Below are 72,089 nucleotides of genomic sequence, written 5' to 3' on the forward strand. Positions count from 1 at the left end.
ATCACTTGATCTCTATGGGTGACACATTGTTATATGAATATGCTGCAATAGTAAAAGGCAAAACTTTATTAAAATATAGTTCCCTCCAAAGTGGATGTTAACAGTATTTCGGAGGCTGGACACTGATAAGAGAAGCAGACAGGAAACTAGCATTGGTAAATGCAGGAAAATAGGCTACTGACAATACTGGCAGTAACTGGCATACACACGAACCTATGAGAAGCCAGAAAAGAGAGGAGTCAGGATCTAAGTCCCCTTTAGTTTCATAATAAAAACAATAGATTCCTCAATACCAGTGCAAACACTATGCAGGCAAAACTTAAAAAAGGGCATTACACATTACCTATATGTACATATTGACAGATTCAAAACATATATGTGTAGTGAGATGATAATGAGTAGTACTTATCTGTCTCCACACCCCATGGCCTAACTCCTTCATGACTCCATCGCCAGGACACTGCCAGCACAACAGAGACATCTAATTCAGGTCAGCACAAACCTGTCAGCCTGACAGCAGCGGATTACTGTTAAGCAGTTGAGGAGACCGCTGAATGGTGGACCGCAGTATGTTGATTCCACATCTAAATACGGCCGGTGGTACACCGTCATCTCCACTGAGTACTTCGATCCGCCGCCACAGTGATATGGCTGTAATCCTGAGAAGATCTAAATCAGGCCCTTAGTGTGAAAGAGAGTGTGAGTGAAACAAAGTAAGACTGAGTGTGAATAAGAATTAGTGAGGGGGAATAAAAGTGAGTGCAAGTGATTGAGAATGAATGAGTGAGTGAGTGTGATTGAAGGGGAATAAGTGCGAGTAAACAAATATGATAGAGCATACCTGAGAATGTGGTGTGATGCTTGTGAGTCTAATGTCCATCCTGGCATACTGATGGCAACTATGGGCTTGTAGAGGCACCCTTGGCCAAATGCTGGCAATAGCATATGGGAGGCAATTCTTAGCATGACTAGGACCTATATCAAAATACTGTGACATACTGGAGTTAATACTTGGCCCTGGCATATTAGAGGTAATTTGTGGTACTGGTACACTAGAGGCAATATTTGGCATTTGGACACCCATGGCAAAATATTGATGCTGGCAGGTAAATCTTGGTGTAAGGGTACTAATGGAAAGTTGCTGGTGTCAGCATACTGGAGGAAATACTATATATACTATATCCAGAAGGAGTTAAACTCCTTCTGGATAAATCCTACCTATCTCGGATATTTGAGTTTGATATTCTACAAACTGATCTGTACTACTTGGCCTTTCTAAGGGAAATATTTGGACTGCTTTGCACTTTAATGGATAAGTTATTGTGAAATATGAATATATGTATTTGAATTATTGATATTGGAAGTGCTCAGGGGGAACCTTTTTGCTATTATTGATGTACCCAAAAACTCTTTTGAGGTTCGTGGGATAGATTGGTAACCTATCCTTCTCCTTTAGGAGCACTCACATTCTACATTTCTTTAATATCTGCCTTTACAAACAGTTGTGCGCCCGAGTCTCTACCTGGTTACCATTATTAATAGTTAAGAAATTTAAAACTGGAAATCTGGGAATAATGGCCCTCTTACCCTTCTCTCTTGGCAACATGTTTCAGCCCATAAGAAATGGCCACTGAGGGCCCTGGGCTTTCATCAGGACACCAACGTGCCCCTAGATTCTTGTCTCCTATCTCAGCAACTTTCACACGGGGGATAAACAAACATATAACACATATGCAAACAAAGCAGGCTTACTAGGATGTACTGCATCAATCTCTACTTTTTATTCCTGTGAAAAGAACAAACCATACATACATTATGATGAATTAATTGTCTCAAGGGCTATTTTCAGCTCCATAGCAGTTGTGCAGAGCAGGTGTGATTACAGACAGTGACCAACTCTTTTTTCTCTGTGATCCAATAACTCAAGCAGTCGTTCTCTATCTCCGTGCATATAGCTGTAACCTCTGCAATACAATATACTGTAATTCACAGTGATTATTTTGAGCCGGTATTGGCAGGCAGGCAGGTGTACTGTGTACATAAAAGCAGACCAACTTGTGATGTACACATAAACAAAATCCCACTAACTGAAATATGTATTTTTTTTAGGCGACATAGGAGGAGGAGGGAGCATACTCTATAATCATACACTATTAGGGCCATATGTATCAAGATACCCATTTGGGAGGAGGGGAAACATGGCGGCCGCAGGCTAACGCGGCTCGCACACCCAGTGTCGGCTCTTCTGAACCTCACCCTGCTCTGTCAGTTCGGGACCATGCTGCGGGACGTCTTTTGGCAGAAACTGATGTAAAGCGATCTGGAGGACACGCTTCGTAGGCAGGGGGCAATAAACGCTAAGCTACACAACGAACAAAAGTAACGAAGAAGCCGGGTGGTTGCAAAGCTTTCACTGACCCCCGGTCTCGATTGATGTGCCTGCCGGCTGCGTCCCGCCCTCTTCCGCCCGCGTTCCTGCCTCGCTGGAGACAAGCAGCCGTGGAGCTTCGGCGCGGCCGCACGGCGGCTGCCCGGGTGCTCCGAGGAGCCGTGGTGGCGGAGCGGAGGAGGAGAGGGGGCCAAGCTGAGACTCACGCTGCTGCTGTAAATCCGGATGCAGGCTCGAAGGTGAGCAGGGATACATCCGCGTGTTTGCAGGGCAAGGACAAGGTAGGCACGCCAGACTTTTTTGTAACGGACTGTAAGGCAGTCAGAGACTCCAGCAGGGAATCTGACTCTGAAGGGGGAGATAAGCCCGTAGTGTTAAAGAACGCTAGGAGTGGGAACACGTGTTCAGAGAAAGGGCGCAGGGGTTTAAAAAAAAAAAGACAACCTCAGGGGGGTTCCACAAGTGCCACTAGTGAATTGGTTAAAGACCCCAAGCAGAAAAGGGGAAAGAGTCAACCCCTAAAGAAACTCAGTGGCATCACCCCTTTGCTACGCACGTTTTTTAAAGTACTACCCCAAGTACTGGACATTACATCAGAGATGGCGACTGCCGGGGCAGGGAGTTCAGAGGTAACCGCATCAATACCCGCATCAACACCTACATCAACATCCAAGTTTGATGGTGGGTCAAAGGAGACAACAGCGCCTGTAGTACTAACACTCCCAATAGCCATCCATGCCCCTAGTACAGCAAATGGGTTAGCGGAGCCCCCCGCACCTATAAATGAAACGGAGGTTACAGCAGTAAGTAGCCAGCAATCCCATGAAGGATATCAAGGGCCCCAAAAGGGGGTTGCCTCTAACAACGTAGCAGCAACAGACGAAGGTGGAGGTGAGGGCGATTTGGAAGGCCCAGGGGTTGGAAACACACTGGAGGCCTTAGTAAAATCAATAGCTGCAATGAGGGAGGAAATTCGCGCTGATTTCGCAGTTTCTAAGGTGAATCAGAATGAGATTAGAGCATCCTGTGACATGCTGGATCAAAAAGTGGACAGATTATGCGCAAGGACAGAGGTTTTGGAAGGTTCGGTGGGATTATTGACATCTAAACTCGAGATAGCTAGATCCAAAATTCAAGTGCTGCAGAAGGATGGCGAAAATATGCGAGAGCGAGTTGAGAGTTTGGAGAATTATTCCCGGAGAAATAACCTGCGACTTTTAAAGATCCCGGAAGGAAAAGAGGGCACTAATCTTAAAAGTTTTGTGATCAAGATCCTAAAAGACTCTCTTAATTTGGAGGAGTCGGCTGAGATGCTTGACAACGATATCCAGCGAGTGCACCGTGACCCATTTCGCCTAAAGCCAGGGAGAGACAAACCTAGAAAGGTCTTGATAAACTTCCTAACGTTCTCACTTAAAGATAAGATCTTGAACCTCGCACTGAAAGCTAGATCATTACAGGGCCCGGACTTCTCTTTCGAGGTGCGATCAGACCTATCTAAAACCACGCTTGACTGGCAATGGGAGTTGGGGCAGCGCATGGAAAAATTTAGAGCTCTAGGCGCCACTGTCCAGATGAGGTTCCCAGCATTTTTGCGTATTATGTACAACAATAAAATGCATAATGTCCGGTTACCATCAGAAGCAGATGAGCTATTAGAATCTATTAGAGACCATGCCCAGGCTCAGGCTCAGTATATGGGATAGTGGTTATTTGGGTCTGATATAGGTTAACCGACATTACAAGTTACGTCTGGTCTATACTAGTTATGTTAAAGTCTAAATAGCCCTGTATCACAATAGGTAAAAAGCATGGTAGGAAGGAAAATGAATGGGAAAAAAAAAATATATATATATATATTAATCAAAAAGAACCTAAAAAAAAAATTAAAATAAAATAAAAAGAGGGGGAAGGGAAATAGTAAAGGGGGGGTGAGTAGGAATGAGTTATAATAAATAAATAAATGCAAAAAAAAAAAAAAGCACATAACTACACCTGCTACTAGTAATGATATAATAACAAATTCCTTCTCTATCTTTCTCCTAACCTATCCCATGACAAGAGTGAGTGTAGGGGAACACAAGTTAAATTAAAATCTAATAAGGTTTGAGTGTATACGAGTGTGGCCCACTCACTGCATTCCCTTCACCTTGTAAGTGTCCCCTGACATCACAAACATAAGTTTCCTCTTAACAGCGTATTGGTTTTGAGTATGTCTACAGACTATTCCAATAGGGTGGAGGTGAGGTTGGAGAGTCGTTGTGGGTGTAAAACTGGCCATCCACCAGGCCAGAGTAAGTAGGGGAGGGTTTTCCTGGGGAGGGTGGGTGCAGGGGGGAAGGGGAATAAAGTAAAAAATCCTCATAAGTCTGCCTACTATTTTGCGGAAAGGTTATTTCTGACATCTGTCCAACATCAAAAATGGCAAAAAATAAGGTTCCCGCAAGAGCTATTGAAAAAGGTTGATACGAGGGGGATAGCGGTGGTAATATGACAGCTCTCCACTATTTGTCCTGGAATGTCAATGGCTTACGAGGGAGAAGTAGGAGGGAGCGTATAATGCAGTACCTGAGGGACTCCCCGGCGCAAATTATTGCAATTCAAGAGTCACACCTTCTTAAATCAGAGGCAGTAGAGATACTTAAAAAACAGAAATGGGTCGATAAATTCAGCTCTACCGACCACAATGCTAACATTAGGGGGGTTATATTTATTTTTAAAAGAGCCGCGAAAGCCCAAATCTTGGAGTGTATAGAGGATCATACAGGGAGATGGCTGATATTGAGAGTTCAGTTGGTGGGTCAACGGTACACCTTGGTGGGCTATTATGGACCAAATTCGGATGATCCGTCGCATTTGGATGCAGTCAGAAATCATTTGCTACTTTTTCAGGACCCGGTGATTTGGATGGGCGATTTTAATATTGTGCTGAACCCTAAATTAGACAAATCAGCAAATTCGCGGGCCTGTAGTTCACCAAAGTCTAGGCGAACTCTATTAGCTATTATGGTCCAGCTAGGCCTGGCGGACCCTTGGCGGGAAAGAGCAGGCAGTAAATTGGGGATTTCATATCGGAATAGTCGTTTTAAGCACTCATCCAGAATTGACTATGCTCTGTTTACTTATAATTTGAAAGTCGCTTTAATAGCGATTGATTATCTTCCATCTCACCTGTCAGACCACTCAGCCCTTGTTTTTTCAATTAGATCCGACAGTAGGAGGCAACATCCTTCTTGGTCTTTTGACCGGACACTCCTACTTGAAGAAGGTGAAGTAAAATTCCTGGCCACAGAGACAAACGCTTTCTTTGAAATTAATATGGAGTCCTCCTCTCCAGAGGTGGTTTGGGAGGCCTTTAAGGCCTTTTTGAGAGGCTGCATCACTAATAGGTCCTCATATCGGAGTAAAAAATACAAAGATATGGTAAATAGTTTGGAACAAGAAATGAAGGGCATAGAATCCAATTTAGGTCAGTCTCTAGGTTCTCCTGAGGAGCAGTTAAAATTGGCTGAGCTAAAGCACCAACTAGAAAATACACTACAAGAGAGGGTTAATAAAAGGTGGAAGGCAAGTAAGATCTCCCATTTTGAGTTTGGAGAGGCCGCGGGTAGAGTACTGGCGTGGAAAACTAAATCGGACCAAGCTCAGAAATACATTAGAGAAATCAAGGTGGAAGGGGAGGCGATACCAAGGACAGCTAGTCACGAGATAGGTAAAGCCTTTTATGAATTCTTTGAGACTATCTATAGGGAAGAACTGCCTGATGATCAGATGGCCCGAAACACGTGGCTGAATGGAATAGTGCTCCCAACCTTATCAACAACACAGAGCAATAGTTTAGAGATTGCAATAACAGAGGTTGAGGTAAAGGAAGCAATAAGACAGGTAAAAAAAGGGAAAGCATCTGGTCCAGACGGTCTCCCGGGGGAGATCTATAAAGTATTGGGGGAGAACATCGTCCAAGTAATGACAACCCTATTTAATGATATCCTCAGGGAAGGAAAGCCACCACCAAAATCTTGGGGTGAGGCCACAATTGTTCTTATACCCAAACCTGGGAAGGACGTATCAGAATGTGGGTCCTATAGACCAATATCTTTGCTGAATAGCGATTATAAGATTTTTGCCGCAATACTTTCAGCAAGAATGGGTAAGGTAATGGGCACCATTATTCATCACGATCAGAAAGGCTTTATTAAAGGGCGCCATCTTTCAGATCTTACACATGATTTGGTAGGGGCTATAGATATAGCCTCTGCTTTTTCCCTTCCACTGGCCACCTTAACCCTCGACGCAGCTAAGGCCTTCGATAGGGTCAATTGGCCCTACCTAAACGAAGTGTTAAAAAGGTTTAACTTTGGGGAGGGCTTTCGCAGAACTATTGCCTTACTCTATCGAGCCCCTTCGGCTAGGCTGCTGATTAACGAAATATTGACAGACCCCTTTAAGATCACTAGAGGTACGAGGCAAGGTTGTCCGCTTTCTCCCCTCCTTTTTAATTTGTACATTGAGCCGTTTGCCCAGGCTTTGCGAGCAGACGAAAATATACCATCATTCAGGTTTAAGGAGTGGGAGAGGCGGACGGCACTATATGCCGATGATATCTTAATCTTTACCTCGGATCCGGTGTTGTCCTTCCCTGCCGTGATTCAGAAGGCGGTAGAGTTCGGTAAGATCTCGGGCTACAATATCAACTCAAGTAAGACCGAGGTTATGGTCTGGAATATCCCGGACCCACGGTTAGGCATTAATATCACCACTTCTATGCGTTATCTCGGGATCCGAATCACCCAAGACATCGGGACCATTGCCCAAACTAACTTAGATCGAGTCTCCAGGGAATGTAAGGGCCTATTGAAATCTTGGACACACTTGCCACTTTCCATAATGGGGAGGGTCAACTTAATAAAAATGTCTATCCTTCCCAAGTTTATATTTATATTTGGTGCCATTCCATTGGGGTTTGATGTGAAGATGTTGGACAGATGTCAGCGAGAGCTTAACTCCTTTATTTGGAATTATAAGTCAACTAGAATTGCGTGGAAGAAGTTGAGGAGGAGAAGGGAGAAGGGGGGCCTAGCCCTACCGGATCTAGTGTACTACGCTTGGGCCTTTCAGTTGTCCTACTCCAGGATGTTACTAAAAACACCATCGAGTCTTCTGGAGGTGGCAATGTATAAAGCCATGTTAACCGGAGCAAATCTACCAGCTGACGGATTTCTATTTAAATTTGGGAGTCAGAAATACTTCAAGAAAATAAGACTGAAAATTATACAGTCTTGGGCTAGGGGCTGGCTAGCCATTAGAAGTAGATTGGGGCTGTCTTACTATTCTAATTTCGCTCCCATATGGGACTCCCCGGGTTTACCGGAGTGTCTCAGGGACAGCTTATCTTCCTCACTAGAGGAAGCAGGAATTACTAGATGGGGAGAGTTATTGGTGGATGGATCGTTACTTCCTTGGGATGTATTGCATGAGCGTATAGGTCCAGCTTTCTCTAGATTTAAATTCATCCAGCTGGAAAGCTGGGGGAGAGCCCAGCGGGGCAAAGATGCATTATTTGGGAAATCAAGCTCCCTGGAGCAGCTGCTACTAGAAAGACCTAGGGGTGGTAAGGAGGTGGCCTTCTGGTATTGGCAGCTTCTGGAGGAAACCGATGGGGATTTCACCCTTCCAGATGAATTGTGGAGCGAGACAATGGGCTTACAATGTGAGGAGATATGGTTAAGATCTTTTGCGCTCCTCTATAAAGTGGTGAAGCCATCATGGCTGAGGCGCAACCATTTGTTCACAGCACACCGGGCTTATATGACACCGCAGAGACTTTCCAAATTTCTCCCAGACAAGAAGTGTAATAAATGTAATTTACCAGGAGCTTCAGATATTCACATGTTCTTGGAATGTCCCAACATCGGTCAGTTCTGGGAGGAAGTGCTGTCTACCTTAAATTGCATTATGAACACATCATTAGTAATTTCATTGCCACTAATCATCTTTGGAATCGAGGACAGTATTTCTGGCAAAGCAAGATCTTTTCTGTTTTATGCTATTCTGTTGGCTAGGAGGCAGATCTGCATACGGTGGGTGGAAAAATCTGCTCCAATATATTCGGATTGGCTCACGTCATTATATGAAACATCAAAGGTGGACATGGCTAGAGCTTGCAATAACCGTAATCTGGCCTTTTGGGATCTGTTGACACAGTGGAGATAGTGTTCCGGGTTTTTTTTTTTTTTTTTTTTCTCCCCGGGTCCTATGATTATGCCAACATTACTCCTTGGACCGGGTCTGGCCCCGATACGGTGTTTTGGTCCTGCAGGTTGAGACATACCTAGATGGAGTCAGCGTAAGAATTTACATTTCCCTTCTCCTTGGGACTTCTCTGCCACTAGTAAAATATCTCGGAGTCCAGTTCCAGAGACGGGTTTCATTTTCTTGGTTCCCTCTCTTGGTCGGGGGCACGCAAGGTGGTTGGCATTTCCTAAGCAGTGGGTAAGGCAAATGAGGACAAAAAAAAAAAAAAGAAAAAAAAAAAAAAATCAAGATACCCATTTGCGATTCTCAAATAGCGATTTTTAAGAAATCGCTATTTGAGAATCTCAAATGGGTATGTATGTATAAAATCGCAATTTTTTGTGATTCCTTAGAATTCCTTAATTGTGATTAGCAAATTGCGAATCGCAATTAAGGAATACTTTCCCATTCATTTCTATGGCCAGGAGGCCCATAGGAATGAATGGGAAGTTATTCTCAATTTGTGATTCGCAATTTGCTAATCGCAAATTGAGAATTATTTCAAGGCTGCAGGGGTGTCCAAAGGACACCCTGTTGCACCCCTGAAATATGCATGGGTGCACATGTGGCGCACATACATGCCCTAAGGGCATGTATGTGCGTCACATGGCACTTTGAAAAATGCAAAAATTTGCATTTTTCAAGGAACTCGCAACTTACCACCAACTAGAAGTTGGTGGTAATTTGCGATTCCTTAAGGGCATTTTGCAAATTTTTTTGGCTACATACATTGCATTTAAGGAATTGCAAAATTTATGATTCCTTAAATGCAATTGCAAAATATGGAATCGCAAATTTTGCGATTCCTTATTTTGCACCAGTTTTGCTTCATACATTCCACTTAGCAAATTCGCATTCGCAAAGGCCGAAATTCTGCGAATTTTGGCCTTTGCGATTGCGAATTTGCATGATACATATGGCCCTTAGTGAATTACAAAGCTATTGTTGGTCAGTTTTCAGCGGTATAATACGCTAAAGTGATTTCAGAAATGTGTATAAATGAAGAGATTGTGAGCAGCACCCGCGTCGTCAAAGGTTTCATGCCGTCCGTTTAACTACTTCGGGCCTTTCTTCCACCGACTCTGTCCTGACTCGGTCTCGAATAATCCACCTCTAAAAAAGCAGACCAGGTATATTGATGTTATCACGTAATTATGAGTCACGAAGGACCCTGGGGAATTAAGTCTTATTATTGACCTCTCACATATAGTGGTAGTAGTGATAGTATTTTGTGAAAGGAGCGTAATGGTGAGCTCTGTTGGAAGAGGCAACCACAAAGGAGAGGATGGTGATGTATTGCCTAAGTGGCACGCACCCTTATTTTTTAATGTGATAAACTGAGTGAGAACCTGATTGGTATGGTATCTAAAAATTGAAGTTATTGGAAAATTAGTCGAGGGAGACAAATGTAAGGAGTCTATATTAGACCCAAACCAATACTAATGAGTCTTCAATTGCACCCCACAATATTTTTTTTTACTTGTGGTAAATGATGGGGTATATATACATGATGTGACGTGAGTCTTTCTGTAACACACAGGACTGGGAAGTTATGCAAATCCTGAAGATGGCTCAACTGTCAGAAATGATCCTAAGCAGTTTAGGTAATTCCAAGTGATGTTGTCATTCAGTCCCCATTTGTTAGTCTTAAGTCTGTAGTCTCTGTACACAGTGTTGTTCACGTTCCAGCAACATTTTGAGCATATCACTGCAAGAAGTAATAACCTTGATAATTGTCTAACAGAGATCTTTATCACCCTGCCCTTTTCCCAAATAATGCTGTGCATGTTTCGTGGTGAACCACTGGCATCAGGTGTTGCTTGTGTTCTCCGATGTTTAACATGATCTTGCATGATGTTATTCCTATGTATCTTAGTTTGCATGGGTATTTAATCACGTGAATGACATTCATGGGATGACGATTCATGTATTTTTTTAATCCACTGTGTTTTTAAATTGAGTTTGATTGTTGTTGAGTGTCTTCTGAATGGGCATACCATGCATTGGCCACACAGATGGTGGCCTGTGACGTCTGGGAGGTCCCATAATTATCCTGGGAGATGAATCATGAGAGGTGTTTTCCTCATTCTATGTGTGCTGCAGAACACATAGAAAATGATAAAACAAGGAGAAATAAAGGTATTTCTACTCCTAGTGCATGCCTTACGCCTCATTTGGGAGGCGTAGGAATCTGATGCATTCCCAGGTTTACAAAACCTTAAAAATATGGGAATGCGGCAGGTTTCATGGATGTTGCATGACAACACCCACAGCAACACCCATTGGATGCCCCTTTCATACAGAGTAATGCGTGAAAGGGGGCCATATTTACAAGGCCATGAAAAGCCACGCATGGTGGCTTTATGTAGTTTGTAAATATGGGCAGGCACACTGCGCCGCCTGTGCATCAAAATAAGTGACGCACCAGTGGCGCAATGGACTTGTAAATAAGCCCCTATGTGTCCTAATAGTGCTATGATAAAGGTCTTCATGTCTCCACCTTCCTCTGCCTCTGGGACATTTAGGATCCTTAGATTATTCCTCCAAGAGTGATTCTCAGTTCTTTCCAAATCATCCCTCAGACCTTGATTTTGCTTAGCCAACAAACTGATTCCAGTTGCATTCTTCTGTATGTCTTGTTTGGCCAGGGTGACCTCTTACTCCAGTCCGTTCGGCCACCTCATCCAATTTTTTACTTAAGGCCTGGCAAGACGCTTGAATCCTTGACCGGTTAGCCTTGAATACCTCAAACTTAATCTTGATCTCTGTCTTAAGACCCAGTAGGATAGATACTAGGGACCCATCTGCCGGTACCCCAACCATCTCAGCCCCATCTGAACAACTGAGGGCCCCAGCGGGGGAAACCCTCTCCAGCTGATCTCCCTGTTTGAGCTCACCTCCCTGCTCAAACCTTTCTAGGGGTGCGAGAGTGTACATATCTCTTCCTGGTAGTTATCTGTGGAACATGCTGGGCAGGTCCAATCATATCTGTGCTAGATGTTGCAATTCGATATTCTGGTGGAGAGCAGGCGAGGTCATGAGTGCAAAGAGATTTGGCAGGCCAAGTGTCTGAAATCAACTTGAGTATGGGGAACTGTCAGGATCACTCTTGGCATGGAAGACATGATCAAAAAGGTCCAGGAACAATATTAAGGAGCTGATTATTAATTCCCAGGGGACATTTCCAAAAAGGCAGGAGAAATTCAGGAACATGTGGTTGCCCTTTATTCAGCTCTGTATGCAGAGGCCGTCAATCCAGATAGGCTTAAGGAATGGTTGAGGGTCAGGGAGCATTCTGGGCTCACGAAGTCAGGAAAGCATTACCTCGAGGCTCAGATCACTGAGGCAGAAATCTGGGAGAACTTGAAACATACTAAGAATGGGAGAGTGGAGGGCCATATGCCATTACTGCCAGGGTTGAAAATTATTTAATTCTTAATTATTTGAAGAATGGCCAGAACCCGGACTCGTGGAGGGAAGCCACTCTAGAGTTAATTTTAAAACCTGCCAAGGATCCCAATAAGGCAGACTCATATCAACCAAATGTGTTACTAAATGCTGAATATAAGATTTTTTCCAGCATTTTGGCCAGTAGATTGGCCAAACTAGGCCCTCAATTGTTTCACCTTGATCAGAAGGGCTATGTCCCTAAATGCCAGATTCCTGAGTGTACTCAACAACTAATCGGCTCCATCAACCTAGCCACTACTTATTCGTTCCATGTGGCAGTGTCTACAATAGATTCTTCCTAGGCCTTTGACAGAGTATGCTTGGCTTATCTCAGGGAGGTTTTCACAGCACTATGTTTAAGCCTGTGCTTTATTTTGACCCTCAGGAGACCAAATGGAAACTCGTCTGCCCAAATCCAATGTAATGGGTCCTAAACTAGGAATTCTGCATTTCTAGAGGTACAAGGCAAGGCTGCCCTTTTCCCCTCTCCTGTCAACATCTATATCGAACCATTTGCTCAATTTCTCTGAAGAGATCAACAGATAATCCCCTTTTCCTTGCTGCACTATAGGAACAAGATAGCGCTCTATGCTGATGACCTTATAATCTACATATCGGATCCTGCAAAGACTATCCACAGAGTAGAAAAGCTAGTTGAGGAGTTTGGGGCTCTATCAGAATATTCTGTGAATAGCACAAAGTCGGAGATTATGTGTTCGAACATTGCTAATTTGGATAGGGAGGTTAAGACTGAGATCAAATCCCTGGGCATCTTCATACTCCACTCATTGAAGCTAATCCCAACACATTATCTAGGAAGGGTCGTAAAGGAGACTGATTTGCTGCTTACCAGGTGGAGAAATTTACTGTTGACAATTTATGGCCAAGTAAATGTAATCAAAATGTTGATTCTCCATAAGCTAACATATACTTTCAACTGTATCCCACTCACATTTCCTAGAATGTCTATAGCTAAAATACAAGGGAAGATATGTTTAATCTGGGCTTCTGGTGAAGCCAGACGCTCTTAGAAAAAACTGAGGTGAAGGTTGGAAAATGGGCCTATCATTACCAGATTTGAGTTCTTATTGTATGGCTTTCCAATTTAAGAACAAGAGGATTCTCCTTGGGACCGTGGACAGTTCAACTTTGGGTAGGATCTTAGCAGAAATGATCACAAAGCTTGGGCCTACAGGATTCCCATATAAATTCAGGGTCCCGAAATTTTATAAAAAGCCAGTCTGAAAGTTTTTAACGCAGCACTCAGTCTTTGTTATAAAGTTAGTAAGATTTTGGTTATTAACTACTACTCAGATTTATCACCAGTTTGGTATTCCCCAGGTACCCCTGAGTGCTTGTTAGACAATTTGAGCTATCCCCTGAGGAAGGTTGGGATATCAACCTGAGGGGGACTTTTCACAGTACAGGGGCTATTACCTTCAGAAGCACTTGAGGCTAGGACTGGGGGGCTCTTTTTTAGATTTAAATATTTGCAGCTGTCCTCTTGGTATGCAAGTGGCAAAGAGGAGTTCGTAGAAGTAGAGGAAGCTGAGTCACCCCTGAAAGATGTGCAGCCCACAAAGAAGAGGTTTCCATATGGTACTAGAAGCTCTTGTATGCCGAAGATGGAAACCTGGAGGCCCCTTATGTGGTTTAGGAGGAGATTATCCCAGGTTCTGAGTTATTATGTCTGTGGCAAGTATCCTTATAATTATGTACTTTATTGTTAAGCCAGCTAATCCAAAAAGGAACCATTATTTCACCTTTAACAGAATATTTTGAACCCCCTAAAGGATTGCAAGATTTGCTAAGAGCCAGACTCCAAGTTGCAGAAGACGGGCCTCCTTGAAGTAAACGATGAACATATGTTTGCTACCTGTCCGTCAGTCAGGGGGTACTGGGAGTCTGTGAGTAATACCATTGTGGAAATTATGCGAATTCATTTTGGAAGTTATAATCAAGCTGAGCCCCACATTGGTGTTGTTTGTGGGTAGATACCATATCAAACAGTCTCTTAGACAGACCTCAACTGTGCTTGTTGTTTTATCTATTTCTCCTTGCTACAAGGGAAACCTGTAAGAACTGGTTAGATTCAATACCTCCCTCCCCTGAGGCATGGCTAAAGGCTTTGCATCAGACTTGCAGATTACACCTAGAGAGTACTCCTTACAGGGGTGATACAAGCTGGGTTTAATGTGCTGTGTGCTGTCGGTTTCCAGAAAATTGAGCAGTCTCATAATTACACCCAAGCACTATTGTGACATGGGTTTTCAGCACAGTCTGGTATGGTAGGGCCAACTAAGTGCATCAGGCAAGAGGCCAGACCCCCATCCTATTTCAGCCTGAGCTTGCAGTAGTTTTGGTGATGTGAGAACAAAAGAAAAACAATATTAAAAGAGCAACTCGCATAGAACTAATGGTTATCTCCTTTCAGTGGGTTAATGCTTTTGACACAGATATCCTTTTATTAATTGCAGTTCATAAATTGCAATCCTTCTTAAGATAACACAGTGAGCTATGATCCAACATCAAAGACCTGCATGCCAGTTGCAAGACATGGGTTTAGAACTTTATTGTTTTTTCTCAATCTTCTATTATGGGGCTACTAAAAAGGGTTTCTTTGAGTAGTAATAAAGGACAACCTCAATCCCGATCCGGTTACTTAATAGCTTCCACATAGGAGATCCAGTTGGTTCCCCTTTATCCAGCACTACCTGTAGACCTAACCTCTTTCGCCAAACATTAAACCCCCACCTATATTTGTCCTTTCTGCCCTCTTAATTGTCACATGGGCCCTTGCAAAAACCCTTACATAAAAACTAAAATACATATTAAATATTCTAGCAGTCACTTCATAGGTGGACCCCAAAAGCAAGAAACTACTTGCCCCATACTTTCAAACAAGACCCAAGAACAGGGTCCTAAGATAAATCCACTATCTCCGGAGCAGATCCAAAATTGTGCATAACAGTCACAAGATGGTCAGATGACAGAGTGGAAACAAATCATCAGGGGGGTAGGGGTAGGTACAATCCAGCTGCCCCTACAAGAATAACACCAACTCGCGTTTCGGTGTGTTGCCCCAGCTGGGGCTACACCTTTATCAGGGCGGAGATGAACAATAGGGGGTGGGACAAGGCACCTGCAGATATGAAAGGAAGGAACACACATTTCAGAATAATTCAATTATATACATATTGTCAGAACTGGAATAGAGTGCTTTAGCATAACACGTCTGAAACATAACACGTTTGTTTGTACAGAGGTAAAATGCATTTCTCTGCAGAGAAGCACCTTCCTCTAAACTACCAATATATATGAGAGTTTCCATCACCTTTTCCAAAGATTGTTTGTGATATTCACAAGAATGTGTGATAAACAACTCAAAATTAGCTTAACACTTCTCTGCATATCACAGTCTATCGTGACAAATGAACACAGTTTCAACGTTTTATACCCAACCTAGCGGCCCCATGCGATAGTAGCAGGATAACGCCAAATGACAGCGTAAGAATCAATGGACGCCGAAAAAATGCAAAACACGAACGCAAAAAAAGTTGCGATGCCTCAAATTGCGATACAAAAATGTGCGGGAAAATGCACTATAAAAGCAACAAAAAACACACCAATACAGCAGAGGACAACCCGAACCCCACAAGCCCCACGGGTACCAGCCAGGAACCCCGTGTTCAGGGATGGGCAAGGAGAAGAGGAAGAGGAAGACTGGGTCAGCCGCAGGAAGACTGGATCATCATCACAGAGGTGACAGGACACTACCAACAACTGTTCATCACCTCCAATGCGTCATTGGCAACAAAAATGGTAATATGGCAGTCCATCGTCAACAACGTGAATGCAGTCGGAGTGATGAGAGGGTTAATGGAGGAGGTTAAGGGGCGCTGGCATGATGTGCAAAGCCAAACCAAACAGAAACTCACTGCCAACAGGAACGCAGCAAAGGCGACAGGAGGTGGGAGTCATGCGCCACAGGAGGAGCTGGATGAGCTGGAGGAAATGGTGGCCACATTCATCAGTGTGGAGACGGTGCAAGGAGTTTGAAGCCCAGACCCAGCTCGACATGACCCGATCTGACCCAACAGGGTGAGTAATGACCAGGGACTTGGGCGACGGAGGGAGGTGGGCACAATGGCACACATGCACAATCAAGTTTAGCACACTGCACACCCACAATGATTGTGGAGCATGTCCCTGATACCCTTGGCACACTGCAGCACACATAAAAACACCAGGTAGGTCCACGTCCACTATGTGCACAAAGGGGCCCCCCTCCTGATCACCAATCCCACAACCTACCCATGCACATGTGCTGAATCCAGAATAAAGGACATGGTGCACAACACAACACTGAGGTGGCCCAGCATGGACCACATCCTCAAAGTAGCAGGTCACACTCTAATACATCAACGTGCACATACAACCCCTGACGTAAACAACACATCTGCAGACAAACAATGCACAAGAGTATAAAATCCATTCAAGGGCACAAATGTCCCAAGTCGTCCACACCTCAGCACCCGAAAAGCACAGAAGTCAAAGGTACACCGCCTCAAAGGGATAAGGGGCGGCTAAATCAGAGCTGCAGGGGAGACTCTCCAACAATGCAGCACACACACATAGCAATCACAGCACATCAACATTGTCGACAATATGGTACAAAGTGCAACACTTACACCACAGGAAAGAGGACACAATTGTTACCGCTTGTGTGTAGAAACTGGCCAATCAAATCTGGCATTGCATGAAACTGTGAGATGATAATGTATGAGTACAACCGCATATCAGTCATGTAGTCAAAATGTCCACTGTCTCCCATCAAATAGCCAGATGCTCCAAAACAGTCACAAAGTACATTGGCATGCTGTTTGTCTGGGAACATGCACAATGCATCAACATACATGAGACACACTGTTAACCTGCATCTCCCATTTACCTTGCAGAGGGACAATCAACACCTCCTGCTGAGCAGACCAGACATATCTTTAATGATGATGAAGAGGACACCCTGGTCATCTGCACCGACACCCTCCAACGTATCGTAGACAGCCTCCGCAACCCACCTCCAGGAGCAGGGCATCCCAACTGCATCGAGGTGACCCCACCTCCTGCACAGACCACACAGCAGGAAGCACACACCGCCAAGGCTGGCTCACAGGACCCCCAATACCAAGACATGGCATTCCAACGCTGTGTGTTAGGGTGCCAGGAGAAGATGGCTGATCAGCTGCGGGTGGGGTTCAACCTCATGGCAGCCAAACTAGATGCCATGCGTGGGTGTCTGAGTCCCATCAGGGACCACTTACAGTCCCTAACGGACACCCACTCTCCGCTCCATAGTCTCCAACAATCCTTGGCTGACCTCCCTGGAACCATTACTCGTATATCCAGCGATGACAGCACAGAGTTGGCACAGATGCGGAGGACAATGGAGACCATGGAGCTGATGCAGGCTGGAAGTATGGGTGCCGCGGCTGAACACCAGCGAGATGTAGCTGGGATCTTCATTGCCCTGCAGATCTCATCTTACCATTGCTGTCACAGAGCCTGTCCCAGATAACTGCTGCAGGAACCTCGACAAACACATCTCCTCCCCCTGATGTGTCAGTGGCACACAGGGATGCAGCCATAACACCACCACACACACCTGACACACCGAACACAGAAGACTTATCAGAGGAGTAATATGTGGATAGTAATGACTGTGTGAGGGAGGAGGTAGTAGCATCCATTCACGCCATATGGCCGGTCCCAGCCTGGTTTAGCCCAATGCATCATGCCCTGGAACAACACCTACCACTGCCCTCCGAAACACATCTGCACCTGGACCCTGACATGGACTCCCATATCTGCTGTTGTTACCAATGACACAGCAATCCGGCTGCGGACTGAACTCTTCCTCTTTCAATTAACTTTTCATTCCCCCAAGGACTCTGGTTGGCCCACCAGTGGGCAACCATGTAATGTGGGCCTCGCATGGCCATGTACTGATCCAGCTCCAACACCCCACAGAACGTGAATAAAACATTCAAAATCACCCAGATGTGTCATGTCTATGTTCACTCAAGTATCAAAGTATGGATGTATGTAGGTTCATTGATTGCACTAGAAGGTACACCCTGGTAAATAACATCAAGGCGCATGTAGCAGGCCTGAAGTGGTGTCCCCCACCACATGTGGAAACAGAACATCTATTTGCATGACCTACTCACACACATCTGTGTGGACACAGCCTGTTTTGATGGATCACATTGGCAAGAAGTTGGACACCATACTCACATTGCTGAAGACACATAAGAGCACATGTCTACCAGTAACTATCTCCACAACAATGTCTGGCTCACAGAGGTGGAGCTGCCAATAGGGACTCACCCCCAATGTAAATGCGGCAGTCTGCCCCTTCACATACAAGGACAATGCACATTGAGGCACACAATTTGTCACACTAAGCAACACTCATAACTGTTGTACACTTGCGAAGTTGCGTCGACTTTATTAGCATGTGTGTGTCATTATGGGAAAGGTAAGGGCCACAACATGTAGACAAATGCTTAAGTCACTTACAGGCACCATGTGAACATGATGAGGTTCAAGAAATGGGGATGCAAAAATTAACACAAATCATCACGATGGCAACAGTCTCAGCCAACCTTGCCTTGCTGGACGAGTCATGTGTTTTCGCATCTGCTCATTGCCCTATGTCAGGGGACATGACTCACAGCCCATGGGATCTGCATAGTACTGTACCACCGGACTGCGCCGACTGTCTGCTCTGCTGACAGTGAGCAGGTGAAAGGGTCCGATAAGGTCACATGTCGTACTACATTGCCAAGTGTGTAGTCTCCCTCCAGCAGTATGTCAGATTTCCGAAAGTTACCAAACGCCGCTAGTCAGCTCTGCCCATGGGACTGCATCAACAACTGTAACAACATGCATATGTGCAAGCAAATGCATTCTGAGTCCGGGCAAATGCAGACATGTCCACTGTTGTGGTGGGAAATATGACCATTCCTTCAAGATGCAACAAGGTGTTGGGACCTGTGCTCTGAGTGTCAATCAGTTGTGGCAGCAGGAACCTAGTTATCCGTCCATAAATGCGAGCACAGCTTCATTGCCAATCAGTTCCAGAAGTACTTCGTACTTGAGTTCAAAGAACACGAGGAGGAGCCAATCCATTAACTTGTCCGGAGAGATGTGCTCCGTCCACGTAGTTTCGCCAATCTGCAACATAGCCCAATAGGGGAGCGCCTTGATGTGATCACTGCACACGATGACTTGTGCAATCTCCCATCCACTACTGCCGACACATACACCACATACCAAGACATCCCACGCCCAGGTATCCCGGTTGCACTCCTGTTTGTGGGCCAGCATGGGGTGCACACACAAGTCATAATCCAGTTCAGCTGCAGTTGAGTTGGATAGGCAGACCTCCATGGGCTGCTTGGATGTGCATGTTCGACAGTGAAGCCAGGGCTGGATGCATGTGATGTAGGCAAGACGGAAACACAGACGGTAACTGATTTGCATCACTGCCAGTGGCACTGATCCAAACAGATGCAGCATTTGTGCACGGTACAGTTCCACGTGAAAGGGGTTGTGCATGTGCCTGGGATTTCCTGCCATTGCATTTGTTGGTCTCGTAGCACCGGCACTCCTCAGACCGGCGGCAGTTCTGTGGACGATATGCCACAGCTCGGAGCAATGAGTCATATGTGTGGGCAATGTCTGGACGTATGGATTGTTTTTTGCCAATGTGTCAAGGCCATCCCATGCATGTGTACCTCGAGCAGGGACAAGTGTGTGTGGGGTGTGGACACGTTGTTCTTTCATTAGTGCCGTTCGTGGTGTGTGAGTCGTCGGAGTCTCGTATGGCATCTCACTCAGGGGGTTCCAGCTGCATTGAAGACCAAGGTTGGAGGTTCAAATGTCCTTGTGTATTGAGACAGAGGAGCTTTCTAATTTTAGTCTGACTACTGCTTGCATTTCAGAAATGTGATTTGGCCTTCTCGCTGAAATTGATGCCAGGCCTTAGATTTAGGGTGCACCAATTGCGAAACACACCCAACTCTCTTTCTTTCTCTCTCTCTCTCTCTCTCTCCCTCTCTCTCCCTCTCTCTCCCTCTCTCTCCCTCTCTCTCCCTCTCTCTCTCTCTTTCTCTCTCCTTTGTTGAGTGCCTGACACACCTTCTTCCCTTGGATATTGTCTTGCAGGCTGTCACTTACAGATTGTCCAGGGATGACCCACCATGACTCTTCCAAATAGTTGTTTGGGGACCAATTTGATTGTGATATTTTGTTTGGACTTTCAATGGTGAATGATTGATTCTGCTTTTTCTCTACTCACATGAATGTTATTTGTTGTAATTGTGCAACACCAGGAGAAAGATTTTGTTCATGACTTCATGACGATGTGCAATCTCTTGGTCCGGGTGAGGTGGGGACTGCCTGGGCTAGGGCCCCGGGGTGGGGGATGGTCCTCAGGGGGTGGAGTTGGATGATTTGACCCTCTTGGGTGTCTGAGCTGCATGTTTGTTTGCTCCATGGCATCTGTTGTTCTTCCGGTGTGGCTGTGGGCTGGGCTCCTTTTTCTGGCGCAGGTTGTAGTCCGACTTTACAGAGCAGGTGTTAAATTCCTGCTGCTAACGCGCCTTATCGCCTGTTTTGTGATCTTATCGCAGATGTGGCTGGTCATTGAGAATGTCGCGGAGTGGTGTTGTTGCAGCTTTTTGCACGGCAACGCCTACTCTGCATCTCATTAGTGTTAGTTGCCGGGGTCATCTGTGGCGAGTTTTTTTGCGGCTGCTATCGCAGGTAAACTGGTGATATGGGCTGTTAGCACCTTCTTGTGAATGCGGCGATATATTTATCGCGGCTTGGGCTGTGATAATGTGCTGATAGCTCAGCGATAATTCTTTTTGAATATGCCCCAGAGAGTGCCAGCATTTTTGGGAACAAACTGAAACGTTGCTGTTCCCCTACATTTTTTCAAAACCAACAACTAGATCTCAAGTATGCACCCTGCTCTAAAATTGCAACTACACAAAGCCCACACTAATTGTTGGATTCTAAACATTCACAAGTGAGCATTTTGAGAGAAAAATTCCGTCAGTCCCCAGTCTATCAAACAGGATGTGAACTTTCTCAACGCAAATTGTTTTTGTGCTTCTAATTTGCACTCAGGTGTACTTAAACGTTTGTTATTCATTCATTCAAAAACTTTATTCGATCATTAGTTAATAACCATAAAAGTACATACATACATAAGTAATAAAACATGAGGATACAGCAGATTTAAGGATAATCACATATCAAAGAGCATGTTATTCCTCAAGCATATCGCCTTTAAAATGAATACAGCAGTAAAAAAACAGATGTCCTGCGACTCAAGTCCAAATAAAAGCCCCATGGCCGATACAATAGTGGATACATTATAATTTTTAAAAAGCGGTTTCAAATATATTTTTTCGAAGGTGAAGATAAAGAGGGCATAACAATAAAAAGTGCTCTGTGCTTTGCTTTGTGGTCCCGTCACATGGACAGGGGGCAGTAGTATAGGTCTTCATAACAGGATACGCGACAAGCAAATGAACAATCCCCATCCGTAATCTTGTCAATACATATTGGTGGGATCGGATAGTAACCATTTTAAGGTATCCTGAGAATCCCATTTCTACCTTTTTGTATGTATTTGTCGTAAAAAACATGTGTGGAGAACTGAGCAGTAGCTACATTACGCTTCACCATACTAACCCTCAAAAATTCATGATTAAGCTCAGTCTTCGGGATATCTAAAGCACAAAAAGGGTTATCACGCACAGTAAGATTAAAAACATCTTTAAATGCTCGAATAATATAGTTAAGCCAGGGGATACGGGAACATTTATCCATGTGGAGACAGTCTAAAATAATCTTTCTTGTGAAACCCGTCTGTTGCTTAATCCATATAGATCTCCATACTAACAGGGGTCTTAATCTGATCAAGTCAGATAGATGTTCCAGGCCAACCTCCTGATGGATCAATTTTGTTGAAGCAGAAGATGGTAAACACAAGAGTTTTTTGACAAATTTGTTTTCCTCCACCTGGAGCATATTGTTATTACAATGGCCCCACACACCTGAGCCATAAAGGGCCAGAGCAACACATTTATGGCGGTATAGGTACAGCATGTCAGGTATCCGTCTAGAGCCTAACTTGGATGCAAACTTAAATATGCCAAAAGAACACTTGGCCATATTAGCTCTTACATTAATCATTTCTGCCGCCCACATCCCCCCACTGTTAAAAGTGATACCCAAATAACAGAATTTGTCAACCACTTGTATAGTTTGGTCCATAACTGTAAAGGGCCTTAGGTTTTTGATTTTCTTCCCGCAGGGCATTATAAAAGTTTTTGAATTATTGATTTTTAATTTTCTCCCATTAATAAAATCTGCAAATTTATTCATAAGTTTTTGCAGCCCAAGAGGAGTTTGTGAGAGCAGAACTGCGTCATCCGCATAAAGCAATATTGGGATGGAAAGGCCGTCAGCGGTCGGTGCATCTGCATTGACGGTCCGTAGTTCCGACTCAATTGCATTAATAAAAAGGGAGAAAAGAAGAGGTGCAAGGACACATCCCTGCCTAATTCCAGAGCCTACCTTAATACTAGGTGTACACTCCCCCGATTGCCCGTAACGTATCTTAGCCGTCAAATTCCTGTATAGTTGGGCCAAGAAATAAATAATATCCTGTGGAGCGCCCATATCCAATAAGGTTGACCACAGAAGGCCATGGTCAACCAGGTCGAAGACGCTGGTCAAGTCAGCAAAGCAAAGAAACAACGAGCCTTGTTTAGCCCGTGTATATTTCCCTATAATGAGGTCCAAATTTATGCACTGTTTTATAGTGCCTAACCCCTTACGGAATCCAAACTGGGAGTCCGCAAGGACCCCTTTACCTTCAACCCATTCCTCCAGACGACTCAGTAATACCCTACTCATAATTTTTAGGGAAGCAGTGAGGAGAGAAATCGGGCAATAGTTTTTTGCCTCACCCCTCGCCCCTTTTTTGTAAACCGGGATAATGATTGATTCCCCCCAAGTCTGTGGGGCCGCAGTCATTGCAGCTGCATTAAAAACCTTGGTTAACAATGGGCTCCAGATGGAAACCTCGGCTTTATAAAGATCAACAGGTACCCCATCAGGGCCCGGTGCCTTTCCCCCCTTACTGACCCGGATGGCAGCATCCACCTCGGAGACTGTGATATTAAGAGGTAGGGGGGTAGTAGCTACTGTCTCCCTATCACCCCCTACAACTAGTCCTTCAGGGTTAAAAATACTAGAAAAATGAGCCACCCATTGTTCCTCAGTCACCTGAGCAGACATTACCGGAGCTTCTTCATTTTGAAGAAAGGGACTGTTGACAGTGGACCAAAAAAGCTTGGCATCCTTAAGATCCACTGCCTTGGTCAGGTTGTTCCAGGCCTCTTCCCTTAGTTCCTGTTTCCTGTCCTTCAGATGATTTGAGTATTCCCTTCTCAGGGCCCTAACTGCTTCCTTATCCCTGGGTTTACACTTAAGAGCGGCTTTAAGTCTTTGTAAGGATTTTGTACATTCCCTGTTAAACCATCCCCCAATGTTCCTAGGGTCTTTCGGTTTTATACCAGTTAAGATTTGTGCAATGTTTTTATTAATAATATCAAAACTAGCTAAAATATCAGCATTATCCTTTTCGGGTTCAAGACAGCATTCCACCTCATCTATACAGGCTGACACTATGGTACATAGTAAACGTTCCTCATTTTGCCTACCCCATTTAATTCTAGGGCCATTGGATCTATGTGGAACTACATCTGTCACTACACCATGCAACGCCTTTACCTTATCCTCCCACAAAGAGAGATACATTGTTAAACAGTTGTGGTCACTAAGGGCTGGGTCGACTATTACAGGTGAGGAACACAAAGCCATAATACTGGAGGAGGCGATGAGGTAATCGATAACCGTGGCACAGTTCCTACCAATAAAGGTCGGTACCGAGTTTCCCTCACTGTTTACGTCAGGTAACATGATGTATAAATCCATTTTAAGCATAAGAGTGTTTAGAGATTCCCCATAAGCCGAATGTAGAAAATGGGTCTGATCTTCCCCAACCTCCCCCCCATACCCACACACCCTTTTGCCAACGAAGGGGCACATGTGAATGTTGAAATCTCCACCCCACAAAATATCAAAGGACACACCACTGCAACCACATAGCCTTTCCACCTCTGCTTCAAGTTCATCAACCATAAATGTTTTAGAGTGGTTAAAGACATTGTTATAGTGATTTATTACTAGAACATTTCGCCCATTCCTATGTTGTAACCACAACTGAGAGTGCAGACCAACAGTCCGGTGGATTTTCACTTGAACCGGTAACCTCACAGAGAGCAGTATCACCATCCCGCCACTGGCTCTCCCCATGTTGGATGGCTGTGCATGACAATTATAGGCAGCATACCCATCAAGATAGACATCTTCGGCCACCCAAGTCTCCTGGAGACACAAGATGTCAAATTGGGTTATAAATTCTAACCATCCTAGACGATCTATCTTATTATTCCACCCTGCAATATTCCAGCTCGCCATCTTATAGCCCCTTTCTGTTAAACTAACAGCCTCAATAGATAGTGGGGGCGTATGAATGTGAGTTACTTCCCCAAGCACGGGGTCTTCAGATAGTCGAGTGGGTTTTATACTTCCATTGGCCGGGGTAGGAGAGTCTGGGTTACATTGAGGCTGGCCAATATTACGTATATCACAACCAGACTTACAAGTAACATTATACCCATTGGGTGAGTTAACTTCAATTGGGCCTTTTACCCCCGTGCATACGCCCATGTCTCTCCCTGTGTCTCCACAGAATCCCTCACCCCCCCTCCCCTGTGGCTTGATGGCATCAGTCACAGTCTTCCAGGCCACTAAACACGTCAAACCTGTTGGTGGTCTCTAGGGGCGTAAAAGGTTTAAGATGATCCATTCTCCTGTGTGTTAGGGAATTGTACCTTGGGGCTTCAATATTCCACCCATACGGGTCTACTGCTATAGATGAATGATTGTCATTAAATATAGGGCCGTTATTGTAGACAGGTGGACGGTATGGATTTGAGAACATTTGCCTCAATAATGGGGGGGGAGGGGCTCGCTGAGATTGATAATTGGGTGGGAACACCACTGAACGAGGATAAAAATATGTAAGAGGGCAAGGGGTAATAGATTTACTACCGTGATCAGAGGACCAGTTAAGTATAAAATGAACGGCATTCTGGTCTCTAAAATTTATGACCACTATGTCTCCCTCAATATCTTTAGGTCTTCCTCCCAACCAGGGGAGACGGCGAACCTGGACAATTTCTCCATTGATATTATTTGCAATGGGTCTATATAGGCTTAACCAATGCGATATTTTGTTTTTCAACTGGGCAAAGCCCTCCCGTTTGTTCTTCTCCATCTCAGGTACCCCAGTAAGAACTACCACAAAGGGTACAGCTTCTGGTGGAAGTTCTGGAAGGGGGCCCTTGTTATAGTTACCTCGAGCAGATCGCTTGTTTCCCCTTTCTCTCTTATTATTCCCTAGGACTTGACCAGGATTATTCGTCGGTCCGTTAATCGTTACAGCCGGGGGCAAAGTGGATTTACTCTTAGATATAACAGAGTTACCCCCTGATGTACTGTAAGGATTGAGGCACGATGGTAGTCTGGACATGGGTAGGTATAGTAGTTATAGCTGGAATACCTGATGAGGTAGGTAAAGTTGGAATTTGTATAGTGGGATTAGGCAATACTTTATTAATCGCTATCTTGATTCCCAGTTCATGCTCTATCTTCCCAAGTCTATCATCTAATTTATTAAGTCTATCTACAATAGCCAGAGTATAGGCCCTTATTATAGACTCTATGCTATCGATCAAGGCGCCATTTGGAGGTTCCTGTAACGTCACAGCAGCAGAAGGGCTGTCAGAGGTAGAAATGACCGGATCTATTATGGGGATTGCACATGGATGTGTAGGTGATATAACTATCCTTCCTTTACCTGTTACTTTTACCCGTCCTCCCCTAGTACTGTCGTCATTTTTAATGCCAAAATCCGCATGATTAATTTTCCTCTTTGGAAGGTCAGATTTTTTACGCCTTTTTGTCGGAGGAGGGCCATACATTTTAACTTGCGTGACTTTCTTTGCCCTACTTTTTACTGCTTTAGTTTGCTTAGGAATAGGGGTTATTTGTGCCTTGGTTATAACTATAGATTTAGTTGTACTTGGATGAGTAGCATTGGTTGTCGATATACTGGTAGCGCCTAAGGGTTCAATTTCGCTCATAGATGTTCCCTCTCTAAATCTTAGAGGAACGCTGTCCTGCGAGGGGGTACAGACATTCTCAGTAAGGGTTCCTTCCCCCGTAGAACTAATTAACACTGGTGAAAGCGGAAATGGTCTATTCTTTAGGCTTTCAACCGAGCGCCGACGCTCAGCCCGAAGTTCTTCAAGGGTAGGGGTAGTTGGAGTATCCATGAGAGATTTCTTAAAATAATTATCTAATTTCCCATTAATCAGACTCACAGGTTTCTCGGGGCCAACCAGCTCCGGAGTTAATATTTCAATGGACATAATGGTTGTAGATATAATATACCACCCAGGCACTTACACAATAGTCCTAGGCAGTTCAATAGTCGACCAGGGATTCTGGCCCAGTCCAGTCTCTTCGGGGCTCTGAGGGCCACAGAGGGCCCGCCCTTTGCCCGGGCTTAGCCCCGGGCGCTCCCGCGCGCTCCCGCGCGCTCCCGCGCAGCAGGGCGCTGCAATTCTTATAGGGCGATTCCTCCAGTTAGATGAAGGGGCGGGACGATGAGGGAGAGCAGCCCAGGTGTAACGGGCGCGGGGTTTCCCTTGGACTCCTGGGAAACTGAGTCCACACCCCGTCGCTCGCAGCCCTCTGTCCCAGTCCACGGCCACAAAAATGCTTCTGCCCAAGTCCCAGGGCGCCGCGGGACCTGCGAATCGGGTTCCGCTAGCAGCTACAAGGAAATCCGCAGTTTCAGGAAAAATGGCTGTTGGGGTCAAGCAGCAATCCGACCCAGTCACAGGCAAAGTAGGTATGTGTTATTCAGTATTAAACTATACATTTCTGTTAACATAAATATGTAAACATGTGCCGTGAGTTTTTTTTTTAATATACGGTATTGTTCCCATAATCATCAGTCACCTTCCCCACCTCTCTTTGAAGTCATTCAGCTACCTATAATATAATTTAACGCCTTGTACCGTGCACAGCGGGTGTCCCCGATCACTTGTTGCCAATGGGAAACATTTGCATATTACTTTATATGAAACCTCAAGAGAATAAAGCAGCAAACAGGAATTATCACTTAACCTGATGGAAAGAAAAGGATTTACTCTGGATCTGTCTTTTGATTGCATATTTAGACATATTCTGCTAAATGGTTCTTGTTTTAGCATATCAGGACTGTATTATTTATAAGAACGTGATGGGAATCAAACCCCAAATTGCAGAACATCTGTATGAGATTTTAGGAAATGCATTTGCAAAGTGTGTATAGTTAACAAACAAAGGTAGTAACTGTGGTCAATACCTTAGGGGACATACAACACTTTACAGGAGGGCTTCGAGTTGTTCACCAAAGAAGTAGCTAATTTGACCTTTTTAAGCAAATTAGCAAATAACATTGATCAAAGAAATGCAGGTACATTTAACTTTTACAAAATCACAACGCTTGCCTTTAGAATTGATTCCTCTTGGGCACAGATTTACTAAGAATAAAATGTTTGAATGTGAGAGACCCTCTAAATTCCATCCTATTTTTTCTGCCCATCATTTTTTGGATCAAACATTCTATTAGTTAAAGTGCAAATAGGTCACCGTCCTTTCTGTTTATACTAGTTGCATGTAAATATTTGTATTATATTCCAACTGAAGATGTTTCAGGGTCAATTCGCAAATGCAAGTAAAAGTATGAAAAAGAGAACAGGAGTACTGCATTATGTGCCCAAAATCACATTCCCCCCTTTGTACCTAATGTCCCTGAATCTTTTTCTTGCACAGTCAATAAATCACGATAAAATACAGTCCCTTGATGGAAAATAATGGTGGGTGTCCTTAAATAAAATTATTGTTCACAAAATTAAAGGATGGCAAGGGAGTGACAATCAACAAAAAAATCCAATTGCTATCCTTGATAAACAGCAAAATAGACAGTTCCTTGTTGAAAAATAAGGCTGGAAGTCCTTAAAAGAATTCATTGCGGGCAGAACTAATGAATGCCAAGGGTGTGACAGCGTACTGAATAGCCCAATTGCTGTCCTTGATAAAAAAAAAAACAATCAAATGCTGTCGGGAGGTTAAAGAAATCACAGAATTCGTCTCAGAAAAAACAGAACTTGACTCCCCTCAAATAAAGATGAGCAGCCTGGAGGAAATCCAGGATGAGCCTGTTTAGTCCTGATTTAAGGCTGAATTGATGGACTTGTCCTGAAAGCAGTTAATACAATGTATTTATATGTTTGTTCGATCAGGTTCAATGACCCATCAACACACTAAAACTGAGATAAAATGTATTAAAAAAATCGAAAAATTCAAATAAAAAACATACAATCATTGCAATTAGGCGCCATCAAAACTAGGTCAGTTTCATTCGTTTGTGCTATGTGGGCTTAAAAAGTTAGAGACAGAAGATACTACACGAGTACTGGAGTCCATTCTACAAATCCTCAAGGCCTCCTTTCCCAGTGAAATTCTCAAAAGCTGACATAAAGGAACAATCCATTAGCATCTTGAATTCGGATGCCCAACAGAAGAAAAAGGAAATGCGCCTCACACTCTTTGTATTAAATGCCGGCTAGGCAGGTGGCGGAGCATTGATTATTGGGTGAGCATTCAGAATTGAAATAACCAAAGGGAGAATACCAACTCTACATTTCAAATACAATGGCCTTGTTATTGGGCGATTTACATAATCTAAAAACTCTACAAATTGTATGTATACCTTGATTGTCAAAAACACAGGGGCATGTACAAGAAAATGCCGGGGGAGCGGTGCTACGCCAAATTTGGCAGCGCCATACTCTGCCATTTTTTAAATGTTGGGATGTGCCGTATTTACAAAAATATGTCGCACCCCTTTGTTTCCTCTAGCGCTGGTGCACAAAAAGCTCCTTAGCGCCAGCTCAGGCACCCTGCCACCGTGTGGCAACGGTGCCAGCACTGCAGAGAGGATTATTTATGTGCAGGAAGGGATACCTTCCTGTACATAAACAATCAATAATTGTGATGCTCTCTTCTATGTGTGCTGCAAAATGCAGCCCGCAGCACACATAGAAAGATAGTTTTTGTCGCGGCCCCAGCTTTGTAAATCTGGGGCAGTATCAAAAAGCAATGTGCGTTGCACCTCCCTTCTGAGCAGAGGACTGCGGCGGAAAGGGGCATATTTACAAGGTGGGTTAAGTGTCTTAGAGCCACCTTGCAAATGTGAGGAAGGGTGCAACGGCACCAGGCGTTGAAGAACTGTATGCCGTGCAGCACGCAGCTCTGGGAACCCAAGGTTAGTGGTTGGAGTATATTGTTGGTTATTTGGATTAAGCAGGTACTCTCCTGCGAACCTGTACATATATTCAATTACATTTCCTAGTGCTAGAATAAATTAATAGGAGTTATTTGTGATTATTCTTAGGGGATATGGGAGATGATGCAGATGGTGGGTTGAATTAATAAATGGGCTAGAGGGCGAACTTGGGTATTGCTTACAAAATAGTTTATTGTCATCTTATCAAATCGATATGAACGGCTAGCAGAAAGGTGTTCAGAGAAACATGGTGTTTAGAGATGGTATGACAGTGCCATTTGAAAGAAAAAAGATGCTAGCCAATCACCTAAAACAACTTCCTAATGTTTAGTTTTCAATATTTTAAAGTCATATCGGGAAATCAATATAGGATCAGTCCAATAGACGTCAATTCCTAAGTAATGAGCCATGATTTTACATCCACCCATGCAATCTTGAGAGTGGCAGGCCTATTCATAACTTCTTGCAACGCTTCACTATAGAGACTCTGGCCCTCAATAAGGGGGATTTGGCATAGGGCAGCGCAGCAAGTCAGCTTGCTCTGCTGCCCTATGCCAAAGTGAAAGGTATTCCTGTTGTTTCTCCCTGCACTGGTGCCGTTTTGGCAACCCAGCACCAACACAGGCACCCTCACATCATGGTGCAAGGGTGCCTATGTTGTCGACAGGATTGTTTTTGTGCAGGAAGTGGCACCTTCTTCCACAGAACCAATACTAAGGGTGAGTTCCTCTTTCTCCGTGTGCTACATTCTGCAGCGCACATAGAATGAGGAAAAAAGGAGGAGAAATAAAGAAATGTTGCCTCATTATTCCTCACCTCAGGAGGTGTAAGGATTTGGTACTTCCCTGGTTAACATGCTCGTGCAAATCTGGGGCAACATCAAAATCCATGGATGTTGTGTGGGAACACTCAGCGCAATGCCCATGGAACACCTCCTGAGCGCAGAGTAAGGCAACTCATTGATTTGCGCTGCCTTGCCTTACTCCATATCTATGAGGCCATTCAAAGCCATGCAAAGCAGCTTTGCGTGGCCTCATGCTTATGATTTTGTCATTTGTGTCACTGGAGTGTCACAAAAAGTGACGCTCCAGCAGCGCAAGGGGCTCCTAAATATGCCCCCAGTTCTTCCATTCATCAAATTTGAATCCAATTAATGTAATCTAATGCTGTAGGTGACAGGAAAATAGCATTACAATGACAGCTTATATTCGTCGGTCAGAGTGGGAGAACTGTTGCTAAGCCTAGGCCCATTCTCACTAAATCCCTTTGTCCTTCTGCTCCCATCGCTTAACCTCATCCAACATCATTATTCTACTTGATAACTTATTTGGTTGTCAATGAAAGTGACTTCAGAGCAGTAGACAACAGCAGCTAGAAACAGATTCCGAAGCCTTTTCTGATTGTAATTATTTTCAGAAAACCAAGATTATGAAAGATTACACACCTCTTGATCAAATGAGAAAGCAAAAGACATGAAATTTACACGAGTAAAACTGAAGTTGAAAAATTACTTTAAGAACAGCTTGTCTGGAGGAGGAGCTATGCGAGGACCTAAGATGGCCGCATAGACTCTCGGCTCCGCCGAGTCATCCGCTGGCCCTAACATCCTGAACTAGATCCTGCTCCCCATGCCCTGGAAGTTGCAGCGGAGAGCGTGTGGAGCCGTTTGGGCCAACTCCGGGAGACGGGGGCTGTCGAATAATGACGCAGTGCCCGATTTGAATCCGGGCCTGCTGGAGGCAGAGACCGGGGTCTAGAGTGGTCGCTGCGCCCGCGCTGAAGTTGAATATTGGTGGCCCACGCCGGAAGTTGCCGGTTGGGTCCGCCGGAGGTGGTGCCTACGGGAGCAGCGGCTGAGTGAGAAGACGAAGTGCATGTGAGACCGTCTTTGTGCCCCCCTCCCCTTCGGCTGTAGATCGAGGGCGGCTCAATGTGTTTTTAAAGAGTATTGGGTGCTGTGGATCTGGATCGCCGGTACACTCCGGAGGTCGACCGTTGAAGCGGCCGGAAACGCTGCGAGCAGACACGGGAGCAGAGAATAAGGACGGTGATCCCCCTCCGCTCTGGCTGTGGATTGAAGGCGTCCCGTAAAAAATTGGAAGGGCCCTGGGCACTCTAGAATTGGAGTGCTGATGCGCCGGAGCCTGGTGTGTTTTGGCAGGTGAGTGAGAGCCCAGGCTTCGTTTTGGGTGGGCCCCCTCCCTCCCATTTGTGAATAGCGGCGGACTTGCTGAGAGTCTGGACCCGGAGTCCGGCGCTGCTTTGGACACTGAGAGAAACCCGCATATCGGACTGGAGGTATAGCGATGGTGAAAGTTTGCTGAGTTTGGGGCTGGGTGTCCTCCCCCTGGACTGCTAAGTAACGAAGATCGAGTTGCTGGTAAGGTGCGGCTGCCATTGTGAGGAGCGGGAGGCGGTTGGGGTGAGGAGAGGGCCCGGCACCGCTGGCAAGTGTGGACTCCGTTGCATTGGCTGGAGTGGGCAGACAACCCACCCGGAGGTGATGAGATAGTGCTGGCCTTGCCGGGGGCAGTACCTGGATAGGATCTTGCATTGGAACGGATCTGAAGTAAGCCTGGGCGAATTTTGCGAATCTCGCGTTCGCGAATTTTGCGGATTTGCGAACTCGCAATCCGCAAAAATCAGCGAATTCTCGCGAATTTTTTTTTGTGTTCGCGCGGGTTTCTGCCAGTTCGCGAGGGTTTTGTACAATTTCGCAAACGCGAACTTACCTGTCGGATCGCAAGTTTTGCGAACTTGTTGTTTCTACGTGTCCAGCCTGTTTGGGACACTCTTCTTCATCACTGCCACCCTCTGTCACCACTGCCACTCTCTGACTACTCATGCCACCCTCTGGCCCACCCATGCCACCCTCTGTTTCATCACAGCACCCTCTGGTTGTCCAGTGTACATTATTGTGGCAAAGCAAAGCACACCTTCCCTGCCTCAAGTGACCTGAATTAATTTGGGGCTGATTAATGTGTCACAGAATATTTTTTTAGCTGGCACCTGCTTCCTTAGTGCTTCCTGATTAGTGATCTTTTGCACTTGCTAAGTGCTTTCATTGTTGCAAAATTAGTTACAACACCTGCCCTGCCCCAACTGACAATAATGAATTAGGGGCTGATTAATGTGTCACTGTTGGATTTGAACTTCCAGCCTGGCTCCTGCTTGTCTCCCTTAGCTGTAATTCAGGACCTTTGTGGCATATATGTAACTATTCTGAGGGTCAGAGCAGGGTCACATAATAGTTGCAAGTAGGCAACTGAACTCTGGAGGGGAACTCAGGAAGCACTACAGGAAATGGCTACTAATGATGAGCTTGAACTTTTGAACCTGGTAAGTAGTTTCAGTTTTGCTAAGACCGTATTTCTGCAATTTAGCGCTTATTCGCGGGGCGCGAAGTTGAACTGGGAAGCCGCGAACTCACCCGAACAGTGCGAGCAAGCCATAAAATCCGCTGCTCGCGGATTTGCGGATTTTGCGGGAAATTTGCGAATCTCGCGGATTGCGAATTTACCGAAAATCCGCAAAATCCGCGAGCGGAACGGATTTTCCGCCCATACTTAATCTGAAGGAGGAGAGGCCCACATGAAAACAGTGGCAACGTCAGGGGGGGAATCCTGGAGCAAGATATTATACCTGGGACTTCTGAAAGGGTGCGATGGCGTCCAGGCAAGATGGCGAGAAGTCATCGTCCAGGGGATAGAGAGCTTTGAAGCCAGTGCAGTCCAATAAGTTGAATCGGTATACCGAGCCTCAGGGCTCACCACCCGGAATGGGCTCACCGGCAGTGGCTACTGGTGCGCTCACAGACCGAGGGATAGAAATCACACTTAATGATGTCATGGGAGCCATAGATGGGGTTAAACCCTCTTTGGGACAGAAATTGGTGATGCTGGAGGCCAAATTGGACACTGTGTCGATTGAAGTGAACCTCATATGAGCCGATCTAACGAAAGTAAATGAAAAGGTTTTATCTTTAGACATGAAAACCTCCAGTCTGGTGGATGACTTGACCCAGCTTCAGCTGGATGTGTGGATGCTTAAATTTTCTCAGGAATTGGCAGAATGCAAGCTCGATGAATATGAAAGTAGGTCCTGGCGCAACAATATCCGCATTCTGGGGGTTCCTGAGAGGTCGGAGGGGCCTTCTCCAGACTTATTCGTGGAGAATATCATCCTTAAACATCTCCAGCCCAAGGGCCTCAGTAACTTTTTTACCATTGAACATGCGCATAGGGTGCCCGGGGGCAAGCCGCGACCTGGGGCCCCACCTCGCCCGATGATTGCTAGAATACTGAACTTCAGGGACAGAGATCTTATCCTGCAATTGGCGAGGGTTGGAGGACCTGTCCAGTATGAGAACACTGCCCTTTCCTTTTTCCCAGACTTCACGCAGACAGTACAGAAATAGCGTCGTAATTTTCTAGCAGTCAAAAAGAAATGAGGGATAGTGGGTTGAAATATGCCATGATGTTTCCTGCACAGCTGAGAGTGGAGGTGCGTGGGAAGGTCTGGTTTTTCGACAATCCAGATATTGTAGCGGATTGGCTCAATGCCCTCCCTCAAGATGGCACTGATTCACAGGGTCAAACGGAGGAGGAGGCGGTGATGGAACAGGAATGAAAGGGCCCCTGCCCCATTCGGAGTAACTTTCATATTGTGAAGTAGGGGTCCATGTGGATTTTGTACTGCATTAAGGCCTACCGTAAAGTTTTGTTATTTGACGCAAATATGGGCATGGGGGGATTTTGTTGTGTTTGGGGTTCGGGGCGGGGGTGGCGAAGTGGGATCCTCTTCCAGTTTTTCTTTCTTTGAAGTGTTAGGGGCGACAGGCACTCTGCAGTTTACAGCGGGCAGTTTTGAGCCCAATGGGCAGGGCAGAGGGGTGGAGGGGAATTGGGGGGGTGTTAGTTTTTTATTATTTTAGGTTTGCAGAGTTCATCAGCACTGTAACTTTATTGGAGACATGGCAAGAAGAGGGAGATGGGCGATGTCGGGTGGACGATGGGGGGTAGTAAAATAAAAGTACTGAGGTGGAACGTTAACAGGTTGGGGGACAAAATCAAGTGGAGTATAGTTTTTCAATATCTCAAAAGGCAGGCGCCAGACGTGGTCCTGCTTCAGGAAACACATTTAGTTGGAAACGTATGCAATGCATTGCATAGAATGGGATACAAATTGATTGCGCATTTGGGGGTTCACAACAGGCTCTAGGGGAGTGGGAGTATTGGTCCGCAGGGCGTTCCCTTTGGCAGTTACCTTCATTTGGTAGGATGGTAGGGGCAGGTATAGCGGGGTCACGGGCAGCTGGGAGGGACCCCACATCACTCTCCTTTCCATCTATGTCCCACCAGGGCTTCAGAATACAACCTTTGCAGATTTGGGGTTGGTTCTTCTTTCACTCCCTGAGGGCCTTTTAGTGTTGGGAGGCGACTTTAATGCGGTCGTCTCCGGTACGATGGACAGAAATCCCCCTCGAGAGATCGGGCGTACAATGCAGTGGTTGCTTGACTTCATGGAAGCTATGGGTCTGGTTGATTGCTGGAGACTGCTGCACTTTGATGGGAGGCAGTACATCTTTCATTCTGGGGTCCATAACAGTCTTTCGCGGCTGGACTACTGTCTGGTTCCAGCGATTTAAGCTTCATATGTGGCGAGGGTCGAACATCGGGCCAGAGGGATCTCTGATCATTCTCCACTATGGATACATATAGTTATGAGTCGTAACACGGCGGGGTGAATGGCCCCTATAAATCTGTGGTACCTGCGCAACCCCAACATTCGGAAGGACCTCCTTGCCAAGATAGAAGAATATTTTTTCACAAATGTTGGATCGGTCTCTTCTTCGCTGTCCTTATGGGAGGCCTTTAAAACTGTTGTCAGGGGTCAGGACTTGTCCTTGATAGCTGGAGTGAAGGAGAAACAGAGGGAGGTGGTGGAGTTGGAGACTGAAATCGAATCGTTGGAAAGGGACTTTGAACTAGAGGTGACACAATGTAAACTTCACCAGTTGCGGCTGAAACAGCACGATTACAAAGCACTGGTCACGGATAGAGCAAAACAGCTTATTATTATTATTATTTAAAATTTTATATAGCGCGCAGTTACCCTTGGGCATCCCAGCGCTTATCCAGACACCATCAGATAGTAAAAAATGGCCAGTTTGATGCACTCAAGTGGGAAACAAAAAGGTTTTAAGGCATTTGCGAAAACGCAATGTGCAGGTCTCGGCGCATAATTTTAAAGGGAGCGAGTTCCACAACTTCGCCGTGTTAAATGAGAATCTTCTCCCGACCGTGCGGGCCCTTTTAACTCTGGGGACTAAAAGAAGGTGTTTTTGATCAGAGCGCAACGTTCTGCTCGCTTTGCATGGGATCACTAAATTCTTTAGAATAGGGGGGCCTTTCCCCAAAAGAATTTTATGGGCTGTGCAGAGTGCCTTAAATATAACTCTCTCCCGCACTGGAAGCCAATGCAGCACCTTTAAGGCGGGTCTCGCTGATTGCGTCCTAGGAACGTCCATAAGCAGCCTTGCTGCCGCATTTTGGACCTGCTGGAGTGTCTTGAGAGTGGATTCAGGAGCGCCCAGAAAGATGGCATTACTGTAATCCAATCTGGATGTTATCAGGCCCTGAATCAGCAGCTTCCTCGATGTTACCGGTAAAAGAGGGAAAAATTTTCGGGTAGACCGTAATAGGGCGAAACACACTCCTGCAGTTTTCTTAGCTTGGGTCCAAAATGACAAGTCTTGCTCTAACCAGACTCCCAAGCTTGGTAGGGAGCAGCAGGGTAGGCTTTATGATTTGGGTGACAAAGCAGGGAAACTCATTGCATGGTTGGATAAGAAGGACTGGGCTAGCCGACTGGTCCCTGAGCTCCTCACGGAGGAGGAGGAGGAGCAGCTTACAGATCCACATAGTATTGTATATGAATTTGCTAGGCACTTCCAGAGAGTGTATACCTCGATCTCTCCTTACCTGGAGTCTGATTCCCATTTACTACTCTGAGATATACAACTCCCACATCTTTCCGCAGAAGACACAAGTTTTATGGATAGTGAATTAACGGCTGATGAGATTGCCTTAGCTATACGTTCTTTGAGCTACGGTAAGGCTTCAGGCCCTAACGTCTCTCTATGGAGCTTTAAAAGCTTAAACCAGATCGCCTGGCACCTTATCTTAAGGGAATTTTTGTGGTGCCATGGAGGGAGGGGCTCTTCCAAGAGATCAGAGAATTGCATTGATAGTAGTAATACACAAGGAGGGTAAGACCAAGACTAATTGTGCCTCTTATAGACCTATCTCTCTGCTCAATGCAGAACCCAGTATTTTTGCCAAAGTTTTGGCTAACAGGTTGATTAAGGTTATTACTGACTTGGTGCATGCCGACCAGTCGGGATTTATGCCCCACAGAAATACGGCCCTGAATTTGCGCAGATTACATGGAGTTTTGGCCAGGACCCAGACTCTACGAGAACCGGCTATAATCGCATCGTTGGACGCAACAATGCCATTTGATAGATCGAATGGCCGTATTTGTGGGCGGTATTGACTAAGTTCGGGTTTGGCCTTAGTTTCATTGGCTGGGTACACTTGCTGTATTCAGAGCCGCCCGCACAAGTGGTAGTGAATAATAAAGTATCTGCTGCCTTTTTATTGGGAAGGGGAACCCGACAGGGTTGCCCGTTATCCCCCCTTCTTTTTGCATTGGCTATAGAGCTGTTGGCCGCCTGGTTGTGCTGGGAGCCTTCGATCAGGGGTTTGCAGTGGTCTCAGAATTGGGAGGACCGCATCTTTCTATATGCAGATGATGTCTTACTTTATTTGGCCTCCCTTGTAAATCCCTTAATGTTGTGTTTGATGTTTTTGCCTCCTTTGGGAGGAATTCTGGCCTTTTCGATCAACTGGGGTAAATCCGTGTTGTTTGTCTTGAAGGGTGACCCCCCCCTGTTCTCCCCAGGAATTGCCCTATATAGATCATTTCGGAAGGGTTTACATATCTGGGGATCCTTGTTTCTCTAGACTCGTTAATTAGATACTCTCAGAATCTTCTTCCCTCTCTCTGTAGGCTCAGGAGAGATATATCTAACTGGAAGAAGCTTCCTCTTTTCTTACTGGGTAGAGTGGCCTTGTTTAAGATGATGGCTCTCCCGCGCTTTATTTATGCCTTGCAAAACTACTTGGGCGTGGTGCCCTCTAGTTACTTCTGTGAGATTAAGAGTTTGCAACGTAGTCTACTGTGGGAGGGGAGGCCTCGCATTGCTTTACACAAATTGACTCTTTCCTGGTATGACGGAGGTATCGCTCTTCCGGATATTAAAAGGTATTACTGGGCTGCCCACCTGGTGGCAATTAACCATTGCAGGGTCGGCCGGGTGGACGACCCTGGCTACGCCTTGGATAAACTGCTTCTTCCAGGTAATAACTGTAATAGGGCCCTATATTCTCGTCCCAATAGAGTGCCATTGACAGGTCCAACTAAACACTCTGTGAATGTCTGGCATGCAGCTACGGCCTCCCTGGGATGGAGAAATAAGTTAACTTTGGCCACTCCGCTCTGAAACTCTGAAATGCTTGGCAAGATGTGGAAAACTAAAGGCTTTGATAGATGGGACCTCATAGGCATCTCTACGGGCAAGGACATTTGGGGGGAAGGGAAGATTAAATCATTTCAAGAATTACAGAATGAATATAAACTTGCTCCATCTGAATACTTTCGGTATGGACAGGTACGGCATGCCCTTCTGTCATTGTTGCCTGCTGAGGCAGAGCCTTCAGAAGCTTCACCTCTGAAAGATAGAATATTAGACGCCATTTTCTGGATAAAACAATCTCTAATATATAAAAAGTTGATTAATAACAGGACTGACTCTCTGGAAGTGCTTAAAAATAAGTGGATACAAAATGGTATAGAACTAGATGAGGAAGATTGGAAGATAGTGATCTCCTCCCGTAGAGAGGTCGCAATTTCAGCTCACCTCTGATTGGTACAACTTAAGATTTTACATAGGATCTACCTCACTGGCCCCAGGTTAGTACATACGGGACTTTCAAATACCGGACTTTATAAAAGGGAGTGTGGCCTAGTTGGTACTTTCATGCATATTTGGGAATGTAAACATGTCACCACATAATGGTGCAACATAAATAACATTATAGGCAGAGTATTTGGAGTTTTCCTCTCTCCTGAGACAAGAAGATGTTTGCTTAATATATGGGAACACACAGACTTAAAATATTCACAGACGCAGTGGGTTACGCTGGGGTACATGATTGCCAAACGAAATATCGCCCAGTTGTGGGGGGCAGTACTGCCCCCTTCCCTGGAAGAGTGGGAAAACAACTTAGACTGGTGTATGTTCAGGGAGAAGACTACATATGTACACCACCTGTAAGCGCTATCCCTGATGAAAATCCCTCCCGTGAAGGTCTAACATGTAATTGGATATGGTTTGTTCTGCTGTCCTCTGATGTGTACTCAACTGCCGTCTCCTACCCTCTGTAATGTAACTCATGGCTGACGTTTGTTTCAATAAAAAGAAATATAAAATAAAAAGAACAGCTTGTCTCAAGCTCCATGGTTAGTTTCACAATGAAAAATAAACAGTTTATTTCGAGACTTGATGCAAGGACATCAGCAGCATTATTTAGTAAAAAAGAAAAAAGCAATAGGACATCCCCATTCTGTCTGATGAGGAGAAGAAATCTGATATTAATGAAAAGACCATGATGGCTACTATTTGGGAACTCTACAATTTTATGAGCTTTACCCAAAGAGAGATAATCATTGAGCAGACTTTTCATCAGCCACTCCAATCCCTACCGGAGCAACCAGAAAAACTGTGGTAACAAGTAGCTAATGCCCATGTGAGACTAAGCTAGGCAGTATTCGCCGGGCTAAAAAATCAGAAACATCATGATCACCTGAGTAAAACTAGTGATGCAATTTGTTAATTGCATTATTAGAAATCCTGGACAATGGGATGACACAATACATGATAAAAACAATAGGTGTTCAAAGATAAAAAACTGTTATAAAATTGGGAAGGCTTACATGAATGAATTGACTAATTATGGCACACACCATTCAGAGTTCTTATAATAAATAATAATAATGAAGTGTTACAGTGCTGTGGTCTAAGATCCCCTGCGCTACACACTCACAGAAAGTAACAGATCAATTCTATCTGAACAACAGAGTCTTGAATTTTTTACTAAAAAGGAGTTCCGAAGGCGCCTGTCAAACAGAAAAAGACTGCAAATTCCACAATTTCTAAGCCAGAAAGGTAAAAGAGCTGCCACCACAGTGCACTCTTTTCACTTTTGGAATACAACCCCTACTAGCCCACGAGGATCTGAGATTATTCAGAGGAGTATAGGGTTGAATGGAAAGTTAAATGTACTTAGGACCCCTATTTGTCATGGCTGTATAACAGTACCACCATACTTCGAACGATGTCCTCTGCATCACAGGAAGCCAGCCAGTGTAACTTAACAAGTGAAAATCCCATGGAGATGCGTTTTAGGAGATTAAGTAACAGACAGGCTGGCGCGTTCTACACTTATGGGAGTTGCATCATGCAAGCCTGTGTCACCCCCAAGTACAACATGTTACATTAATCAAGCCTTGATATAATTTGGCTTGGACCACAGCTTTCATTGCAGCTATCTTCCGTAGGTTCAATGCATGAATTTAGGCATGCAAATTCTCTAGACTCCATTGGAAAAGAGTCCAAGATCTTTGCCACCTTGTCTGAAAAAACTGAGCGAGGGTATTACAACCCTCCTCTGAAGGTACAGTGGATGCTGAGACTCTGGACAAAGAAGTAAGGGGCTGTACAATAACAAACGAGAAACAACCTTTACAACACAGTCATTACATGGCACTACTTTACAACGCAGTCATTACAACTCAACATCCTTTACATTGCATGCCATTACAACGCAGCCATTACATCGCATGTCACTACAATGCACGTCATTGCAACACATGTCACTATAAAGCATCCCATTACAATGCAATATAAGGTAAGCAATGGGGAATAGTAATTTTTACCCCTACACTATCCCACACTTACCCTACTGTTGCACTTACTGGAGTGGGAAAAGTAATTCTACCCCTATACTATCCAACACTTAACCTACTGTTCCCCTAAAAGTAATATGCGTTGTAATGATATGCGTTGTAATGGTATGCGTTGTAATGGAATGCATTGTAAATGTAGTTTCTAAAAATGCGTTGTGATGGCATGTGATGTAAAATCATGCGTTGTAATGGATGTTGAAAGACTGTGTTATCCCTGTGCACTCGAGGTTCTACGGTGAAGTACTCTTAAATAGTTAAACACAATCCAGTTGGCGCCACATATGACGTACATAGTCTAGCCGTGCCTTATGAACAGTCAACGTGGAGTGAGGAGGGTTACCTTCTCACAGAGATGTGCGCACACATAGAAATGAAACCCAGTGGTTTCTTAGCAGTTCAAACTCATTTGTTCACAAATTCTGATCAATTCAATTCCAGTAATTACATCCAGGTTTTATTCAAACGATGGTAGCTTTCATAATGACAATCTTATGATGCTTTCATCCTTAATTCCAGTCCTTCAGAATACCCAATGCTTTTCGGGTCTATGACAAAGATCCTTCGTCAGTGGGTCTGTAAAAAAGTCATACAGGGCCAGCTTAGATACTCCCTCAAGCTAAAAAATAGTATACAAGATTACATGTGGCGCAAAGGTATACATGCTCAAGTGGTGATGAAAAACAAACGAAACGAACCGTAAACTTCTGTGCATATGTGTGGTATCAACTTGATGAAACGAAAATGCCGATACAAGGAAACGTGTGCAGCAGTGAACTGGAGGTGCCGAGTACAAATATACCGAAAATAAAATAGCGATTTCTCCGAAAAGTGAAAGCGATAGATACGAACCATAGTTACGTGCCTATAGAACAAACATGGAACTCAGGGTGAAATGATAGAAAGAAAAGTAGAACGACTTACAATGGGACCGAACAAGCTGCGTCTCGATTCAAACATTCAGAGTGCAAGCGTCCGGAAATGAACATGATTTAACCAATCGCCAGAACTGCAATCGCGTCAGACGCGCATCACATGATATGAGGAGCGAGGCTTCAAGGAAGTGTGGGAAATGTGACGAACAGAAAAATAAATAAAGTTGCGGCGTGAATCATGCTATAAAGAAATGATATACCCACATAGTGTAAAATATAGAACCCGCGGGTGCAACATGTACAAATACAAAGATAAGACCTAAACAAGACAACTTAATGCATTAATCAGCATAGGAATACATTATTGCAGAAGTTAATAACGCCTGAACAACAAGTAATTATAACATGAATGGGAAATGGTGTCAAAAACAGGGACATAGAGTAGTTCGCCAGCCAATGAAGTTCATCTCATGTATGACTACAGAAAACAAGCATATTCAATTCGATCATTCATCCCCATTGGTTGTAGGGAATTACGTTTTTTGATCCAAAAAACTCAGCTTGCAGTCTTTGTTTCACGGGATCCATATCCCGGCGCTGTGGGATAACCTCCAGAATCGTAAATCTCAGTTGGGATATCTGATGACAGGCTTCCTTCCAATGACTGGCTACGGTAGATTTCATATTGGATAATCTTATGTTGCTTTTGTGTTCGGTAATTCGAACTTTTATTTTGCGCTCAGTCTGACCCACATATATTTTGCCACAGGGGCATTTGATGGCGTAGATGATGTTTCTCATATCACAGGTGCTAGAGTGATGCAGTTCAATTTGGTGGCCTTTGGTAGGATGGGGAAATTGATTTCCTACCATAACATTACTACAATGTATACAGTTTTGGCATCTTGACATACCCTTATGCGATGTTTTTTCTTTCTTGGGTGAGTACAAAATTTCTTTGAGGTTTCTTGATCTCGGCAAAGCGAACGTTATCTTGTCATTGTACAATCCTTTCAGATATGGTTCCGTTTGGATCAGTGACCAGTGACTGTTGATAACACGTTACATGCGTGCCGCTTCAGTGGAATGCTTAAGAACACATACAGTTTTCTTTTGGTTGGTCTGAAGTTTTTCTATGAGTAAAGCCTCCCTTGGTTTTGTCATGACTATTTTTAAGGATTCATTCGGGTCCTACGACCTAGGACCCGAATGCCTCAACACACGACTGTCCTCCTACACACCCACCCGCCAACTACGATCATCCAATCAAGCCCTCGCCGCAAATCCGCGCATCCATAGATCCACCATGGGAGGAAGATCCTTCTCCTACTTAGCGGCCAAAACCTGGAATTCTCTCCCCACTCACCTCCGCCTTACACAGAATCACCTCTCCTTCAGAAAGCAGCTAAAAACCTGGCTATTCGATACGTAATGCACACACCCTCCCTCATGCGCCTTGAGACCCTCTGGGTGAGTAGTGCGCTATATAAATTCCTGAACTTGAACTTGAACTTGAAGTGATGTATTCCAGTTGTCTTAAGAATTGCGCAGTGGTCGTTTTTTGTGGAGTAAATGTTCTGGTCTCCTGTATTAACCTATATATTTCTTGGGCTGCTTCTGACGTGAATCCTAAGGTTTCTGCTTTATTAGTTGTCAAAAGGGCTATGTCATCCAATTGCATGTTGGCGGTTCGGTGCAGTCAGGGATGGGGTAGACTGAAGTGGAATAATGAAAGGCTGTGTTATGAATGTTGAGATATAAAAACTGCGTGTAAAGGCATGCGTTGTAAATGTTTGTGTTGTAACATCATACATTCATAGCAAAGAGAATTTTGTTAGAGCAGTAATCCTGGTGAACATACTTGATGCGCCCTTGATGCTGTTTCAGCACAGCCAAATAGTTTATTTTGCTGTCAGGATCATAGCCCTACGCCAAAGGTGTTCAAGGTGCTTACAATTTTTTTTAGGCCCTAACAGTTCATCATTGAACCATTCAGCAGATGGTTTTTGTCTTTGAAAAGACCCATAGGTTAAAGAGGCTATTTCATCTAGGGCACTGGAGATCCAAATTTCCAGTAGGAGATTTTCTCCTTTAACACAGCCTGTCAAGTTGGGTCTGCTATCATTCAATGCTTTAGTAAAACTAGAAGTGGTCAGTTTAGCCCACTAGTGTACTTGCGCTGTCTGGGCAAGAGGTTTAATGCAGTTGGTTTTGGATAAGGAACCTAAAATGAGATGGGCAGGTGGTCTGACCATACAAGTAAATTAGGAGGGCGCTAACTGGGCCTGGTTGGAAAAGATGGGATCCAAAATTTGCCCCAGTCTGTGACAAGGAGCAGAGATAAACTGGGTGAGCTGTAAGCCCTCTAGATGTGCCAGCAAGGCTAATGCTGCCGTGTACCGTGAATCATCAAAATGCATGTTGAAATCCCCTATGACCAAGAAGTTGGCGTAGCGGAGAACCAAGGGGGGCAGCGCATCTGCAAGAGGGAGATGCAGAAATTGGCTACCGACCCAGGCAGGGAGTAGAGCAAAATCCCTGAAACTGCAAAGGTTTTCTTAAGAGCAAGGGAAAACAGGGCCACTTCACATCCCTCAATAGAACACTTCAAGAAGGAGCATTGCAAAGATCATTTAAAAAAGATAGCAAATCCCCCTGCTGTGAGAGCGCCTATCCTGTCTTACTAAGGCGAAGCCTTGTGGGGTGGCTTCCAGAATATCCGACAAAGAGTTCTCGTTCAGCAAGGTCTCCATCCGGAAGGCGGCATCTAGTGAGTGTTCCTCCAGTAAATCCTTGACCTCTAGTTTATGTCTAACTAAAGACTTACAATCCAATGAGACAAATTTGGCAAAGAGCTGAGGCTGAGGTGTGAGACTTTCCTCTCTGCTAAAAGTCAGAGTAGTCATGGTGTGAAACCCACACCTGTCACAACTAATTTGTGCCTTTGAGAGGTCTAAAACATGGTGACAGACATTAGGGGCTGGGTGAGCTAAGCTCCCTAGTTCAGCTGGGGAGTACTTGAGGGGGGATGACCAAAAACTGCCAGAGATCCTGGCCTCTGACACAATTGAGGTGCGAACGGGGTCAGATGGGCTTGCCTAAGGCGCACCAGTGGCGAGTCTGTGCTGACATGTGCCTTAAATAGGTGCTGAGAGGAGCTAAGTGCTCTAAACAACTATACCTCTCACCATCAAAATGGTATTGAAATTATATAGGGAAAAATGGGATGCATTGTACTCAGAGTCACAATCATCTGAGGCCTGAGACTTCCATGCAGAGTTTTCAAGTTAGAGGGAGTTTTAGGCCCTTATAGGAACGCAGGTCTCTGCACAGAAAATAACATGTTATCAAGGACAATATTTCTAGCAGACATAAATAGGTCATAATATTTGTTAGCTCAGGAAATATCTTGCAGTCAGAAAATTGAGCTACTGCATGAAACTTAGATCCGATATCCCTCCAGACTCAGAAAACCAGTTGTGCATCATCGCAGAAGCTGCAAAATGAGGTTTTAACACAATTTCCATCTGCTAGAGGAACAAGCCAAAATGCATCAATCACATAAGAGCCTGCTTCCTCTGAAGGGCTGCAGTTTCTTACACCTTTAAGCTTTAACACGTACATAGGAAGAAATGCCAGGTGCACAACCTGCCTTAGTACTTACTGGTGCACATGTGCACACTTCGTCCAAGATCACACTTACAAGTTAGATAGCTAGTCTCTCGCATATGCAGATACCACACCTTAACACCTAACTGGTTAGATGGCTTGGTGAAAGAAACCAGATACAAAAGGTCAGATAAGTTTGGCCAATCAGCGTTGAGGAGGACATAACCACGTGCTGCGCAGTTAGATAAATATATCTTTGTTCCACTCAAATTCCGAGTACTAACGCCCACATAGGTGGTTTCCACATTCATCATGTGAGGCTAGGCCCACTTACATGCGCAACTGTTTCTGAGAATTTGCTAGACCTATTAATGCTATCTTGTATGTCCTTTGTGAACATTGCTTACGTCAGTGATGAACCTTTGAGGTTTGGAAGAACAAATAGGGCTGCGTCTGAGCTAAAACTCCAGACATCAAGTTGCATCTCCTCAGAGGTGAACTGATCTCTCCTGTAGTGACTGATCTTCACTGCTGTATTGTAATGAACCAACATTGCTGTGTCAACTTGTTTTTCTTGGTATTTGTTCAATTTATTTTCCCTCCAACAAATAGCAGTAGGATGGGAATCAAGACTTCCTATACATTGACGGCACACACTCGGCTCAAACAGCAAAAACATGTGGTGGACCAGAGGGTAGAGGCTGAGAGTAAATACAAAAAGTAACTTCCCACCCATCCAACAAAGACCCCAGTAAAAACAAATAAAGTTTAAATTTTTTTTAAACAGAATGCAGCAAAAACAAAAAACATTACTTGGTGCGTGGATCCGGGGTACGCTGCACATTTTCCCTGGCATGCACATTAAATAGGTGCTGAGAGGAGTTAAGTGCTCTAAACAACTATACCGCTAAGGAGAAGAAAGTAGAAAATCAAGACTTCCTGTCTAACCCCGGCACACCCCCTGCTCAAACAGCTAAAGCTGTGGTGGACCAGAGGGTAGAGGCTGAGAGTCGACACAAACATTATTTCGATATTTTATCAATACTTTTGAGACTAAAACTGATCAATACATATATTTTCCAATTGCAAGATGCCTTATTATGTATAGGGCACCAGGCCTCAAATAAAAGGTTTTATATCATAGGAAAGCTCGTATATTGGTTTCATTGGGAAGCAGAGATCCATTTGAATAGTAGAGAATGAAAGAAAAGTACCTAGTTCAACCCAGGATCCCACCCATGTAGGGCTCTCTACCAGCTCTTGGGATGACTCTGCATTATCATATCTGTCAAAGTGATTTTATTAAGCCTATACGACAGCAGCAAATGGAAACAAAGCTATGCTGACCCTGACTAGTCTAATGGTTCAAATACATTCTAGCTCCAATTGCAATCTTCACAAACTTCCCATTTCGTTAATCAACCTCTTATTCTGGATGGCTTACCAACCACATCGGCTGGACTTTGATAGCCGAAGGGCACTTTACTTATGAGAAACTGACCAAGAAGCAGCAGAAACTGGGTATAAAATGTAAGCTGCATATTTCTAAAGACAATGCATCCAAGGAAAGTATGAATTGGTAGAAAAATGCGATCATAATTCTACTGAAGAAATGCTGGGGATTTACTAAGGTTGTACATACAGGGGCATACTTACAAGGAGTTAACACCACCAGAATGTCACTTTTTCTGACATTCTTGTAGCGTTAAGTCCTTTGCCTTTTTTATAAGGCAGCGTTAAGCCACTTAACGTGGTTAAACACTGCCTTGTAAAAAATGCCCCCATTCACACAACACTTAGCGTAAAAGGGGCGTGCAATGGTGGTTGCAAGTGGGCGTTCCATTCCAACATCCGTTGCTTTTTGACGCTGCCCCATATTTACACTGTATGGGGCAGCACCCAAAATATCATCAGGGAATACCTTGTCTTAAATGATTCGTGTGGAGGAGGGTCCTAGGGAATGTTTAGAGACCAAACCACAGACTTTATCCCCTATACAACACTTTTTACAACAACAAATAAGTCTGGTGGTCTACATCAGGAAGATAAGACTGAATTGCCAAGTCACACAACAAGTTCTAGCACCCAAGAACACAAAAAGCAAAGACCTTTGCGAAAAATAGGATTTCCATCAACTACCGGTATGGTCAGTGTCATCATTTGGATATCCTTCCTTACCACCACTACACCTCTAGATCACAGAGGAAAGTCATGTGGATCGGGTTTCGACCAGCTCACAAAGATCACGACAGGAGGAAGTAAGGCAAAGACCACTTACTCACCTAGTAATAGACATCAACAATGAATGATGGATTTTTTGGGGTGATGGAATTATATGTGCAGTGCGTGTTAGTAAAATTAAAAAGGAATTAGAAGAGAAAAAACCCTTTAATTCAAATATTTGCACTAAACCTGGTTAAAAAAGTGCAGAAGCAGCTTTGAACACATAGGCTACCTCACAACACGGTTGACATGTTTCAGCCTTATTGACAATTGGTCATAGGCTTTCTTCAGGAAAATTGTATTGCTACTGCATTAACAATTAAGTGAAAAAATACTTTTTATGTTTTGTATATATAAATTGTAATCAATACAACCTTTTGAGTAATCGTTCCTCTGTACAAGTGGAGTGCCTTCAACACCTATGACAGAAAAACACATAATACCTGAGGTAAAATGATAAGCCAATTACAAACTCTCCCAAGCAGTTTCTCATCTTTGCAGTGAAACTGTAGGTTTCCACTCGATCACCTATATCCATAGGTTCTATATGTTGCACAGCTACTTGTTTCATTCAGCTGGTGTGCTCACCTGTCTTGTATGAGGATAAAACCTCACCTCATCCTGTCACAACTCAGGGATTGGTGTCACTACAACGCATGCTTTTACATCGCATGCCTTTACAACGCAGTTTTTACCACGCAGTCCATTACAACGCATAATGCTTTTAGGCGCTGGATAGTGAATTATTTAATTTATTATTCCAACTCCAGTCCCCGTGGATAGCAGGGAAGGTGTTGGATAGTAAATTAAATATATTCCCTATCCTAGAGCGCCCCCCAGCGCAATGCGTTGTAATGGTTTGCGTTGTAATGGTTGCGATGTAATGGTAGTGCGTTGTAAAAAATGCGTTGTAAGTGATGTTCCCCCAACTCAGATATGTGAGACCCCGCCCTGCAAGGAGAGGGAGATCGCTTTTTATGGGGAGGAAAGCAAAAAAAACTTTTCAATTCTGACCCTCATATAATTTCTCAGTGTTGTGTTTCAAAGCTTAGATTAGACACGACCATTTAAACTGCGAGAATTAGTTAAAAAACGGCTAGAATTAGTAAAAAACTGTAAAAAACTATGGATGTCTCCTATTCACTGTGATATCCACAGAGCCAACAAGTATTTCCAAGACTGAAAAGTAACTGAAACCTCGTCTGTTACAAATGGAGATCGTCTTGCAAATCACAGTATACTGGAGATAGGCTACCTTACCTCCTCGATGTACTATTAACTGCCCCCATGTCTAAAGCAATCCACTAGGCCTTTATCTCTAATGAGGAGCGATGTTACTAGCTCGAGTGCGGTGTAGCTTAGATTACCTTTAATTATTTTACATCAAGGCCAGGAGGCCAATATTATGGATACCCTTTTATTATCACTCAGGCAGCAGCAACAAATAAATAGAATCCGAACATATCAAGCTTTTAGAACTCTGAACATGCATAACCACTAAGAACCTGCAGCCATCTTCCTCTTTTGTTGGTGCTCAGGTTCAGATAAGTCACTATTTCTAACTGTCGTTTTGTTTAGTGACTATAATTTAAAAATAGGGAATATAAATATTTTATAAGTGTAATAGAAAGGATAATATTGTCTTTTGTTTTATATATGAGAAGTAGAATTGTTTTAGATGAATTGATTTATTAGTTTTTTCTAAGAATGTATTAATTCTGTAGTTGTGTAAACATTTTTAAACATACATTTTTGTTTATATTGATTTAAATCATTATTACCGTATAAGTTTGTCAAATAGACAGGATTTTTTTGGCTAACTCTTAGGTTAATCTGTTAAGAATTCTTTGTGAAATGGTTTTTTAGAATCGAATTCGTGGTCGGAAAGGATCGGAGCATTGTTATTTTTGTATATGAGGGATCAGTAAGAAATTATTGTGGCTGTGCTCGGATACATTTCTATTAATCTACTAAGCATTTACGTCTTCCATATTTTGGGCAACGAATATCAGTTTCTGACAGACTTCAATCAAGAGTTCAGTAGGAGGTCGCATTTATTGGTTTGTGAGGGAAGGTATTGGTTTGTGTTGTAGCAGGGAATCTGCTCCTACACAGAACTGTGCATAGAGGCTTGGAACCTCAGTGAATTAGGGTGTGCCAAAACTCACCTTAGTATCCAAAATCCCCTACCAGACTAGCAATCAGTGTCTCATTGGTTCTTACACACCCTCAATGTTTAGACAACCCAGAACATGGACTTAGAACACCTCAGGTAACATGGAACACATCAAACACTCTTTCGTTATACTAACACATCAATCCAGAACGAGGAGTAAATGATGACACATGCAAGTTTGAAATATTTATTTCTAATGCAGTGTTCTCAAGCGCAGTATCTTAGCTAATACAAGAAAACATATTATAAGAAACAAGGTTAGCAGCATGGTTACTATTCCATAAAAAACAAAGGGAGAAAGCATGTTAAAATGCTAAAGGGAAATGATCTAAATAGAACCTCAGTTTACCCTCCCTTGCTAGTATATAATATTATATCTACAGAAGGACACTTTGGGTTTAGAAGGGCGGGCCCATACCTCTGGTCTCAGCAGAAATGGATCACATCATCCCCTGCACCAACTCTCTGCATGCGAATATTCATCAAGTGTGTAATTCATGCTCTGTGCAGTGCATTATTAATCACGCCTAAAACCCAAAGTTGGCCTCAGCTGTATATGTACTATGTCTATACTGTGCGCTGATCAAACCGAACAACAAGCGCTGTGTTGAAATAACCTTGAAGGCCTCGGCACTCACTGTAGAGACATAGCTTACCAAGCAAGGCTGATATTATAAGCAAACATATTATTCTTGTGTGAAGCAAAATATTCTACTAGGCGAAAAGCTTTAATAACAAAATGTGCCGTGTGCAGAGGCTGCAGAAAAGGAAAATGGCGTTTAAACTTCTAATAAGCTCATGCTAACATAACACAGTGCAAATGCAAAACCAGTCCACATGACACCCTCGCTTTGATCCGAGCACGGACAGGACAAGTAAAAGGGGCAAATTTAGGAATGCAGAGTTCAAGATCGATAGTTCGAACACAAGTCTCCAATTTGGTACCTCAAGAGCAGAGATAAAATAAACATAATTGTGAAAAGAAAAAAAAATCCAGCCTTTGGACATTGCTAAAGTCAATAGGTTAGGGCTCAAAAAAAATTGTGTGAATAAGAAATCCAATTAAAAGTGTCGGTCAAGGAAGCGAGACTGCAAACACATCTCTACCTAATAACGAATATGCAAAATATGAAGCAACAGCCTCCAACAGGAAGTCACTGTTCTCATCCGAAAATAATTTGGCCATCCAATTTAACAAAGGGAAAGAACATACATGCTCTTCAATTACCGGAGCCTCTAGCACCATCAGAGGACAACTCGGTGGGTTTTCGAGGAAGCTGCGAGCCAAAAAATCTTGCGCCGCTGCAAACACATTCCAACGACCCAGTATTCCATGCATCGCTGCAAAGGCCATAATCCCTCCATCAGAACAAAGCAATTCAGAGCAACTAAAGGGCTCATAAATTGATTATAATCTGCATCGGGAGACACCGTATTGCAGAGACAGAAATCCAGGGCCCATTTTAAGTCGCAACTCAGACAATGAAAGACAGGCTGGACGCATGTAAAGTAGGAAAATAGAAATGATAATCCATAAGCTGCACTCACAATGTAGCAAGAGGCAGCGCTCCATAGTACTCAAGCATCCGGGCGCGAAGCAGCCCTAGCCGAGACAGCTCGTCTTGTAACACAGGATGTGCATCCATTTTGAAACAAACAAAACAGCAATAGCACGCCAGCAGCAAGAGCCAGTAGTAAGGGAAATCCACCGAACAGGCTGGAAAAAATAGAATGGAACAAAGCTGGAAAGACCCCGAAAATCGTGTGGAAAGAAGTCACCAAGCCACTGCTTACAACTTTAAAATAGTGAGCCAGCCCCGATGTGGAGGACGCATTGAAGATTGTGTGAATTAATTCACCGAAGTGCAAGGGCCAATTAGTATTTAATAAAGCATGCACCTCTGTGCAGGTGTTAGCCACTTGAAGGACAAATGTTTCACGAGCAGATGTAAGGGCAACTTCTTTTTGGGACAATAGAGCTCTTATGTGACTCATCTTATTGAACTCTGCTTTCAAGGTCGGAATCTTAGGCCAGATGGAAACATCAAGTTTCCCATGCGGGGTGGATACATTACATTCTTGCAGCACACCACACGCTCACTGACGGTAACGACATAAGCAATCCCTTTTATTAACCCACAGCAATCTTCATTGTTTAAAAGTAAATAATTCCCATTTGCCAGTAATGTGAATGTGGGAACGATTGCAGGCACGGGTGTACCTTTCAAAATACAGGCTAAATTTGGCTAGTTTTGATTACAGGAGCCGGGTAATTGGATATGTCTACACATTAATGAATGATCCGGCGTTTCAGTGCTTTCTTCACCATTCACAAACTTCCTTTCCCTCCCTAAGGCATCTATATGAAAAAGGAAGAGACCAAGCTTCATGGAGATAAGAACTTCCAAGAGGCTCAGCTTTGGGAAAACATGGCGCCCGCGTGTTGAGCGGCAGCGAGCGCCCTCATCGGAACCCTCCACCTTTCTCCCCCGATCAATGCTGCCTCGCTAGACGAACGATGCGTGGAGAAAATGGTGCTTTACTAAAATTATGAAACATACCTTGCTGCGTTCCGGTCTGCACGCGGATGTGTTTCAGGGGAACAGGTCGGGCTCAGGCTTCTGCCCCCGTCCTCGCTCACAGTCTCTCCCTGCCGTGGCGTTGGGAGCGTGCAGCCATGGAGCTGAAGTGTGGCCACAGAGCGGGGGCCCGCGGTCTCCTCCGGGGGAGTGCTGGCAGCAGTAGTGTTAGTGGCGATGACCGAGGCAAACCTGGAGGAGCGCCGAGCATATGCGATTTTTTCCCCATAGTGGCTGCTTCCCCGGCTCCCTCTGCTTCTGCTCCTGCAGCGTTTCCAGCTGCGGAGGAGCCTGTTACAGCCAACGAGGAAGGAAGTCAGAAGAAGACGGTTGGAGGGTCTGGTGAGGCTGGAATTTCTGTGAGTAACAGCGTGTGTGGGACAGCTGGGCCGAGTCTGATACGGGAGCCGGGTGCACGCTAAACAAGTCTAAGAGCCCTAACTCGAATAGAAAGAAGAAAACTGCTAAAAGTAAATCAAAACGAGGTAGGGGCAGGGGCAGTAAGAGTAGCCAATGTCCCCAAGCTTTAGCGACTGAGTGTGGGAGTGAAACTCGGAAGGGGGCCTCTGCAAGGGGGATAGGAGCTGCAGCTGAGTCAGCTGCTGCAGTGGAGAATAGCAGCTTAAGGCAGACGCCCCAGGAGAAGGGGGGGAGCGCTGTTGAGTCAAATAAGCTTCAAAGAGCAGCTGCTAAGAAGGGGCGAGGAGACATTAAAATATCTCGCATTACCCCCTCCCTGCGCTCATTCTTTAAAGTACTGCCCCAGGTTTTGAATATTCACCAATCCCACCAAGGTGACCCTCTGTCCGAGCAAACTTTTCTGGGCACTTAGACCTAACCAGGCAGCTTCCCATGAATAAAGCCTCTTATATGTCAGCTTCACCCCTAGCTAGCATGGGCTCTCCCATAGATAAGGGAGATAGCGCGGCCCAGGTGGTGGAGGCAGTTATGTCAGTCGAGGCAGTTGAGTCAGTTGTGTCAGCTAGCCTTCAGCTTGTACAGGATATTCAGGCTCCAGACACCATAGTACCTCCAGATGTTGCTATGACCCCGACACCTGTTCGGATTGAGTTATATGAGTCAGAAGAGGATCCAACGTTAACAATCCCTGTACCACCAGAAGCGGGTGGGTCTGAGGGGGTTGTGGGCTCAGCCTGTTCCTCGATTGAGGCTTTGCTAAGCTCCTTCAAGGCAGATATAAGGCAGGGGTTAAGGGTCTCCGCGGAGAATCAAACCGAGATTAGGGCTGCATGTGACATCCTGGAAATGAAAGTAGATGGCCTGAATGAATGGACAGAGTCACTTGAATGATCTGTGGAGGAGCTGAAGGCTAATTTGGGATCTGCCGAGCTAAACATCCAAACTCTGCAAAGAGAAGGAGATGCAATTTGCGAGAGGGTTGAGTCCTTGGAGAACTTTTCAAGAAGAAAGAACCTCCGACTTCTGAAGGTTCCTGAAGGAAAAGAGGGGAGCGATATTAAGTCTTTTGTCATGGGCTTATTAAAGGACTCACTAAATTTGGAGGAGACGCTGGACATTCAGGAGAAAGATATCCAAAGGATTCACAGGGACCGATTTTGCTTAAATCCTGGCAGGGCTAAGCCCAGAAAAATCTTGGTTAACTTTCTTACCTACGCACTTAAGGAAAAAATCCTAAACTTGGCCCTAAAAGCTAAGACGCTAAAAGGTCTGGACTTTTAGTTTGAAATCCGCTCGGATCTATCCAAGACCACCCTGGATCGGCAGTGGGAGTTAGGGCAGAGGATGGAAACATTTAGAGCCTTGGGTGCGACAGTGCAGATGAGGTTTCCCGCCTTCTTGCGAGTTATGTATAATAACAAGATGCATAATTTTAGATCTCCTTTTGAGACTTGCGAGATAGTGGAATCGTTAAGGGATCTCACACGGGGGGTAGGAAATCCTAAGGGGGTATGAGTTGATACTCCTTGCTAGATGTGAGAATTAAAAAGGTAAAAAGAATACAGTATAGTCCCCGGTGTTTGAAATAAAAATGGTCTTTAAAAAAAAAAAAATTAAAAAAAAGAGTTAATGAGTAGGAAAAAATGAAAAAAATGAAAAACGAACATATGGAATCAGATAAAAATAAATATAAGGAAGCAGGGGGAATGGTAAAAGGGCAGTGTTGGGATTCAGGGGGCAGAGTAAATGGAACTACCTAAGCACTACTTGCTTTGCAGTTTGGCAGCAGAGGGGTAAGAGGAGGATAGAGGGTGCAAAACTGGCGTTACATCAGTCCAGTGAAGGTAGGGTGGGGTTTTCCAGGGGGGGGGTGTCACACAGGGTGGCAGGGGTAAAAATGCTAAAAATCCTCACGAGTCTGAGCCCTCGTATGATTGTAAATAAAATGGATCTGTCCACCGACTGAAAACCTTAGTGTTTTGCTTTGAAAGTAATAAGGGAATATATGATAATAGAGCCTCAGTAAATCTGGATGGGGCAGTGAGGGGTAGTGAGGGGGGTTGTGACAGAATGACGGGATGACGCAGATACAATTTTTATCCTGGAATGTCAATGGCCTGCGCACTAGGGGTAGAAGAGCAAACATTTTCCAATATTTGAGAGACTCCCCGGCACAGGTCATTGTCATACAGGAGCAATAAAGTTCCCTTATGGCCTCACTATTCTTTTTCATACGACATGGTTCATATATTTTGGTCAAAAACCTTCAGATCAGCACAGGTACACATTTGTTTTTAACTGGATCTGTAGGGACCAGTCCCCAGACTGTAATAAGAAAACTTCATCAAAACCCATATTTATGAAAATTCGAGCGAAAGAAGAAGAGAACGCTGACTACTAAGTCCGCAGATCTAACTCGCCCCGGGGAGTATTAACCTAAACTACGTGATAGAGCAGCACGTGCCATCCTATCTGTGCATTTCTACACAATGTATAGAGGATACTCTGTGTCCACACTATAAGGAGGCAAACTTTTCTCTGTCGGTCCTGAGGAAGGAGGTACAAGCTCACCGAAACGCGCGTTGACCTGGCGTGGAAATTCACGATTACTATCTGTGTCACCTCAGCTACAGAAAAAAGAGATTGTTCTGGTTGTAAAGAGAAGTGTGTGTATATGTATGTATGAGTAATGTGTGAGTGTTGATAGGTGTGTGTTAGACAGGGTGTTCGTTCTTCATCTTTTTTAAAACAAATGTATATATTGAATCGGAGAAGCATATAAATGATGTATTGAATTTTAATGTTTATATGACTAAAAAGCATTATGGATTAATGGATGAAAATATACAGTAAAGAAAAAAAGGAAAAAAAGTTTTTTGATATACATATGAAAAAAATAAAATACTGAAAATAATCGAAAAACAAATGTGTACCTGTGCTGATCTGAAGGTTTTTGACCAAAATATATAAACTATGTCTTATGAAAAAGAATAGTGAGGCCACGAGGGAAATTTATTGTGCTATTATAAATGTTGTCCTCTCTTTTCCCTGGGCGTAAAAAAACATTAGAGGGGGTCCCAAATTTATGCCGTTGTCATACAGGAGTCACACCTCCTCAAATCTGAAACAGTAGAGATTCTAAAAACAGAAAAATGGATAGACATTTTTTTGGGTACAGACCAATCGGCAAATATCAGGGGGGTTCTATTTATTTTTAAAAAGCAGGCCAAAGCACAAATTGTGGAGTATAGGGAAGACAAGAGCGGTAGGTGGCTCATTTTAAGGGTTGTGCTGGACGGCCTTCCATATACCCTGGTTGGGTATTACGGCCCAAACCAGGATGATCCCTCCTATTTGAACACTATACGCGATCACTTAGTAGCCTTTCATGATCCTGTAATCTGGGTTGGTGACTTCAATATCGTGCTCAACCCAAAATTGGACAAATCTGCTAATTCCAGGGCTTGTGTTTTTTCTAAATCTAGGCAAGACCCTTTAACAATAATGACACAACTAGGCTTCGCAGATATTTGGAGGGAAGGGGCAGGGGCGAAGTTGGGTATTTCTTTCCGAAACTTCAAATATAAACATCTGTCAAGGATCTACTATGCTCTATTCAGTTATAGTCTAAAGGACCTACTGATAGACATTTCCTATCTCCCCTCACATCTTTCTGATCATTCGGCCATTTCATTTATACTAAAATCAGGCCACCAACAAACTTACGCCTCCTGGTCTTTTGATCGTACTATCTTACTAGAAGAGGATGAGGTCATCTTTCTTCGATCAGAGACCCAGCATTTTCTGGAGGCTAATTTGGATACAGCTGAGGTTCCCATTGTTTGGCATGCATTGAAAGCTTTTTTGAGGGGTTGTATTACAAGTCGATCCTCGTACAGAAGAAAGAAGTATAGGGAAAGTATTGAGAACTTGGAGGAAGAAATGAAAGGTATTGAGAACAACTTGGGCGCCCATATGGGCTCAGGTGCGGATCAAGAAAGACTATGTTTATTAAAATCCCAACTTGAAAATCTATTACAGGCAAGAGTTGCTAGAAGGTGGATGGCAAGGAGAAATTCTCATTTTAAGTTTCGTGAGGCGGCTGGTAAAATCCTTGCCTGGAAAACCAAAGCCGACCAAGCACGAAATTACATCAGAGAGATCAGGGTGGTGGGGGAAGCAGCTCCTCGGCTCACAAAATCTGAAATAGGAGGTGCGTTCCAGTACTTTTTTCAGGCTATCTATAAGGAAGATTCTTGCGGGGATAAGGTAGCGAGGGATGCCTGGCTAGATTCAATTTACACTCCAAAGCTTTCACTGGAGCAAAGCAGGACTCTGGAGGGAGAGATCTCTGTTGAAGAGATTGGCAAGGTATTGGGGCATGTAAAGCGCAGGAAGGTGGCCAGCCCGACGGTCTACCAGGGGAACTTTACAGGGCCCTTAGCATGGAGATCGCCCCAATTTTGGCTACTGTTTCTAATAGCATTCTCCTGGAGGGAATGGATCCTCCAAAGTCCTGGAATGATGCTACGGTGGTCTTAATACCTAAGCCAGGGAAAGATCTGAAAGAATGTGGGTCTTATCGCCCAATTTCGCTCCTTAACAGCGATTATAAAATCTTCGCTGCTATTATGGCTGCTAGGTTGGGGGCGGTGGTAAGCTTGATTATACACGAAGATTAAAGGGGCTTTATTAAAGGCAGACCCTAGCAGACCTTACGCAAGATCTAGTTGGGGCTATCGATATCGCTACTACCTTCTCTCTCCCTCTGGCCGCCCTTACGCTGGATGCGACCAAGGCCTTTGATAGAGTCGATTGGGCCTATTTGGCTGCGGTCATGAGGAAACTTAACTTGCCCGATAATTTTTGCCGCATGATATCGCTTATATGCAAAGCTCCGACTGCTAGGCTTTCTATAAATAACTCCTTCACAGAGCCTTTCGAAATTTCAAGGGGTACAAGGCAGGGCTGCCCGCTTTCCCTCTCCTTTTCAACATTTATATCGAGCCCTTCACTCAGATTCTTAGAGAGGAGGCTAACATTCCATCATTTAGCTTTGGAGGGTGGGACAAACGGGTAGTTCTATATGCAGATGATATTCTTATAATGACATCTGACTTAGAACTGGCCTTTCCCACAGTGATCAAGAGGGCATAGGAGTTTGGCAAGATTTCCGGATACAATATGAATGCTAATAAAACAGAAATCATGGCCTGGAAGACTACCAGCACGCATTTGGTGGTTGCGTCCTCCATGCGTTATCTTGGCATTAGAATCATCCAAGACGGCTGCTCATAATTTGGAGCGAGTACACAAAGAATGTCAGAAACAGCTAAAGGTATGAAATCACCTCCCTTTATCCATCTTTGGGAGGACCAATTTAGTAAAAATGTCTATCCCGCCTAAATACACCTTTCTGTTTAACTCCATCCCGATGGATTTTGATAATAAGCAAATAGCTAATTGCCAACTAGAGATAAATTCCTTTATCTGGAGGTATGGAGCCACTAGATTGGCTTGGAAGAAGTTGAGGAGAAGGAGGGAAAAAGGAATGTTAACGCTACCAGACCTGCAATACTATGTTTGGGCGTTTCAGTTATCTTACTCTAGAATGCTGTTAAAAACAGCATCAGATAGCTCTAGGGGAAAGATGTTTCGAGCCATGCTAGAAGGTGCCGATCTTCCACCTGACGGCTTTCTTTTCAAGTTCGGGGACCAGAAATTTAAAAAAAAAGTAAAATTAAAAATTTTTCAATCACTGGCCAGAAGTTGGACTATAATTAGGAAACGTATAGGGCTTGGTTATTTTTCCAACTTAGCACCTTTGTGGGACTCGCCAGGCACTCCATCTTGTCCTAAAGACAGATTGGCGTGCCCGGTAAAGGATGCCGAAATCTTGAAATGGGGGGACTTGCTGGCAGGAGGCTCAATGGCATCTTGGGAGGAGTTGCAGGAGAGAGTTGGGCCGGGCCTCTCTAGATTCAAACATATGCAACTGACTAGCTGGGTTCAGGCATTAAGTAGGAAGGGGGTCCCCCTGGGTAAATTCGGTAACCTGAAAAATCTATTGGTGACAAGGCCAGGGGGAGGTAAGGAGGTCTCTTGCTGTTATTGGGCGATTCTGGAAGAGATAGATGGAGACTTTAAACTTCCAGAAGAGTTATGGGGAGGAGAGGTGGGCTCCCAATGTGAGCAGAAAAGGCTGGATTCATTCAGCCTTTCACACAAGATCGTGAAACCAGCATGGTTGAGGCGAAACCATCTGTTTACGTTACATCGAGCGTATCTCTCTACCCAAAAGCTAGCAAAATTTCAGCTGGGAAAGAAATGCAATAAATGTGACTGCCCGAAGCTTCGGATGTGCATATGCTTAAAGACTGCCCCACCATCAGTCTCTTCTGGGGGGAAGTGAAGGATGCCCTGTGCTCTATTCTTAACACCACACATGAGGACAAAAAAAAAAAAAAGAACTTCCAAGAGGCTCGTATCTACCAATGGCAAAGTACTTCATACAGTTCTTAAACTCGAACAAAGGGAACGGGAGAGTTATTAAACCGTGAATAAGCCACGTTGCAGTATTGGCCTCTGCCACTGCCACAGAAAACGGTAAAGGCTCCAACCTTTCAATGTGTAACATGGAAAAAGAAGCATCTCTCATCGACAGTAAGCACTGCTTGGTGCAAACAATGATGATGTATTCATGTAATGCCACAGCACTTTTCCGGCCTCAAGGGTTTGCAATGTCCATGCAAACTGCATAAAAAGAACGCGATTGATTTTGACCGTGGTACAAAACAGACACTTCATCCTGCACAATATCTACAACAGATGACACAATATTATCTAACGTGTAAATGCGGGAAGAGAGCGTGTTAATGCTGTTACCTACAACTGCTAGCACTTTTTCTAAATGAGCTTGATCTATAGCTCTAAGGCGGGTAGCCGCCTCAATCTGGGATGTTTTCCAGAATTCGTTATAAACAGCATATATCCATCGTTTAGCTCTACCTTTAGCCGGGCCTTTTATGAAATCATTCAGATCAACATTTTCAGTCAGCTTAGATAAATGCAGTTTAACTGACGCCAAGGTAGAATGTCTGAGCCAATTCTGACATAATTTGCCTACAGAATAGGTAGTCACAGAAATTCAATGAAATTTTTTGGGAAAAACCGATGCATGCCTACACCAGAGGACAAAATTTCAGACAAATACTGAACCGGAAACAAACAACACAACAAGAAACATCTCATAAAGGAACAGTATGTTGTTAGAACTGTACGCATTGTAACAATGTTATTCTGGGAAGTTCATTCACACACCCTACTACGGGAGCACAAATCAAACTGAGACATACAAGTGATTGTAATGCGCAGCACGTAGTGTATGGAATTAAATGCCCTTGTGGCATGATGTATGTCGGTAAAACTGAACGTAAGTTGAAAATCAGACTGACAGAGCATAAGAGCAGGATACGTAATTTAAATTTGTCATCACCAATAGTGACTCATTGGAGAGATGCAAAACACACCATATCACAAATTCGGTTTCTCATTATTGAAAAAGTAGCCATTCGACCAGGAACAGACAATCATCAAAGATTGTTACAACGTGAATTATACTGGATAAAAAACCTGAATACCATGGCCCCTACCAGTCTGAATGATCGATATGACCTATCATGTTACCTTTAAATATAATCTCACAGGACATTCAAAGTAATTACAACTTGGGGTGGGTAGTATGATAGGTCAAAATGCGTCTAAAAAGATAGTTATCGTGATGAACTCGAATTAATAGCATTTTATTGTTAAGTAGCAATGTAATTATAGTTTATAGTCCGCCCTACCAGGACTCGGAAAGATCTCCCAAATTATTCTAAAACAATGATGTGTCAAATAGATGTAATCAGCGTTAATATGTGTAATTTCCTTGTAACACAGCATGTTTTCTATTATACTCATGGAAGATGTACCCGGTATTTTAACAATTCAATAATCGAGCCATGAACACTCAAGCACACATGTGACTATCGGACATTTTTTATACATAACGGGGGACCAACGAACATCTTTTATACAACATAATACCCTTCAGTTATATACACAAACAGCAACTATCTTGTAGTTACTAGTAAGGTTCATACGTAACTCAGAAGGTAGGATGCTTATTTTCGGATTGTTGAGTACTAGTATTGCAACGAGAGCAAGCTAGTTGAGTCATATGCAGTCGGGAATATGTACGCAACTAAGAAGGTAGGAGGTTTATTTCCGTGTTGTTGAGTACTAGTATTGTAACGAGAGCTAGCTGGTTGAGCCACATGAAGTTGGAAATATTTTTTAGAGCATTAGATAGTGAGTTGTCCCAGGTTAAGACGGCGACGTGGAAAGCCAGCATTAAGATATACGCTACTCTGAATAGTCCGTTATTGATATCTATGACGCGGTAGTGACGTCAGGAAGACATAAGCGGAGGTGTAATGGCGGCGAAATTGGATGAAGTTGAGACAACATCGGCATTGAATTAGCGGGCAGGACGTCTAGTAAAGGTAATTACGGGGTATTCATGGACTCATCAGCTTTTTGAGGTGTTTAAGGTTCAAATCAGTGGCGGATAGTGATAGCGATGTTTTCGTTTATTTATTTTTTAAATCTGACATTGCAAGATAAAGGTATGTGGTCACCGAGTCGCGGTAACATTCAGTACACGAGCATTTGGGGCACAGTGATGATTGTAACATAAAACACACATGTTTTGCAGGGAACAGAATTACTCCGGCAGCCATTCAGGTATGTTGGCAAGTCTTGATTATTTACGGCATAGTAAAAAATCAGGAGCAATTAACATGAGCTTAAAATGAGAGAGCTCATTATTATTATTATTTTTTTCTGATAGCTTATCGACAACTCATACAGTAAAGGAACATGGTAAGCTTCAGTGTTTACAGTCCATTAGGGCTTTGATGTGTAATCGGATATTAGTTTTGGATACATTGAACATAAACACATATAAATTTCTTTTGGTTTCAGCCCTTAGGCGCAGAGTATCAATCATACAGGTACGTGTTATAATACTAATCACATCACACTCTTGGGCATCCCCAAAACAATACCACTCTTACACTTTCTCATTTTTTATTTTTTCACCCCACCCCTGAGGAAGGTACCTTTGAGTACCGAAATGCATTGGGCAGAACGATGAAACTATGTTGTTAGAACATATTGAAATGTATATTGTATATGGTTAATTTGAAGTAATGTATAATCACAAGATGCATTTGTCGATATGATGAATTGATGAATATTGACTGAAAAATGCACAGTATAAACATAACAAAGTGAATCATGTATTAAAAAAAGAAACTGCTACATGGCAGAGTATGTAGTGTAATACTTTGAAAAATTTAGAAGGTGTACCACACTACGTGAACAGTGCGCGACTAGACGGGCTTGTTAACCCCGTCATAACTCACATTTTTAAGCAAGGAGTGACTCCCCTAATTTGCCGCAGCACCGATTGTTCTAAATTGAGAAAAGAGATAAATACGGAGTGCTCCGCACACAGTCTTATTTTTTGTACCGATTTGAGTCAAACAGTGCGGAGACACCCGAGAGCTTAAACATGTAGTTTGAAACTATCTCAGGGATTACGGATAATAGAGCCAACACTTTGGCATACACCACGGAACAGGCCGATGAAATATATTCTTTAATACAGGAAGTAAGATCGATGGATGCCCATGGTGACTCGATCAGCCAACAACGTAAACAACTGGAGTACCTTACACTACGTCAGCTTAACCAAAGAATGCGCACATCAACTTTAGTGCAGTACCACAAAGCAAAGTGCATCCCTAGAGGACTAAGACTATTGATCAAGCCAATGTTGTTTCGAATTAATCTCAATGCCAAAGTTATGGAAAAGTGGTACAGTATCTTGAATAAGTGTTCGTTGGATTTAATTCTGTTAATAGTGGAACAACTATCCAAAACAATACGTGAACTTGAGGAGGAAATCTTCAATTTAAAAACGGAACTAGAACACATGATGGAAGCTGACACATGGAAAATTAGTTTGGAAGGCATTTATCAAAAACTAGATAAATACAGCAAAGAATTGCAAGAGGGGAAACTGCGTAAATACAAATGCGACACAATAGACTATAAACTGAACGAAGTTTATACATGGGCGGAGATCTACGCACGCCGACAATTTCATCCAAAAAAATCAACACCAACAGCTCATTCATCCGAAGAAAGTCTTGTAACTGACAAAGAAACCTCAATTAGCAGAGGACCAGTACGTACTAAACCAACAGTCAGTGTAGAAGTCTCACAAACAGCATCAACCAGTGGCAATGTGGCTTTTTTGTCCCAGGAACAGAATCAAGGGCAACCACCAACGCACCAATTAGAAGGAACAACTGTAAGCGCAAAACCAGGCGAGGAAATGGCAGGAAAATCTCTACGGAGCGGCAGGACAGTGGTCTGATTATTAATATTTCAACTGTAGCACTCACACAATGGCAGCTTAAGGTGCTGAACAAAGGGCTCTCTTTTGTGCCTTCAACACGAGCAAATGAAATGGAAACAGAAGGAGAACTCCACCGGTTTATGACGAACTTAAGACTGCAGCACTTTTTTACAAATGTGGTTGAGCCCACAGAACCAAAGGAAGATCAGGCAAGTCGATTCAAACCAAAGAGCACCTATCAACCACTGATTTCACATAAAATGCTGGACACTTTTGAAATAATGGTGAAAAAGGATATACAAGATTTGGATTTCAAAAAGGACAAACAACGCAACCTCACTAAAGAAGAATCATATATATTTAAAAACATTGCAAATAACCATGATCTCACAATTCAACCAGCAGACAAGGGAGGAGCAATGGTGATAATGGACACTCATTTCTACCAAAGTAAGGTCAATGATCATGTATTGGACACTAACATTTATTTGCTGCTGGACGGTGATCCCACATCAAAATGAAAGCAGATGTTAAGAGATCTACTACAGAATGCGGTCGATCAACAATGGATCAACGCGAACACACAAGCATATTTGACGACAAAGCATCCAAGATGCCCGAAGTTATATATGATTCCAAAGGTCCATAAACATCTGACCAACCCTCCATTCCGACCCATCGTCTCGGGTTGTGGGTCGATTTTTGACCCCCTCGGACGGTATTTAGATCATTTTTTTCAGAAATTTGTACAAGGTTGGTGTTCCGATATAAGGGACACAACGGATTTCCTGAATAAACTGTCAATAATTCAACAAGAATTTCAGGAACATTGGATCTTATGCACCATTGACGTTATAGCACTTTACACCTTGATCCCACACTCATCAGGCCTAGAATCAACTGAATGGGCACTACTTAAAATGGGAGATCTACCAACAGATAAAGTATTTCTATTACAACTCTTGAAGTTTTGTCTGCACAACAGCTATTTTCAGTGGAATGATCATCACTTTGCGCAACTATCTGGAACTTTGATGGGTTTTGCAGGGGCCCCTGCGGACGCAAATATAATCATGGCGCAATTTGAGGCTGAGAATTTGATGAATGCTGAGGAATGGAAAACATCAAAATGTATTGTCGGTTCATCGACGACATATTTTTAATATGGGACAACACAATTGAAACACTGCAGGAGCTCATATTGAAACTCAACCAGGTGAACCCTAGAATCCAATTCACCCATAAAATTGACAACATGATAATGGATTTTCTGGATGTCAGAATTATCAAGAAACCAACAAGATTTGAGACTGAGTTGTACTCTAAGCCAACAGATCGCAACAACGTACTGAGTTACACCAGTTTTCACCCCAGGACCCTGGTAAAAAACCTTCCACTTTCCCAGTTCATTAGAATCAAGCGTATATGCTCAGATCCGAACACTTGTCGGATGAAATTACAAGAACAAGCACAAAAATATGAGGATAGAGGCTATCCCGGGGCAAAACTACAGTTAAGCATGGAGAAAGTCCTGTTGATGGACAGACAAGAGTTACTTAAACCCAAGAACAAATCAATCAGCAACAAAATGGTCTTTGCCACCAAATACACCACACAGTCAAAAGTTATCAAGAAAATAATCAATCAAAGATGGGAACTACTGTCCACAGAACCAGAATTCAATGAATTTGTTTGGGAAAAACCGATGCATGCCTACACCAGAGGACAAAATTTCAGACAAATACTGAACCGGAAACAAACAACACAACAAGAAACATTTCATAAAGGAACAGTACGTTGTCAGAATTGTACGCATTGTAACAATGTTATTCTGGGAAGTTCATTCACACACCCTTCTACGGGAGCACAAATTAAACTGAGACATACAAGTGATTGTAATGCGCAGCACGTAGTGTATGGAATTAAATGCCATTGTGGCATGATGTATGTCGGTAAAACTGAACGGAAGTTGAAAATCAGACTGACAGAGCATAAGAGCAGGATACGTAATTTAAATTTGTCATCACCAATAGTGACTCATTGGAGAGATGCAAAACACACCATATCACAAATTCGGTTTCTCATTATTGAAAAAGTAGCCATTCGACCAGGAACAGACAATCATCAAAGATTGTTACATCGTGAATTATACTGGATAAAAAAACTGAATGCCATGACCCCTACCAGTCTGAATGATCGGTATGACCTATCATGTTACCTTTAAATATAATCTCACAGGACATTCAAAGCAATTACAACTTGGGGTGGGTAGTATAATAGGTCAAAATGCCTCTAAAAATAAAGTTATCGTGATGAACTCGAATGAATAGCATTTTATTGTTAAGTAGCAATGTAATTATAAATTATAGTCCGCCCTATCAGGACTCGGAAAGATCTCTCAAATTATTCTAAAACAATGATGTGTCAAATAGATGTAATCAGCGTTAATATGTGTAATTTCCTTGCAACACAGCATGTTTTCTATTATACTCATGGAAGATGTACCCGGCATTTTAACAATTCAATAATCGAGCCATGAACACTCACGCACACATATGACTATCGGACATTATTTATACATAACGGGGGACCAACGAACATCTTTTATACAACATAATACCCTTCAGTTATATACAAAAACAGCAACTATCTGGTAGTTACTAGTAAGGTTCATACGTAACTCAGAAGGTAGGAAGTTTATTTCCGTATTGTTGAGCACTAGTATTGCAACGAGAGCAAGCTAGTTGAGTCATATGCAGTCGGGAATATGTACGCAACTAAGAAGGTAGGAGGTTTATTTCCATGTTGTTGAGTACTAGTATTGTAACGAGAGCTAGCTGGTTGAGCCACATGAAGTTGGAAATATTTTTTAGAGCATTAGATAGTAAGTTGTCGCAGGTTAAGATGGCGACATGGTAAGCCAGCATTAAGATATACGCTACTCTGAATAGTCCGTTATTGATATCTATGACGCGGTAGTGACGTCAGGAGGACATAAGCGGAGGTGTAAAGGTGGCGATATTGGATGAAGTTGAGACAACATCGGCATTGAATTAGCGGGCAGGATGTCTAGTAAAGGGAATTACGGGGTATTCATGGACTCATCAGCTTTTTGAGTTGTTTAAGGTTGAAATCAGTGGCGGATAGTGATAGCGATGTTTTCGTTTATTTATTTTTTAGATCTGACATTGCAAGATAAAGGTATGTGGTCACCGAGTCGCTGTAACATTCAGTACATGAGCATTTGGGGCACAGTGATGATTGTAACATAAATCACACATGTTTTACAGGGAACAGAATTACTCCGGCAGCCACTCAGGGATGTTGGCAAGTCTCGATTATTTACGGCATAGTAAAAAATCAGGAGCAATTAACATGAGCATTAAAATGAGAGAGCTCATTATTATTTTTTTTTTTTTCTGATAGCTTATGGACAACTCATACAGTAAAGGAACATGGTAAGCTTCAGTGTTTACAGTCCATTAGGGCTTTTGATGTGTTGGATACATTGAACATAAACACATACAAATTTCTTTTGGTTTCAGCCCTTAGGCGCAGAGTATCAATCATACAGGTACGAGTTATAACACTAATCACATCACACTCTTGGGCATCCCCAAAACAATACCACTCTTACACTTTCTCATTTTTTATTTTTTCAGCCTGGCCCCTGAGGAAGGTACCTTTGAGTACCGAAATGCACTGGGCAGAACGATGAAACTGTGTTGTTAGAACATATTGAAATGTATATTGTATATGGTTAATTTGAAGTAATGTGTAATCACAAGATGCATTTGTTGGTATGATGAATGGATGAATTTTGACTGAAAAATGCACAGTATAAACATAACAAAGTGAATCATGTATTATAAAAAGAAACTGCTACATGGCAGAGTATGTAGTGTAATACTTTGAAAAATTTAGAAGGTGTACCACACCACGTGAACAGTGCGCGACTAGACGGGCTTGTTAACCCCGTCATAACTCACATTTTTAAGCAAGGAGTGACTCCCCTAATTAGCCGCAGCTCCGATTGTTCTAAATTGAGAAAAGAGATAAATAGGGAGTGCTCCGCACACAGTCCTATTATTTCTCACTATCTGTGGCATATCTTGCTGTTAAAGCAGCAACTTTCTTTTTCTGAAACTGGGGTCTTTTCGGTGTTGAATCGTCCTGCTTGTCTTTACTGTCTTTGGGGCGGGGCTGGTCGCGTCCCTGCTTGCCACCCTGACCTTTGCCGCCTCCTCCATCACTGGTCGATGAGGCCGGTGAGTCCTGAAAAGAACGAGGAGAGCGTTGTTCAGAAACCTGAAAACGATCAGGTGATTTTATCATCGCGCAATCGCGCAAGTCGTAAATATGTTCTATAGGAGCAGGCACTGGAGATGCAGGACGAGCCTCCTGTTTCTGCTGTTGTTGTTTACCCTGTTTTTGTTTTTTCGAACAATGTTGCTTTTTAGCCTTGGGCTGTTCGTCAATCTCTGACTTCGGCCCTTGGGGTTGCTTTTTCTCTTTAGTGGACAATGGCTTAACTCCCAAACTATTGCGGCCCACGGTCTTATAAGCCGCCACAATAATTCTCGGTAACTGACGGGGTTTATCGCCATCGGGTACAGCCTGCAAAGCATTAGACACCTGAAAGCTCACAGCATCTCCCTTGACATTTGCAAGAACGAGATTGGAAACTACGTCAAAACTGCCGCAGAGGCACATACCCAATTCAACCGCTGCCTCAGGTCTGTGCTCATCTTGAACACGCTTAACGACCGTCGGAAGGACAGTCATCGACGATGTGCCGAAGCACCTCGTATATACTGCTGCAAAGATCTTACCCCATGACTCACAGTCACCAGCTTCTGGGATCAAGTCTTTAGGCATGCTAATTGTCAGAATCCTGTGTTTCTCACCAGGATTCGTGTTAGGAAATACTGCTTCCAGCTGGGCAGACTTCTCGGCAAGCCAGAAAGGAAAATCATCCTTATTCTGGGGGCGCTTGCCCATCGCAGCGTTCACCATCACAGGACTAAGTTTCATTCCGCCCTGTCCGGCTGGAAACGCTGCAACACCTGGGGCCCCGCCCGGGAGATTGCGGGTAATGTATTGCACTAACAACCTAATCACGCTAATTGAAACTACATGTAGTCATCTGATATCAGCGAGGGAACAAACCCCGTGTTGAGGATGAGGTGTAAATCCAGCCGAAACAGGCCAAGTTGAGCCTGGAATGGACAAGGGACCTAACCTCGGTGTTGTCAAAGAGTGGGGTAGGATGCCATAAAACCAAACTCGGTGCTGCCAAGCGTTAATCGGAACTTCCTGTGTCCTATATGGAGCATAGTCCTGAGGCACGGCAGTGGGAGTGTACATGTCGAACACAGTAGTATTCGCGTTCACAGCCGGGAAGGTCACCCACGAGTAAAATATTTCGTACGGGTAAGCCACCTCGGCACTCACTACTATAATTACGGCCATGCCATCCACGGGGACATTATAATTCTGCAAGTGATTGCGCACCGCAATGCGACTATGTTGCGGAATGTCCACCGCGGCCATTGTGACACAGAAAGGAAAAGATACAATAAAAACTATGTAGCACAACTGGGTAGTAATTCAAGGAAACCGTTTTTGAAAGATTCAAGCTTGAAAAGACCTATGTAAGTATAGGTAGGTTTGTCCGACACCACTGTCTTCCGGAAACAATAGTGAAGGGTGTTAAGGAGCGATATAAGTACTACTCAAGTGTAATGTAATAAGACCACCAACGATCGGGCTCCATGTAGCAGGGATTCTGCTCCTACACAGAACTGTGCATAGAGACTTGGAACCTCAGTAAATTAGGGTGCGCCAAAACTCACCTTAGTATCCAAAATCCCCTACCAGACTAGCAATCAGTGTCTCATTGGTTCTTACACATCCTCAATGTTTAGACAACACAGAACATGGACTTAGAACACCTCAGGTAACGTGAAACACATGAACACTCTTTCCTTATACTAACATATCAATCCAGAACGAGGAGTAAATGATGACATGTGCAAGTTTGAAATATTTATATCTAATGCAGTGTTCTTAAGCGCAGTATTTTAGCTAATACAAGCAAACATATTATAAGGAACAAAGTTAGCAGCATAGTTACTATTCCATAAAATACAAAGAGAGAAAGCATGTTAAAATGCTAAAGGGAAAAGGTCTAAATAGAACCTCAGTTTACCCTCCCTTGTAGTATATTATATTATATCTACAGAAGGTCTCTTTGGGTTTAGAAGGGCGGGCCCATACCTCTGGTCTCAGCAGAAATGGATCACATCATCTCCTGCACCAACTCTCTGCATGCAAATATTCATCAAGTGTGTAATTCATGCTCTGTGCAGTGCATTCTTAATCGCGCCTAAAACCCAAAGTTGGCCGCAGCTGTATATGTATTATGTCTAGACTGTGCGCTGATCAAACCGAACAACAAGCGCTGTGTTGAAATAACCTTGAAGGCCTCGGCACTCACTGTAGAGACATAGCTTACCAAGCAAGGCTGATATTATAAGCAAACATATTATTCTTGTGTGAAGCAAAATATTCTACTCGGCTAAAAGCTTTAATAACAAAATGTGCCATGTGCAGAGGTTGCAGAAAAGGAAAATGGCATTTAAACTTCTAATAAGCTCATGCTAGAGAGGAGGCAATCAATCTTGTTCAAGATTGATCCAAGTTAGTGGATTTGGCAATAAAGAGCCTGGGGAACGCAGTGAAGGATTGTTGTTTGGGGACGATTTTGTTAAAGATATGTCCTGGTATGTCAATACTTTTAGTTCCCTTGAAAAAGCACAGAAAGACACTAGGAGAGTTTTTGGAGTGGCGGGGCGAATGCGGGATTGGTTCCCCGGCTGGGGTCAAGGAATTTCGAGTGGAAATTTCGGAAGAGGTAGATCCTATAATTCAGGATATGGTTCAAATTATTATGGTTCGAGAGGAGGACAAGGGAATTTTTTCCCACAAAGACAGAGAAGCAGAGGCAGAGGCATGCGCTCTGAGCGAAGAACAAGAGGTGCCTCAGGTAAGCGATTTACGAGACCCTACTTCTGACCGAATAAAGTTGGGCTGCAGACTAGCCCTGTTTGTTTCGAGATGGAAGGAAATTACACTGGATCCTTGGGTTTTGCAAACAGTTGTTGGTTACAGGATAGATTTTGTAAAAATTCCAGATCAGGAGAGAGTCCCAAATATTTTGCGGTTTTCAAAGCAAATGGAAGATATGGTGTCGAGGGAGATAGGAACTCTAGAGGAGAAAGGGGCAATAGAGGAAGCGAAGTTTGTAAGAGGAGGATTCATAAGCAATATATTTTTAGTGGAGAAGAAGGAGAAGAAAATGCGTCCTGTAATAAATCTGAAGGTGTTGAACGGCTGGGTTATTTACAATCATTCCAAAATGGAGGGCATTCATATTATTATTATTATTATTATTGGGACATTTGTAAAAGCGCTGCGTTACGCACACTGGCGTGTCCACGCGCTGAGTGTTGAGGCTAGTCTGCAGCCCAACTTTATATGTTGAGAGATCTGTTAAGAAAAGAAGATTGGTTGACAAGGTTAGATTAAAAAGATGCCTATTTAACAATTCCGATGTGCGAAGAACAGAGAGATTTTCTACAGTTCAGGTGGAAGGAAAAGTTAAGGAGATTCAAAAGTCTCCCATGCGGTTTGACGTCAGCCGCTTGGCGTTTTACGAAGGTGATGCGACCGGTGGCAGCTTGGTTAAGATCAAGAGGAATTTGTTTGATTGTGTATATGAAAATTTTTTGATCATGGCAGAAGAGATGGTTCTAGCAAAAGAACAGACGGAGTTTGCGCTCAGAGTGATAGAGGATTTGGGTTTTGTAGTGAACAGGGAGAAATCTTGTGTGGTTCCTCAACAGGATTTACAGTTTTTAGGTGTTCAGACTCAGACATTGGACTGTGTATTGAAGTTGCCGATGTTGAACGTGAAGAAGATCAAGAAAGAGGTGAAGAGGGCTATGGATTCGGAATGGATTACATTGAGACAATTAGCTTAGTTACTGGGTCTGTTATCTGCGTCGATTCAGGCGATTTTTCAGGCTCCTCTTCATTACAGAGCGTTACAGAGATTGAAGGGTTATCACTTGAGAAAAGGAGCAAGATATTCTCAGAAGTTATGGTTGGATCAGGATTCAAAGGAGGAGTTGAATTGGTGGATGATGAATTTGGAAGCATGGAACGACAAGGCGATATTTGGAGAGGTTCCAGAGATAGAGATAGAGTCGGATGCAAGTCTTCATGGTTGGGGTGCAAGGTGCGGAATGGCGTCAACAGGGGGTAAATGGTCTAATGAGGAGAAACAGATGCATATAAATTGTCTGGAACTGCTTGCAGGGTCTTTTGCTGTGAAAAGTTTCATGAAAGATCAGGTAAAGTGTTGTGTACTCTTGAAGATGGACAATCTGTCAGTGGTAAGATATGTAAACAAGTTAGGAGGACCACGGTCGAAAGGGACTAGCGAAATTAGCAAATTTTTGGAATTTTTGCTTAGAGAAGGAGATTGTGGTTCAAGCTCAGTATATTCAGGGTCTGAACAACGTAGAAGCGGACTGGTTTTCAAGATATCTAAAAGATGTGAGCAATTGGAAATTGAACAGGGAAATATTAATGAGTTTGGATAGGAGGTGGGGTCCTTTTCAAGTGGATTTATTTGCGGACAGGTTGAACTGTCAGATGAGGGATTTTTACAGTTGGAGACCAGATCCGGAGGCGAAGGGAATAGATGCTTTTCTTCAGGATTGGAGTGCAGTAAGGATATATGCTTTTCCCCCATTCTCTTTGATTCGGAGAGCATTGATGAAGGTCAGGAGGGAGAAGGCAGAGATCGTGATGATAACACCATTTTGGAAATCT

The sequence above is a fragment of the Lissotriton vulgaris genome, chromosome 4_1 (genome assembly GCF_964263255.1).
Source record: "Lissotriton vulgaris chromosome 4_1, aLisVul1.2, whole genome shotgun sequence".
Lineage (NCBI taxonomy): Eukaryota > Metazoa > Chordata > Amphibia > Caudata > Salamandridae > Lissotriton > Lissotriton vulgaris.